Source organism: Buteo buteo, chromosome 24 (assembly GCF_964188355.1).
Source record: "Buteo buteo chromosome 24, bButBut1.hap1.1, whole genome shotgun sequence".
NCBI lineage: Eukaryota > Metazoa > Chordata > Aves > Accipitriformes > Accipitridae > Buteo > Buteo buteo.
In genome coordinates, this window is record NC_134194.1 from 14,353,497 (window position 1) to 14,425,585 (window position 72,089).

General features: G+C 36.4%; 1 protein-coding gene across 5 annotated transcripts; it reads left to right on the forward strand.

The window, feature by feature from the left end:
- Window positions 1–9,447: 9,447 nt before the first annotated feature.
- GABRG2 (gamma-aminobutyric acid type A receptor subunit gamma2) lies at window positions 9,448–52,647 on the forward strand. 5 transcript variants are annotated; one of them, XM_075057175.1, is made up of 8 exons: window positions 9,448–9,504; window positions 10,487–10,707; window positions 15,100–15,182; window positions 15,859–15,996; window positions 46,630–46,782; window positions 48,846–49,051; window positions 50,870–50,893; window positions 52,372–52,647. In XM_075057175.1, exons 1-8 carry the CDS (start codon window positions 9,463–9,465, stop codon window positions 52,645–52,647), a joined length of 1,143 nt encoding a protein of 380 aa, XP_074913276.1. In that variant the 5' UTR covers window positions 9,448–9,462. The 5 variants fall into 5 exon arrangements, with proteins under 5 accessions (XP_074913276.1, XP_074913278.1, XP_074913279.1 ...); XM_075057177.1 differs by having other exon boundaries at window positions 46,633–46,782; XM_075057178.1 differs by lacking the exon at window positions 50,870–50,893 and having other exon boundaries at window positions 46,633–46,782.
- Window positions 52,648–72,089: the final 19,442 nt, after the last annotated feature.

Genomic DNA, 72,089 nt, shown 5'->3' on the forward strand with positions numbered 1-72,089 from the left:
GTTCTCATAAGTATAAATGCTGCACTTCAAGCTCAGGCTGTTCAAAGTGAATGATGTGTGCTTGTTTCTATAATTATCTCTCTTGTTCCTTACTGGCTATACAAGTTTCTTTCATCCCTCTACATTTTGCTGTCTTCCCTGGGGGTACTATATATTTCCTCTCATTGCCCACAAGTTTTATATTGTGGTGTAATTTGGTTTCGGTCAATTACATTGGCCTGTTCTGATGGATCTGAAAATGGAAATCCTTTATCAACTTATTTAACCAATGTGCCTCAACTTTCTGCTGGAGAAACTGATTCTAGACAGGGTGCTACATTTCAGCTTTTGGTTCTTTGCCAGGACTGCTAACACAGGTCCCTGTTTCTGGTAATTTTGGTGAAGACTGGCCATGAGCCCATTTTGTTGGTACAAGGAATATTTAAAAAGGGACAATAATCCTCATGCTCACTCACAACTTGAATCCAATCAGTTGTGCAATGCAAAAATTGCACTGCAATTTTTCAGTACAGTGAACTAGAAAACAGACTCTCAATAAATGCACTCCAATGGGCTTTTTAAAAAAGGGTTTTCACAAAGTTACAGGAAGGAAACGAAACTTAAACCATGTTAAATTTTTCATTTTTAACCTTTCTGTGTGAACACTTGCTGTAGCCACATTCAGCTGAATCTGCAAATATGGAAAGTAGATGCTTTAGCTATAACTATGAAGGGCTAAAATTTATAATGTGATAAGGTGCAGTAGCTAATGTGAGTGTGTGTCTTGGGGAAGGTGTAGAATGACTGTAAGATAAACCAGTCTGCTATGATTGACAGTTTTATAATGACCAACACAAAACATCATTGCCATGTAATATTTTATAAGTCTGTGAAGAGGTTTAAGAATTGGACTGCTTTACTCAAAATGGCTGACAAGTACCAGTGAAGATACTGTGAGCTGCTGAATAACTAGAAGGTGGCCTGTAAAATCCACACCACGATGCTTAGGTGCTGTATTGCCAGGTATCATCTCATTCAGTGGAAAACAGTGTAAATGTTCACAGGAATCTGGCCAGCCTTTAAATCTCAATGTAGGTACAGTTTTCAGAAATGACTGTTTGATTGCTGGCAATCAGGGCCTTCATGTACTGTAAAGATGACTAAAAAGTCATCTGCTGGGAGTACTCATCTGTGCCACTCTAGTGGTTTCTGGGTCTTGAATACTCATTTTGAGACTTGTGTGCTCAGTCCCTACTTAATCTTAGTGTTTCAGCTGTAGCAATTTATTTATGAGAGTTGTAGTATTATTTTCATAATTTTTTTCTTGTACACTTCAGTACCTCTGTGACTTAGGAATGACAGAAAAACTCAGCTTTGTTTGTATTTAAGCAGTGATCATTTCATGACAAGTTTTTAAATACTTTACACGAATTGAATTGTTCATGGAACGATAGCTGTAGCAGTAGCAGTTGTCTAGGAAATAAACTGTCTTCTACAGGTGACCTACCTAAAATCCAACCTAGCCAAGCCATTAAGTAGAGGTAAAAGCTATTTTCTCTCTCCTTACGAACTTCCTCACCCTCCCTCACTACAAGACTACATCAAGTAGCCAAAATACAGCTAGTACTCCCTAGTGGCCAAGTCTGAAACAAGTTCTTCTGGAAACACTGTGATTCTGGTATTTCAGGCTCTTCTAGAGCAAAGCTCCACGGAGGTACCAGAATTGCAGTCTCACCAGCACCAGAGCTCTAGGTGGAGGGAGCAGGACAACAGGAGACTTCCTTTGTGATTTCTTAGCCCAAATCTTTCAACACAGTCTCCCATTTCCTTTTATGGAACTTCTGATAACTAACCGGATCTCCTCTTTTCCTCTCTATGCCAAGCATTGTTCTGAGTTTCCATCTCTGATGTGGGAATCAATTTGGGACAAGATTAATCTTCACATTACATGATTTGCAATCCTAAGGAAAGTGAAGGTTGGGTATTGTGATGAGCATTTAGTAATAAAAGAGAAAATAGATACCATTTTTATGGCAAAGATAGGAGCATGGTCCTGGGCACAGTCTTAGGATTTAAACAATGTAAATGGACAGAATAGAAACCTGAACAGGGAGAGAGAAGTCAGCATAAAGCTTTGTGAAAACATTTTCTATTGCAATTAACATAGCTTTACTTAAAATATGATTGGCAGTTAACAAGAGAGAATATAGATACAGTTAGTTTTCCACTGTAATCTCCTGCAAATATGCTATTCTCTATATACTCATATGTCACATCCACAAACAGCATCTCTATCCACAGCGGGAACTTGGAATATGTCCTTCTCTCACAGTGACCATATTATCATCTTGAACAATGTGTGACCTATAGATTAGGGTAATTTTTTATGCACATCAGAGAATTAATTTAGCTTGACTATTCATTAAGTTAAACAGTGTTGCTGTTAGGTAAAATAGCAAGCCTTGTTCCAGTCCTTCACTGAGAGGTAGAAAATACTGGTGCTTTAAGTGGAATAGTCACTGTATGTGTGAGTAGTTTATTAAATCTTTGTTGTAGGCTCTGTAGCTTCTATAGCCTACTTGGTATAAAAGATTAAATTGGTCAGATTTTTTTGACGTCTAAACTTAAGTTTTTAATTACAGGTAAACTAATCAGTTGTTGGCTATTCAGTACTGCTACAGTTCATTTTCTTTAGGCACTTTGTGGCTACTCTGATTCTGCTTGTAAACAGCAATGCAACAGCAGGCAGATTCCAGCAGGGATAATTGATTCTTGTGTGAAGTTTCTTAATAGAACACTTGGACATAGTTAAAATTCACTTTCTGTATTTAGAAAAGTTAAAGGACAGAGCCACAGCAGGTATAAATTGGCATATCTTATTTAAAGTCACTAGAATGACAGAGATTTTGACCAGTTAAATATATGACCTCATCTCTGAATGTTGAAAGACTGAGCAGTCATGGTAGGTTTGTCCATCAGAGAAGAGTATAATTTCCCTTCTACTGCTTGTAACAAGTTGTGAAAATCATGTTCCTGTGGATTAGGAAATATTTACCTTATTTCAAAGGGATGTCCTTTGTGAGTTATTGCTCACTAATGAAATAAGGTGTGCCCAATCTGTCCCTCAGTTTAGACTGAAAAATTATTGCTGCTGTCTGTGATTTTGAATAATGTATAGTGTATCTTTACGAACATATGGTAGTGTCTTTCCAAGAAATGCTATGTATGATTCTTCTGGAAGGGTGTCTCTGATATAGAGATGTCATGGAACAGCAGAGAGCATCAGAAGTTATAATGCTGACTTTATTTTAGCAATTAACTAAAAACCAGTAGTTTTGAAATAGATAATCCACCTTTTATTTTGAATTTTGAACTAAAGAATTTAAGCCAAAGGGCTTGAAAAGATAATAATGTAAGACAGCTAAACACCATTAATATAATTATTTGTTAAATTTTACTAAAGTGATGATTATTTTTATGCAGGTATCAATCTTACTTCCATGGAAATGAAAGAAAAAAAGAAATCATACTGAATCTATTAAAAAGAGGAATGGATTCCCAAACTGTAATATGGACTTGTGTGATTATGCTCTGCTAAGAGAACAGTGTATCAGCACATCAACAAAACCTTTGACTAATAGGCTTTGCTGTGTCTTCTGGATAAGGTTCAGAAAAGAAGACCGAAAAAAAGTATTTTCCTAACGCATCAGTGATTTCTCAGCAGAGATATCCTCTGGGACTGATTGAACTAATCTGCTACTATTCCAACATATTTCCAGTATAGAAATAATGCCTTTAGTGCTAAGGGGTCTGTAAAAGAGGTTATGCCAATGAAATAGAGCATCTTTTCATTAGTTCTTTATCCCTTGGTTGGTGAACCCAGTTCTACCTGCAGTAGGTACCTCTGCCCACAGAGGTTACACTTCCTTCATGAATGATTAAATGTTGCCCAGATGGTATTGGAAGAAACTTCCTGATGATGTGCACTAGCAAAGATCTGGAGAATCCAGTCCTGAACATTTAGTTTGTGTAATCTCAGTTTGTGCTAAAGTTGCACCTCACCAATGAGCACTTGAAAGAGCTATATGAATGTTATATATCAAGTAACAACTTCCTTAATGCAGAATTAGGATTAGTATGTATATTTTATAGTGAGTTAAATAAGAAACATGAGTTAAAACTCCTTTTAGCCCCTGCCATGGTAAAAACCTCATTGACAGAATGAGGTTTGTATGTAATTGTAGTGTACCAGTTCATAGATCTTTGCACATTTTATCAAAAAAAAAAATTTAAAAATATGGCTCAATCTTGTGCTGTCATTGCCCCCACAAATATTCCTGTAGTCCAAATTAATGCACTTTCTGATCTAAATTAATAAACGCTTATTAGCATGTAGTGATTTCTGCCCTCTGTCTAATTTGTGAATATGTATTTCAAGTAATTTGACACATACTAAGAGCCCCTCTGAATGTTAGGCACACTCATGGTTATATATATATATGCACGTAAGTAATTGTAATCATAGCTATCTCACGCATGCTTAGCTGGCAAACTGAGCAGGGATTGGATCAGGTGACCTCCAAAAGCACCTTCTAACTTTAATTACTCTATGACTTGAAGTTTCAAGTTTGGGTTCTCACCCTCTTAAGACATCTCTCCTCCAAATAGGGAAACAGGATTTATGTAGAGCAGTCTTGCACCAACTTGCGATAGCATTAGTGTCAGAAGTGGGAATATCTCAAACAGTGAGATTTTTGTTTCAGTGTCTGAAACATTAACTTTCAAAAAATTATACTGTTACCTGCAAATAGGTAAATACATGTTTCTTTGCATACCTATATTACTAGATTTGAAAACTTCTAGCAGTCATAAAAATAAAACCAGATTTTAATATGCATTTGGGTACAATCTGGGCTTTATCAAACTTGTTCTGGATGTTAAAAGCACTTGCAAAATTTAGGCCATGTAATCAGAAGGACTGATCTGAAAGTCTTAAAGAGATGAAGAGGACTTCGTCATTATAACCTTCATTAGTATTAATGGTATTACACAACTAAAGCCCTGCTTATCTGGATAGAGATGCACCTCTGATTGTTCTGGCTTGTATGCAGTTTTACACAGACATTTAGACAATTGGATAGCCATGCTAGCTTATGATCCACTTGGAATTCAGATAAAAGCTGGAATTCAGTGGCCTTTTTCCCTAGTTACACGGGCTGCGTTCCCTCTCCTCTCTCTCACACTAATCTCATAAAGCATTTGCTCTTTTTTGAGATCTGGAGTGCCAAAATGGCTTGAAATGGCAGATGAGGAAACAAATAGCTATTTCTTTCCTACAAATAATTACAAAGAGGACTGGAAATCTTAGTGACTGGGGGCTGCTGTTCTATAAGGTTGCTCTAGATTTGAGACAAATCCCAGGCAAACATACTTTTTCATCTGCTAATGTTGCACTGTCCAGTACACCAGACTCTGCTAACCAGCTGTTTGACTTTTGAAGCTTTCTCATCACATTAATATTCAGGAACACATTGCCTTTGTGAAAGAATGCATTTGATTTACTTTTTCTTTTCCATTCAGAAAAACTATTCTTTTTGGAGAACAGATATTTAATTGGTTATAAAACAGGAGTATGGCTTTTTATACACAAATTTAGGGTTTTTTCATGCACTTTGCACAGACTGAAAACATATAATCTTGTGCCTTCTGTCTGCAAAGACTTTATTTAGAAGGATTTCATTTCCTTTCCTCCAGGAGGGAGAACCTAGCTTCAGTTATGTTCCTTTGAATTACAATTAGATCTTTGAACTCCAGACAGCTGAATAAACAAATTTCCCCCACCAATTTAATTATCCTGGCCTGTTTGTCAGTACCAGCAGAATACTATGTAGCACATTGCCAATTAAGACTCTGCTTTTGATTGCCAGTAAAACACTACATGTTAAGGCCTCTGTAGCCAAAAGGAGGAGGTTGCATTGCCTATTCTTTATCTCAGAAGCTGAAGCTCCCAGATGAGTATCCCTGGCGCAGAGTGGGTTAGGTGGAGACTGCAGTCAGTGGTACTCAGTACATGTAATGAAGGCACAGATTAACGTAGCTTCACTAGCAGCTTCCAAGCTCAATTCAATGCAATGCAAGACTGGCTCTTTCATGCATGTTATGCATTCCTAGTTGCTACAGCCCTGTGCACAGTGTCAGGCTGCTTCAAATTTAACTGTATCTTCAGCACCTCCTGGGAAGCAGAGAAGCATAGATGTGCTGTGGCTCTTTGCTGTTCAGCTGTGCCCATAGGGAAGAAAGAAGCTAAAGCATCTTTTGTAGTTAAGTTGTATTTGTGCAGTTGGCTTACAGCTCCCAAATGCCCAACATGGGAAAGCCTTCAGGCCAACGTGTCCGCTCTGCGTAGGTATAAGCAGGATGCAGCAGGATAGCACTATAGTGAGGAGTGGGCAAGACCTCAGCTGAGCGAAGATCTGTCTTAACAGAATGGCTTTCTGAGACTCTGGGATTGGTCATCCCTTCACTATTGCCCCCATCACCATGGTCAGCTATGTCTGCTTTCAATCTTGTGTGCCAAGCATGAGTTCCAGCCCCCATAAGAATCTAATTCTCTGTGCTTTTCCCACTTCTGTACAGATTCTGGCTGAAACAGGAAAATAATTAAATTTCCTGCTTTTAACCCATTCGTATCCAAACTCCACCCACTGGCTTAAGACATTTGTAGTATCATCAAGATTTTTCATAACCAGCAGTGTTCAAACTTTGTCACAGAAGCAGGTCAGGAAAGAAGGGCACTGGCATATTATGCAAAAAACTTACAGTTGCCTAGCACCATTCAGCTGATTACCACTGACATTCTGAAATGAAAATATCTGATGATGTCGTATTCTAAAGTAGTTTCTATGTTCTCCTCTAGAACTGGAGGCACAGATTTTAAGAAAACAAAACATCCATTAAGACTAGTTTACACATTTCTGACTCCTAACTTGCCCCTTTTACTGTGGTAAGCAGGTTGAATTATACTAGATCTGCTGTTATATTGCTCAGTAGCAGAAAAAAATGGTCATCAGACTTTTTATCGTCTCTGGATTCTGGTTAGTAAAAGTGAAAAAGAAAACCATTGGCAAAAAATTGTGCTGAACTTTCCAAATGCACAATAAGCTCAAGTTCATCAGAGTGGAGTAAAGCTGTGTGACAGTTTGTTTGAATGAATCTAATTATTGGTCTTGTCAGTAATGTGTTGCATCAAACTGTTCTCTCAAAGAGAAGTAATGCAACAATACTGTGTACATACTAAGTGATATTTTGGTGGAGAGTTGCATAAGCTAAGTGACAATTAGATTTGTTTCATAGCAGGTCCCACCTGAGTCAGTGAGAGAAAAAATAGGCATGCCAAAGGTGATAAGCACTGATGTTCCTTCAAATAAACAGAATATGATCTCAACTGTACTAAAAGGAAATGTTGCTAAAGTGAACTGTAACCTCAACTGTTATGTGACATCTTTATTGTAAGTCTCCTTTTAGAAAGCAGGCAATTTTTCAAAGTTTTGTACAGTACTATTAAAACCTGAATTATCTGTGTACTGTCTCTGAAGACGCTGCCTACAAATTCATATTTTTCAGGGCTTTCCATTTCTTCATTTTTATTTCTTTAACAGTTCTACCCAAAAAGGAGATGATGATTATGAAGATTATACTTCAAATAAGACTTGGGTTTTGACTCCCAAAGTCCATGAGAGTGATGTCACTCTTATTTTAAATGGTTTGCTGGAAGGATATGACAACAAGTTGAGACCTGACATAGGAGGTATGTTGGTTTCCTTTTTAGACCACTTTTGATTAAGCAGTGAAAAGAAAGAACTTTCATACCTTATTACACTACACAGGAAGCAGAATCCATTCAATGTAGTTATGAAAACAAAATACAATGTAGTAAACCATCAGTGGTAGAAAGTAGTCATGATTTTGGAAGCTGACATAAATTAAGTTTGCTAAATCCATCCTGAGACATCTAATAAGACTGTTGTGATTTGCTGAATTAGGCTGCTTGTAATGATGCACCTGCATAGGATGTTTGGAATTTAACTTTTGGGGTATGAGAAAGCAAGTTTTTATCTTCTTTGTGTATCTAAGTGAAAGTGTTAGAGAATCACAAATAATACATTGGAAAGGAAGGCCAAAATGAGGATAGCACAGCCTGATCATTGCATGATGTGATGGACACAGACAGAGCCTCTAACAGCAGCAGGTCTGCACTGACTGATGTGGCACGGGCCCTCACTTGCACAGCAGGGCAAGAAGTGACCGGGGAATGGAGCACAGAGGAAAGATTCACAAAAGATAACTGCAGTCAAGTAAGGCCAACCTCCCTAGATTTTCCCCACAGCCAATATAGGTATATAGACCCAAGCTTGGACTCATAATGGAAGTCCTATTTGACTGAATCACCTTTTGCAGGAATCTTCCTCTCCACTGATTACTGACGGAGCTCAAAGAAATAAATCTCCCTGAGTTGCTGACTCCCTGAGTCAGTTTGAGAAGGCCCCATGTGGGCACAGAACAGGCAGACAATACCTCTGTAGAAGAGGATACAGCAGTAATAAGATTATAGAAAAACGCAAAGAGAATTCATGGATGAGGCAAGCAGAGACCAGCAAGGTTAATGAAGGAAGCTGTTTCTAACAAGTTTATAGAGGCTTATAAACTAAGGAATTTTTCACAGTGAGGGATAACATGAGTATTTAACCTTCAATGTATGTATATAGTGTAAATTAGCAGAGGAATTTGTCTTATTCTCCCAGTCCAAGACTTTAGAGAACAGAAAGGAATTAAGCATTCATAAAAGCATCTGGGAAAAAAAAAAATCATGTTTTAATCAAGGTGTATAAGAATAGTAAAGCTACAATAGAGTAATTTCAAAATAAATTAATCTAACAACTGTTTTTCATTCCTATTTTAGAGCCTTGAGTATTACTTTTACTTTGGGCTCATGAAATTGTTACTTACCTACAACATTCTCTGTAGGCAACAGCATTCATGTTGCGTTTGGCATTATAATGTAAAATGGGTGATGCAAGACATCATAAGAAGAATAAGTTTGCTTTTGCTGATAGTGTTTTTTCAGATGTGTTGCTATCACCTGACACAAAATATACATACTCTTAGTCAGATATTACTCATTTTAAGGTAACAACACTGTTTTCAGTATTTGTTCTCATAGCATAAGTGAACTTGTTCTGATAGAATAAACAATATAAGAATTTGTCTCAAAGTGTCTCCAACTAATTTCAAACTGGAGATATCGCTGCAAATTTATATTTATTGTCTATGCACATTTAAATGTGAGACAACCACAGCCATACAAGAGAGGTGCTATAATAATCTTTTGGCTGTGTTTGACTTTCATGTAGTTGATTTTGACCTTCACTCATGTTAGTGATTCTTGTTTCTCTTACAGTTAAACCGACAGTAATTCACACTGACATGTACGTAAATAGCATTGGGCCTGTGAATGCTATCAATATGGTAGGTAAATGATTGCCAATTTTCCTACAATGTTCACTTTGTTACAAAGCCTCCATCATTTTTGACATTACAAAGCTTCCATTAGTTTTAATGTTGTGCTATACCTATATTATTTTTAAAATCTCATTATTATTATGGATGTGAGGACTGTATGAGCTATGAATCTCTACAAGACAGGGAAACTGAGCTCTATGCTGAAAAAAATGTAATAATAACAGTTTTAACATATCCTCACACTTCTAAGTGCTCTACTTTAAAGTGATTTGTGACAGTTTAACTCCTATAAAACTGAACTTCCAGATTGCTACAAAATAAGGAAAACTGTTCACCAGTGATATTCCCACTTTTGCCATGAAGAGATAAAAAGAAAAAAGCCTAGATCCTCTCTCCTCTCCTCTTTCCAAAGTTCCTATAGACAAATTTAATTATATATTCATACAGCTGAGGAAAAGTGGTCTAGCCTTAGCACAATATCTACTTCATTCTTGTAGTTGTCACGTATAGTGTGAAATCTCAGATTGCTCTTTTCCATTCAATAATTCCCTTTACGGCTTCTCGCTGCCCATTGGTGCCAGGGAGTGAGACTTCACTGCTTCTGATATTAACCGGGGGGCACAGGCAATAAAGGCAGCCAACTCAGCTCAAATTTTTCCTGTCCTAGATCCAAGGCAATAAGTAATTGTTCTCTGACCTGATCAGGCATGGTTTGAGGTGTGGGGACACAGAATTAGAAAGGTGCATATACCACTCAATTGCATCTTAGTTTCACCTGTCAGTGGGAAAATAACAGAATAAATTGTTTTTAAACAATAATCTTTAGTAAGCCATGCCTTCAAAAATTGACAAAAAATTGTTTTTATCAGTTCTAGTACCATCTTCTTTATTTCACATTTTTTTCGTATGAAATTAAGGAAAGCATATCAGGAGTTATGTGAAATGCTGAGTGCTATGTTTTCATCAGTATCTCTGGTTAACACAACAGGAATATACAATTGATATATTTTTCGCCCAAACGTGGTATGACAGACGTCTGAAGTTCAACAGCACTATAAAAGTGCTCAGATTAAACAGCAACATGGTTGGGAAGATCTGGATACCAGATACATTTTTCCGAAATTCCAAGAAAGCAGATGCTCATTGGATAACAACTCCTAATAGGATGCTCAGGATCTGGAATGACGGCAGAGTGCTGTACACATTGAGGTATTTATACCTGACTTTAATTTCAGTTTCTCTAGGAAAAGCCAAAGAGAAAGGTTCTGTGAATCCAGGTAATTTGACATTAACCTGAAGGAAAAAACATTGGGGTTTGCTATTTACTTATGCATACAACCCTGAAAAAGGGAAATATTTAGAAGATATGACTTGCATGCGATTTATTTTATATTGGCACAGTAAAGAGTTTTATTTCTTCTTATAGATTGTACTGTCTTGCTCCACAATAGTCACATTCCTATACTAAAATGAATATAAGCATTGTTATAGTAATTCATCTTCCTTTTCAGGTATGTTTTATTGTTTGCCACTGGTTTGGTCCATATTGCCTTTTACCTTTTTATTGGGTTAAGCTGATGATGTCAAAGTATCCTTGAATTAAGTAGATGGTATAAAAGGTATGATATACATCAAAGATCTCTTACTCTGAATTAATTACAATTTAGCTAGATGAAGCTCCACCCTGCAAAAGCATTTCATTCCTCAAATATCGTATGAAAATAAGGTTTATCATTTCAGAGTTGCTCATTTAAGGTTTAATCCAAAACCTACAGATATGCCCTGTTCCACTAAAATTTTCATAAATCTGAATTTGATAAGCTCATTTCCAGATTTCTCAGTCATTTGTATATCTTTTCTTTTGAGGCAGATTACCTTTAAAAACCACCTTTTCAATAATTAAGTTATGCGTATGCCTACATTTAAGTGTAACATATACATATGCAATATGTAACAACTCAAATATCATATTCCCAATGTCCATAAGATACTTTGTCAATGTGAAAATCCTAAGTGCATCTTTTTTTTTTACTTTTTCTTACATGTGAAATAATATTTGGTTCTACGTAAAATGCAGATAGACAGAATTTTTTCAAGACAACTTATAATTTAAAATGAGAGTACAGAATCAAAGATGTTAGACATAAGACCATCTGAGTTTTAGACTGCACTTTTTTCAAAGTATTTTTTCCACTTCTGTTTTATTGGGTGCCAAAAATAAAGTTTTGAAGAAAAGCACACTCATTATAATCTTAATGAATAGATCTGAAGCTTTGGTTAAGACAACCTTTAAATGTTGAAACTGTCTGAATTACAAAAAGGAGGTTTATTTCATAGTTATTTTACATTCATTACACATTGCATCGCCAGAAGAGATAAGAGAATGATCGGAATTGAAATCCAGTGCAAATCAAAGTCAGTATGATAAAGAAGATCCCAGGTCCACCTTTGAAATGTTAAATTTGGACTTAGCTGCACTACCGTCTCTTTGGATTTTGTTACCTTTCTCTTCAAACCCCTCCGTTTCTCTCACTAGAAAGAGATATGTCTGGTAGAACTTAGAAACAGTTATCTGTTATTAATGTATACGTAGCTGTTCTAGTGAGTCACAGCAAGCACCAGTAAGGATTCAACCTGGATTAATCCAGAAGTGAAATGTGGTAGTGTCATCACAGATCTGGGATTCTGTCCTGAAGAGAAGAGAGCTCCCGAAGAGCGGGTTGATTTTCTGAATCACTTCCCCCAAGCTCAAGAACAGTCCGTCTTGACTAGCAGCAAAGTTAGCAGGCCGTCTGCATGGATCAACACAAAGCTCCTGACAAAACTCAAATGTGAAAAGAAAATGTACTAGAGGTGGAAGCAGAGACGGGTGACCCAGGAGGAATACAGAGATGCTATCTGAGCACTCAGGGACAAGGTTAGAGAAGCTGAAGTTCATCTGGAGTTGAATCTGACTAGGGACATGAAAACAAGAAGGGTTTCTACACATACATCCTCAGCAAAAGGAAGACTGGGGAAAATGTGGGCACATCGCTGAATGGGAATGGGGACCTTGTCACAAAGGACACCAAAAAGGCCAAGGTGCACAATGCCTTCTTTGCCTCAGTCTTTCCTGGTAAAACCCTGCCTTCAGCAATCCCAGGTCCCTGAGACCAGTAGGAAAGTGGAGCAAGTAAGATTTACCTTTGGTGGAGGAGGATCAGGTATGGGCTAAGTAAGTGGACATTGAGGTGGATAGAATATGTCTGAACTGTCAGGCTCAAAGGGTTGGGATCAGTGGCACGAAGGCTAACTTGGAAAGCAGTCACTAGTGATGTTTACCCCAGTTTTGTACTAGGCCCATACAGTTTAACATCTTCACATCTTCATTAATGACCTGGACAAGGGGACAGAGTGCACCCTCAGCATGTCTGCAGAAAATACAAAACTGGGAGGAGTGACTGGTATATTATGGAGTTCTGTTACCACTCAGAGGGACTGCAACGTGCTGGAGAAATAGGCCAACAGGAATCTCCTGGAGTTCAACAGAGGAAAACATCATCCTGAATCAGGGGAGGAATAGCTCCATGCAGCAGTACAGGGTGGAGGCTCACCAGCTGAAAAGCACCTTGCAGAAAAAGATCTGGGGATCCCGGTGGACATTCACCATGAGCTAGCAAAGTGCCCTTGAAGCAAAGGCAAACAGCATCCTGGACTGCATTAGGAAGACCATTGCCATGAGGTGATGGAGATGATCCTTCTCCTCCACCCATCACTAGTGAGACACATCTGGAGTGCTGGGTCCAGTGTTAGGCTCCCCAGTACTAGAGGGATATGAGGTTACTGGAGCAAGTGCAGTGAAGGCCCACTAAAATGATGAAGGGCTGGGAGCATCTGATGTGCAGGAAGAGGCTGAGGGAGCTGGGACCATTCTGCCTAGAGAAGAAAAGGCTCGGGCGATCTTATCAATGTGTTTAATGTGGGTGGGGGTAAAGAAGGCAGGGGACTGCAGGGGTAAAGAAGGCAGAGACATAATCTTCTCAGTGGTATCCAGTGATAGGACAGGAGGCAATGGGCACAAACTGAAGTACAGGAAATTCTGTTTAAACATTAGAAGAAACTTTTTTACAGTGAGAATGGTCAAACAGTGGAACAGGTTGCCCAGAAAACTCCATGCTTGGAGATTTTTGAAGCCTGGATTGTACTTTGTGCTGGGGAATGAAAGCTACTCAATTCCACAAGAGAAAACAAATAAAAAACAGCAGTAAAACTGAGCCTATCCCAAATAGCGTTAAATGTATTCACCAGAGAAAAGGCAATATCGAAGAAAGAACTTAATCATTTTTTGATCCACATTATGATTATCTTGAAATGAAACTGAAGATGATGGAAATGAGAAGAGAAAGAAAGGGCAATAATATTAGCACACAGAATCAGCTCTCCTGTGTCACAAACAGAGCTTCCCTTAGTTTCAAAAGAAATTAGATTTGTTGCTAAATCCTTAATGCAGAAAAGTTTCCTTTTGACTTCATTAACTTGGTGGCTAGTGGTCACAGTATCCCTCTGCATTCCACAGTATGAGACTCAGGGAGTCATCTGAACGCAGCACCTACATGCAGGAGCCAGGAGACAAACCCAGCTCACTGGGTTGCTCATTTGGACACCCAGAAATCAGCAAAGCCCAGAAACCTACAGTTTTCCCAGAGACTCATTGAACAAACAAAAGTCACTTTGCTCCTTTTTTTTTTTCCTCCTTTTACTTTTTCCCCTCTCTTACCCCACCTAATCCCTCCTTTCCAAAGTCCAAGTACCATGCAGCTCATGGCAGGGCTGGGGCTATGTATAGGCTAGCAACAATTAAGGGACTGAATGAAAAATGGTAGAGTTTTTGGCAGGCACATCAGGGGATCAATCTCATCTAATTTTGGATTTCTGAAAGTACATGTATCTACCTGATCTATAGTACCTACACCACCTGAGTTATCACGGCAACTCTCCTGATATTCTGTGGAAACACCTTTCTGTACATTCTTCTTCTGATTTAATTTAAATATCTTATTTTGAAATGAAATTAAAAGCACCTTTCCACTAGCTATGAAGGTAGTCTACATGGCTGTCTTGGATGCAGATGTCTAAATTTGGACTCACAGCCATCATTTCTGAAATAGAATTTTTGTCACGTAAAATACATTTCCCTAGTGCATTATGGCATGTTGTGACACAGAGATTTGCCACTGCTCATGAGATGACCTGTATATCTACTTATGGATTTGCCAGTCCTGAGTAATGCTGCCATTTCAGATGCATAGGAACATAACTTTGATACCTTATTCTATTACACAATGCAGAAAGTAGATGATTAGAGTCTATGTAGCCAAAAAAGAAACACTGCTTATTAGTAACCATGATGCCTTCCTATGCTTGGAATATCCAAAGTAACAGTTTACTTTTGCTTTATATATATATATATAAAAATATATATATATATATATATATAAAGATACTTGCATATTTCATAGTCAGCTTCCATATTATTAAGAATCTCATTTTGCTTGCCATGATGTAGGTTTCAGGACAAACTTCTCAAGTGCGTTCTGTATATCCTGATCTCTTTCTTCTCAGGCTGACAATTGATGCTGAGTGTCAGCTACAGTTGCACAACTTCCCAATGGATGCCCATTCCTGCCCCCTGGAATTTTCAAGCTGTAAGTAATATGCTTAGAAATATTCCTTTTCTGACCCACACTGAACACCACTTATAAAATTATCATGTCCTTAACAAGACATAGTCCAAATGTTTTCAGTTTTATTTTGACCTTATTTTCAAGTACCTGAGTCAGATATGTTCACAAATATAATTGAGGAATGCTACATAAAAAATTATACAATTTCTGGGTCCTATGTGATTAATTTATGCCTATATCTTAGCAAGACAGTAGAAATTTTTACTTTTAGCATCAAGGTCTCATGACCTGATACTTTCTCTCTGCGCATGGATGTTTTACTATTGCAATAGTTGGAGTCAAGAGTTTGGCATTTTGCAGTCAGATCAAGGTGTGAATTCCTGGTCCAGCTGCAGACTTTTTGGCCATAATTGAAGGATGGGTAAAATTGCATCCTATTGGGTCCACAAAAGTGGAAAACTGATTTTTGAAAAATTTATCTCAAGTGCTATTTTAATTTATAATAAATAAAATAAAATGTGACATTAAGTAAAAGGCACTACTAAGTAACTTGAGAAAAACTTATCTATAATTTACTTGCAATATGCTTCTCCAGTTTTTTCCAGAAACAGAAAATAGTATTTTTACTCCCCAAAGTACACTAAAATTCTAGCAATGACTGTGAAACAAAGCATTCTGTATTTTCCATTGCAATAAGATGGCTACCCGAGAGAAGAGATCATTTACCAATGGAAGCGCAGCTCAGTGGAGGTGGGAGACACCAGGTCCTGGAGGCTTTACCAGTTCTCCTTTACAGGATTAAGAAATACAACTGAGGTGGTGAAGACTACTTCAGGTAAGACAACTGATCTCTTTACCCTCAGATTCACTTAGGATTTTATTAACAGAAAGAAAAAAAGAAAGATATCTCTGTTTAGAACTTAGCATTGGGACTTCACTGAACAATTACAGGCTTTTAAATACCTATGGAACCATCCAGGCTTTAGTATTTCTGAAGAAGATCTTAGAGGAAGAAAAATAAATTGTTGTCTCCTGTCCATTCTTGTCCTCCAATACCTAGAACTGTCAGGAGAAAGTCACTACTATAAGGGGTGGGTGGGCAAGGGAACTTCCTGTCCTGCCTCAGTGTAGAAAACAGCACAGCTGAGCCAATAAATGATAATCTGATACTGATTTGAATATTTTACAATCCCATTCCAACTTCCAGAAGCAGAAAGTAGGCCTGTACAGAAATGAAATTTGAAGTCCCAACCTCTTTACTACAGCAGCTCCAAGTTTATTTTGTTCCTTAAAACAGGGCATATTCAACTCTCATTAAAGAGAACAGCCTTACAAATCAGAGTCTCAGATGATTTTCTTGCATATTTCTATCTCCTTGGAAACAAGTAATGGAATTTATAATTATAAATGAGGAACTACTCAGCGTTTAATAAAAATAGCAACTTTAACCCTACTAACTAAGCAGGAAAATACATTCTTCTAGACATATATATTGTTTTATTTCTCAGTGGAAAGAAAATCAGTGAATATGAGAAAGGATGTAAAGAGGAATTGCATATTAATATTCTTGTATGTGCATGATATCCCTTGTCTTTGATTTCTTACTTTCAAAAAGAACAGTGAAATGAAAGCAGTTTTTCTTTTCAAGTTGTTTTTTATTTTTACCTTATTTTATTGTTCTGGCAAATATATTGATTTAAATTCAGACATCTGTGTTAATTCTGACCTCAGAAATATCCCCATCCATTTTCTTTCTAAAAGGTCAGCATTGCTGTTATATTAAAAAGGAGAGTGAGATACGCTAGTGTTGAGAGAAGCCTGCAGTGCATTACACTGGAGTGGAAACAAAGAGGTTGAGAATTAATTCAAGTTCCAACTCCTGAATCACTGGACATTAAGCACCAATGACATGTTTAGTCTCATGAGCAGGGCAAAAATGGAATGAAGCCTCCCAGCTGTAGCCACATTTGCCTTATGGCATCTTCTGCCATTTTAGCTGAGGAAGATATTTAGTCAGGTATTCAAGAAAGCATTTGACCTTTCTCTTTTTCCCAGGAAAATAAAAATAAAGATGCAAAAGAGGACAAGAGAGCAGCGCGTGTGTGAGCCATAGCTGCTAATAACCACCATTATACATGACATGATGGAATTGCTCTCAAAGCAAAAATATAAACAGCAGTACATCTCACCTCAGACTGCCCCCTTAACTGACAAAGCACAAAAGGCAGCAGTGTGCCCAAGCATGGCCTAAGGTCCCATCTTGCCTAGGTTGAAAACTAACTTTATTTCAGTCTTAGTTTGAGTTTCTTTTATTTGCTCTTTTTCTTTCCTTTTCCAATTGAGTCATTTGTCAATAAACTTATTTTAGCCAGAGATAGAAAGTAATAAAATCTTAACATGCTACAAGCTTCAGATCCACTGATTCAGTGCATCTTGCACTGGTGAATCAAAAGCATGCTCTAATGTTCTGCTAATGTGAAGAAAGAACATACTGGGAGACAAACAGTAAAACACAGAAAGCAAAATATACTAATATACTTTCCCATGCAAAGAAAACCTTTTTTTTTTTTTTCAGGGGATAGCCATTCAAGCTTGTAGTACTCACCTGAAGTACTACTGTAATGTTGCATCAGTAGTTTTTAATATGACAACACACACCAGCCCTTTTAATTTACCTTAAAAAAAAAAAAAAAGTAATTAGCAGCTAGCATCCACTTTAAAGCAGCGAAGAGTCACTCTAGTCATCACTTGATTCCTAAGAAGAAATGTTCGTGAAAGCTACTCAGCCTGCTGAGCTGTTTTCAAAGACCTGCTGAGTATAAAAATTTGGGGAAAAGTCCTGTGTATATATTTCTGTTGCTGCAGTTATCTTATGTTTGATTTTCCTTGCTCCTCTTGTTTTTATAACCACAGATATGCAAGAAAATTAGATTTGATTTTGATCTAGGTGCAGTATCTAAATAATTAGAAGGTGGGGAAAAAAAACCCCAACAACAACAAAATAGGGATTATCATGAATCTGGTCTATCTCCTACAAATATTTTGTTAAAGCTGGCAGAGCCTAAAGAGTGTTCATTGCTTACTTAAGTGCCTTATTAGCATGCTGGGAGCTACATTAAGTCCAATATTTCTCAGCCAGACCCATACTCTACCTATAATTACTCTCTTACAAGCACACATTTTCAATAAGTTTCCCCAAAAGAAAAGGCAAGAAAAATATTCCAAGCTTATAGATTTATTACCAACCTATGTGCAGCCTGACTACACAAGTTCGGTATTTGAATGCTCATATAGCCAAAATAAGTTTTGAGACTTTATGCAACTAATTGCAGTGCTGTATATAATAGGATTTAGGTACAAACTAATGACAGTACCACTGCCAATGCTTCAGTGGGGATATGAGCTGAGGTACAGTGGAGGAGGCAATGGAAAGATTAATGAGATGTTGGGGAGATGACTATACTACACTTCAAAGAACTCTTCCCCAAAACTAAATTTATATGATGACAGAAACCAGAGAAACCTAAACACAAGACAGGGAAATTAGAGAATATAAGATTGAACAGTTACAGAACAGAAGGAGCCTGGGAGTAGTGTTAGGGCATTTGAAACTGGAGTAAACTTTCCATACCTGCATTTACTCCATTTCAAAACAAACTCTTGTTTCCAGCTTCATGCCTCCCAGTGACTAACACTTTCTAGTCCCTGAGGGCTATGCTTGCTTGGTGACTGGAGCAGAGAAGAGAATCAGAAAGGATGGCTGAGACTTGGTCATTACAAACTCCGTTACCTCTATTCTGTCATGCCATAGCTGAACATTTGAGATCTGGCCTGGGTTATGGGCAGAGAAGGACAAGGATTGTTTGAGTGCAAGCTTCATAAGATCTGACAGACTTGCTGAAGTGACTACATTTATCTGCTGCTCTTCCTTTGCATGTGCTGCAGAAATATAAGATTAACTGAAAGGGCCAGATGTCGGAATTCTGTCCCTGATCAGTTAGCAAATCCCCATAACAGCAGAAAAAAGCAACTGGAATATTACAAACCATCCTGTCTGTTTCTCTTATCTGAAGTGAGTCATCCTGAATTGTCAGCTTGTTTCTCTCCAAACTGAACATTCATGTGTGACTCCAATTTTCTTCAAAAGTCACAGACCAAGCAGTAAGAAATGACTTAGCTAATAGAATCCATTAATAGCAGGCACTGTTAAGAAAAGTTAACTCTCAACCTTCTGTCCTATGAACATTTCATTGAAATGACTAAATAGTCTGTACATTTAATAATATATTACCTGTATATATTTTTTACTTTTTCACTACAACCTATGCTGTGTAATCAGCAGTGGTTTAGTTCAGATTATTTGCAATAAAGTGCATGTTAGTACATAATAGCATATGAGTTATATAAACCACTCCACTTGACCACACATACTTATAAACTGAGATGGTTTTAAGATTTATTGTGTTATTAAAGTATGTCCATAATCACTGCTCAAACAGTGCATATTTTGGTCATTTATTAAGAAACTACCATTTCTTTTGCGTGACCTTTTTGCTCACAGTGTAAGGCCCCATCCACTGAATAGTGGTGAGATTCTCCAATAAAAAAGGATGAACTAATGGAAAAGTGTAGAGAATAAAAATTCAACAACTTCTGAAATTCGGATGGATGCTGCCATGAGTAGTCCTTACAAAGAAAGCATCAGATTTACAAAATCCTACTTCAAACCTAATGCTGAGGTTGCATAGTAAAGCCAGTTGCTTTACTGACATGTTCAGAGTTCATATTATGCTTACCATGTCTTTAGTTATTTAAGGGTGTGTGATTTATCAGACATATGGTCTATACATGGGATAAATGTAAAACTAGCTGGCAAATGTGTCAGAAAGTGGATTATTAGAATAAAAAGAAAGAGAGTTGTATATCATAAAAAGAGAGAGAGTTATATCATACAATAAGCAGCAATAATAACTGAAGAAAACCAAAAAATGACTGCTGTAGCACAGGATGTACTTTTCCATCCTCCATATTCTCATTTAGTATTACACAATACGTTTGATTTAAATGAATGTCAGTTGTTCTTTTTTGCTTTAAAAACTATTCTATATCTAATTTCTGACCTTTAATATTCACTGTGGATTAAAAATAAGAAACCAATTAGGTGAGAAAACAGTCCAGCAGGTCCACCACTTGTGAATCATATCAGCAAATGCTGCTGTTCTTCACTTTTTGGATGTCAAAATGAAAATATTATAAAGCTTAGCTAGAATCACATTATAGAGCAAAAGGTGTCTATTGCTTAGGAGGGATTTCAAGGAAGTTTTTCTGGAGAACTCTCTCAATTCAGATTTGACTAGCGAGAAAGATAAACTTTAATTTTTCTGATTGTTACTGCAATGCAACAAGTGATACAGAAGTGTAAGATTTGCAAAATATAATGCACAAGTGGATCACACTGATCAGGGACATGTTGCACTTCAGGAACAGGAAAATAGGAAAATTCCAAAATTGGTAATTAGTTACTTTAAATAAAGAGTGAAAGATTGTAGGAAGGAAATAATCAAATGCACAAATATAAAAAGATGAGTAGTTATGAAAAAAAATTCTGGGGGCTGTAGTAGTCCACAAACACACAAGGATAGAGAATGTGATACTGTTACAAAAAACCACCTTTTCTGGGATGCGTTACTCAGAGTGTTGTGTGTAAACTTGGAAGAAATATTCGCTGTTCTACTCTGTGAAAAACTGATGTCAAATGGTTGCTGCATTCTGCTTGATTAAAAAAAAAGGTTCACTTTTAAGTGCAACATTTTAAGAAAGACGGGAGTGAAGGAGAGCATAATAAGTAATTGGTTTAGACAATATGATCTATGGAAATATTTGGAAGTATGGAACTAGTCTGGAAGAAAATATAATTGGTGATCAAAGGAGTAAAACAAACATACTGCTTTTAAACATAACAATAATCAGCACTGGCACATACTATTTAGGAAGATTGTAGAAACCCTTAAATCAGAGGTTCTATGAGATCATACCTCAGACCAGGAGGAAAGGATGACCTTATATCTTGAAATTCTTTTCATCAATAGGTTTCTATGAATTTCATAAAATTACTCCACAAACTGAATTTCTACTTACTATTCCAGTGTTTTTGAATGTACAGAATACTGTACTATGCAAAACAGTTTGTGAATGTGTAATTACTCAGGACAGATGGAGCTTCTGGTATTCCCAGTTCATTTCTGTGACTGGGTAGTTCCTTTTTTAGACCAGAGATTGTCTATTGCTTATTCACAGAGCCCATCCTGAATTTTTAATTAGATACAAAGGCATTATAAGATTAATCAATAAATAGCAGTTCAACAAGCTGCACAGGATCCACAAGACTGGTAAGCCAATATCTGTAAATTCCTTTTTATTTTCTTCTTGTTCTGTGTTTTACAGAGCTAATTGGAGCTGTGCAGTAGAGACAGTGTACTGCTCATAATTGATAAACAGTGTCAAATTGGTAATTAAATAGTTATCTTGCTATTCTTCTATTAAGCCACAGAAAAAGATCTGGGTCTGGTTTCTGTTTTGTCAGGAAAATGTGGTCAAGGCTATTATTTTGTGGAAGAGGATGTATTTGCAGACTTTATACTTTATTTTAATGCTGTATTGTAATGAATTGAACTGTGGCAGGCATGCAGTCCCCAGAGTTTTCACAGTGCTCAAAAAACCCAGGAGTCTTCTCCCTATGCTTTTTTATTAAGTCAAAATATGATATGACAGGTACATATCATATTTGAAGATCTGTGTTGGGAAATAGGCCTGACATTAAGCAATGGCCATAGGTGGATTGCCACTGTGCCTAGAAAACCCTGACAGCCCCATACACAGCTCTAGGTTCTACTATAGGTTGACTACAGCATATGGCATTGTCAGGGAGATCCCTCTGAGAATTGAAAACATACCCTGTTTGAAGATTTTGACCTAGTGAATAGGTACAAGATATCAGTACCTGCATTTTGCTTTTGGCAGAATTTAAACATATTTTGTATCCACTTTGCAGAGGAGCAAATGATGACATAAGCTTTAAGTCAGAAAACCCAGCCTACTATTAAATTGTTCTGTGTATCTTCATTGTTCTCTTTATGGTTTAAAAGGATATTTATCTCAATATCCTTGTTTTTTGAAAGGCTATATTAAATTATTACCTTAAACATATTTGCTGAAAGAATACTGTCTCTCTAGAACAGTGGAACATTTAAAGCAGTAGGCAGACACAATGGACTGAAAGGCCTATTTTTATGTTTGCTGCTTCAAAGGAAATCCTCAGCTCTAAGCTAATATCCTTAAGATAACTCTAAAATATCTTAATAGCTAGATCTTAAGATTCTACCTCTAATATAGGTACTCATCACCTGTCCAGAAAGAGAGTACCAGAGAATATTTTTGCTTATAAATTATTCTTTCTTTTTTTCCATTTAAACTCTCCCTTATTTTAACTCACATGAACCAATGTTTAACATTACTGTACCCAACATATAATGATTTGAAAGAAAACACAGAGGAGTTGAGTTATTTAACTTTCATATACCACCATCATGAAGGGTTACAGACAATTATGTGAGCAGAAGGCGGGATTTTTTTAAGGTGGTAGCTTACAACAGTTTGATATTGCTTTCAGGGAATAAAATTAGTCTAAGGTAACTATTCCTGCATATTTTTTTGAAGGATAATGAATAACAAACATTTATCAAATATTAATAACAAGCTTTTCTCAAGCAATCCAGATGCTCATATCTGTTCAATTATTCACCAAACCATAGCAATTAATGCATTTTTGCTAAAATTATAACTGTTGAAAAGTTTGTTCATTGAAAATAATTAGTCTGTGTTTCAGGATCATGTCTTCAAAGACTAAAGATGTAGTACAATTCACTCCCTCCCATGCCTGTTGTATACTCCACATTTTGTCATCCAAGTTAATTAATTGTGTGGCACATGAGTATTTATAGATGAATTCACATGACTGCATAAATGAACTAATTCCATAAGCAGACTTTTTGGTTCCTCCCTGTCGTGCAGACATCTGGGATCTATGTACATGCACTTTTTCAGAACTACAAAATCAGAACTCCTTAGAACCATTTATCCTTGTATAATCCCTGTGAGGCAGACAAGATGACAGGGACGAGCTGAAGGCTTCCTGAGAAACTGGACAAGAAGCTGCAGACAAGAGGGACAGAGGCCTCTCCTGCAATGGCTGGGAAGGACTCGAGTCAACTGCATTTGGGTCTCTTCTGTACTGACTGCTTCAGCCCTTGGCAACATCCCAAAAGACCTCAGAAAATCTGTGCAGTTGCCTTCCCACTTTCTTTAATCATCCAAACACCTCTCTGTTTGTCATCTGGTCTGTAGTTGTTTTTGAAATCACTATGGACCCATTCCTGTGACAGCAGAACAATAGGAAATTCCATGCCACCTTAACAGTGTAGGCTGAGGAACAGGGAATTTAATAACAAATGACATATCCAACAAGAGAGACTGTGGATCCAAGTTAGACATATAATTAATAGCTAGGTTTGGCCTGTTTTTCTGCTCCACGCTCAGTTATGACTACAATAAAAAGGATCTTTCCAGTTTATGTGGCAAGTGTAGTTGCACCCATGTGAAATACATTTCCATAATGTTGCTAGCTGCTGTAAGGCTCCTTGGAAAGGGTTTGGTGGTAAGCAGTGAGAACCGCCAAGCCACGGCAGTAGCGATGGAGCTGTGACTGAGGATTGAAGGGCCATCACTGCTTTGGTGTTAATGCAAAAAAAGCATCCAGAGCACAAAGACTCCTTAACTTTCCTATCTCTTTTGCAGTGATGGGCTAGATCTTTGTGGTTTAATGGGCAGGGAAAATGCCCACTATTCCTGTGGAATGAATATATTTAAAATTCTTACAGATTGAAAGAATCTGACTTTTCTGTTCAGGTTTTATCTGTATAGCTTCAGGTTTAGGCCTTCAAGATCACCTGCTTCTAACTAATCATATAAAGAGTTGAAGAGTTCTTTGATGATTATTTTTTATCTTTTGAGAGGGGTTAAAGGCTTTCTTAAAATTCCAGTGACAGTAATTCAGCCCTTTTGTACTCTCAGTTTTTCCTAGACTCTATGTCAACTGAGTCACCCCAGCAAAGTGAAATCATGACTGTCCCTGAAGAAAAGGGTGGTGGGGCCTGAAACCTCTTTCAACCCACCCCAGTGTGACTTCCCAATTGAACAAAGACTCTTGAGGGTCAAGTTTATTTTTCCAAGTTTGTCTTTCTGAAGGTTTGCCATAACTGAAAGCACGGCTTGCTACAATTTAAACTGAGCTTTAGAAAGGTCAAGTAAGGATAAAAAGGATTAATATACAAGTAACCAGAGAATAAGGGATAACATGGAATCTTACAAACATTTCCACTGAACGTAATGCAGGGTAATTGCAAAAGCACAGATGTTAAAGGCAAGATTGGTTTTGTAATAAATATAATTTTGTGGATATAACAGAACAGTGGCTTTAAGACATAATATTTGTTCATTTAATAGCAAGAAAATAATTAGATCTTTTAGGAAATTGAAATTCTTTAAAAATAAAGAAAAAACATCATTTTGAATGTTTTTAATTTTATGATAAAAATCAGGAAATTAACAAAGTGAGTCTATGTCTTAAAACCTTTCCTACATTAACTAAGCATACAAATTTTTGTGATGCCTCTAATGCCCCATGAATGTATTTTCATAAGTACTGATGACTCTTTGAAACACAAAGCATATTAACATCCCAAGTCCCTTTTTTAATTCCTGTTTGGTAATGAAATCATCATACCCCATCCACTGATTGACTTTCACAGAAACTGTTGCAATATCACAAGAGAAAATCACTGTAATTCCACTCTGCAACTGGAGCTAGGTCTTATAATGAATTGTGGTGAGAAATCTTTGGTTCAAAAGGATTAGACACAATGGCTTAGAAGTTAAAGAACAATGTATAGTCACAATTATTTTAGCATTAAAATAACTCTGAATACTAAGCAATTTTTTAGAAGAGTTTTCTTCATATTGAATAACTATGTTTAAATTATTGATTTAAATAAATAAATGTTTTATTGTGCTGTTTAAATAATTAAACTTCAAGCAATCCTGTGATAAATTGGAAGGTTCCTGAGCACTTCAGCCTTTCACCTGTAGAGTCACAAGGTAATCTCTGTAACCTGTAAATTGATCAGCGTAGCACTGATGGTTGACTTCTTCACTGATGTTTCACTTCTAGACCCTTTTTGTGTTCAAAAAATATGTTTGCAGTACAATGATTTTAAGATAATTTCTTTCACATTTTTTTCCCTTGGTCTTACCTTTCTCATCATCTTCCTGCGCTTTCAGTAGAGAAAAACAAATTCATTAATGATGTGTGAAGGTGATGACAGCTTAATGTTCATGAAGTGTAGGAACAGTTCATTTGAAATAAGTTTGCCTTTGCCTGGGGCATGTATATGTCCTAAATAATAAACATATGCCTCTAAGGCTGTTCTTACACAGTTAAATCCCTTAAGTTTGGAAGTGCAATTTCTAGCTTCTCAATCTCATGTCATTACACAGCATTTTTAGTAACCTACTTATCTAAGATGCTGTTTTGTTGGGGGAGGTTGTCACTGTATTTGAATAGATATAATTGAAAGACTGAGTGGAAGTAAGACATAGAAGTCTGCATAACAAGAGTATCTGAGTCAGGCGGCAGAGATAGGAGCTAACAATACTCAAATCCAGCCAAATATCCCATGTAAAAACCAAATTAAACTAATTTAACACCATGAAGTTTAAAGAGACCTTCCCAGTGAGCTTTGATTTTCAATTTTTTGTATCAAATAAAACAGGAGAAACAAAAAGAAAACAGACTACAGTGTTAAATGAAAATGTATACAGTATGTACAAACTTCTAAAACTCTCTGCAGCGCCTTGTGATTATAAAATGTTCCACTTACATTTTTAGATATTTTATCTACAATTCCATAAAGCCATCCTATAACGTTGACAACACATTCTCACAGAAGAATATAGTGGCATAATGTTAAGCATGGTAATAATGGTCAAATATTTGTCATTATAATTTTATGTTTCACGAACATTAACTTGCTCATTTTTATTGTTAAAACAAATTCTTAATTGTAACTAGCGTGTGTTTTAACATCGCCTTTTTAAACCAGGCATAATTGTCCTCATTTTGATATACATTATAGAAGCTATAAATACGCCACTTATCTCAAAAAGTGATGCAGTCTATTAAGTGAGTTCTTTGCTACTCTTGAGAAGACTGCATAATTAAGGCTAAAGAGCTGCAGGATAAAATTTATGTAATAATACTTTCTTGTATCATGCCCTACATAAGAGAAGCTTGAAATATTTTTCAAGATTTAATGTATAAAGTGCCACAACACCCTTTGTGTGTCTTAATGCTAGTGACTAGAAATGATCGTGAAACTAGTCAACAAATTGCTATTTGTTCTTTCTTGTATATAGTTCTAACAATTAAGAAAATTGTGAAAAACCTTGACTATCACAAATAATGTGGTTTTGTTGATTATAGCTGAATTTCTTCTCTTTTAATCTTGAGAATGTGAGCTTGAAGAGGAAGTAGAGTCGTACTGTGTAGGTAACTGTCAGTCATCCAAGGTTGCTTCTGTTCTGTGAGTGTATAGGTTAAGAAAACCTCAAATAATTCTCTTCACTTGCCCCACTCCAAAAACCCTAAAGTGAGTTCACACCTTGTCCATTCCATTCAAATTACAGATAGCAATAACTATTTGACCTGACTTAACATCCCTTCTCTAGTTATGTAAAATAAAAAAAACATATAGTCATAAAGAACTGGTAGTGATTTCTTAGATTATTTTCTGCTGTTATCCAGTAACATTTATTTAAAAACAAAATAAAACAAGTTTGAATATTTCCAACCACCCTTGTAGTTCACCAAAAGTTCCTTTCTCATACCACTGTAGCAAATTACTGGTCTGGAACAGAGCTATTAGATTGCTCCAGTTGCAAAATCATCAAGTGAAACAGCAATGTCTTGGAACTGCATAACTGTGGTTGTACAAGTGCAAAAGCAATAACCAGGGCAATTCATAACAGCATACTATCACTCCAGCTATGTTTGCTCTCATGCTAAGGATCTGAGCTATGAAATAAGAGCTCTTGAATAACTCTCACCATTTGTTGCCATCCTGGGAAAAGCAAGAATATTATTGAATATGAAGAAATTACTTTTCTTTTTCCTATTATTATTATTTTTAAAATAATAATTGTTAAAACCTGTATGACTAGATTTAGCAATACTGCAGAAAAAAAAGAATTAGACTTTCAAGTATACGTATAGAAAATCTATGATAACTTTCAGTTCTGAGAGAGACACTGTATCTCTGTTGACAAGAAAAGCAAAGAATTTCACCTGGAGAATTTATTACTAGCGAATAGTGCAAATATTAAAAATCCATTATGACTCTGTAAGTCAGAGAAGAAAAGCGAAAGAGGAAAAGATCAACCCTCTGAATACTGGAATACGGAAACATGACTTTTCTCTGAAGTCATGAACTGGTTCATTTTATGTGCCAAGGTCAAATCCCACCAGTGCCCCAGACAGGAAAGGTACCATGGTATCCTCCCACAGGAGGTATGGCAATTTGTGTTAGAACATAGTACAGTCGGTCATGGTAGCATTATTTCAGGGCTTTGTAACGACTAGGACTGTTGATGTCAAACTTCCTACCAGCCAGCTGATCTAGGATAATGCAGCTGGCATGTCATTAGATGTGGTAGTGCCTATTCTGTGCTGGAGGATGAATCATTTTATACTTGCAATCATTACCTCAGGTTATGTTCTGAAACAAGTCAATATAAAAGCAACCACAAGCAGACATTTCCCTGCTAATTTTGCCAGCTTTGGTGCCTACCTCTTCTTCATTAGGTAGCTTTAGAATTAACCATACCCCCTAAATGTGATGCGCTGATGAGGTTGATGAGTTGGGAGGAAAAAAATCTCTACCTCTTATCTCTTTCTCTCTGGCCCACCTCATTCCTAGTGCCACATCCTTAAAAGTTTAAAACAGATTTTTGTTTCTTGGTGTGATAAGAGATTTTTTCTAGGGAGAATTAAGTAAGAGAAATGAATAGTTCTGTGAGCAGAAGGGCTGATTTCTTATAGATTTGCATCTCATGGCAGAATTCCCTGCTGTCTAATGAAGATGTAAATGGCAATTTAAGCTTTTTCAGCAGCTGAAGCAGTCCTCACAGGTGTTCTCTAAGTCATTTCTCCGGAGTCTAACAAGAATCAAATTCATGCCTTAACCTTTCTTGGGAGGAAGAGTGTATGATGTAGAAAGCAGTAGGGTAGCATTATATGACAGTCCCTCAAATCCCTCTACCTGTTTTTTTGACACTTTGCAACTTCTGTCTTAATAGTTATAATTGATCAGTATTTTCAGAATTATAAACGAGGAGGGCCTGAGATAATATAACCTTGATTTCTCTTAAAGGAAGAGGATAAAAAGCAATATGATTCTCTAAGTTTTAACAAAATCTTAAACAGTACCAGTTTTGAGGCTTATAAAAAAGGGCTATTCATTATTTTTTTAATTTTTAATTACACTTCACAAGCCATTATAATTCCAACCTCTGGATGGGACTCAAGCTCTACGAGCCAAAATATCCTAGTGTGAATATTGGGAATTAAACTGAAATCAGTAAACAACTGAAATAATCTGAGAAGTGTTCAGCCTGATATTTGTAGGTTGAAGAATGGCAATTATTTTACGCACAGTTCAGATAAACAGTTTGGATTTGGTGTCTGGAATTAAAGAGATAGTAATTTTCTAATATATACTGAACTTTTGTATGAAGATTCTCTAGCAGACTTGAGAGCAAAAATTTTAAATAGAAATGTTCTTAAAATAATATTTGACTCTAGCACATCTGAAAATGAGGAAATTCAGCCCAAGCTAAAGTTCTTTATATAGAGAGCCTACACTTCAGACTAGGTTGGTTACATGAGGGAGCTTTATTTCACATCTGTACTAGTTAAAATCAAAGACAAATGTGTGATAATTGTTAATATGCCTGTCTGAATGCAGTGCCACAGGTAGTACCTGTGCACAGAATTTAAAATACAATATAAAAATAAATTTAAATGAAAAAGTAGCCTTTCAGAAAAGGGCAACGAGGAATATTATTTTTGATATGGCAAAGTTCTAATTCTATAATTCACTTACTTGGGGAATGCAAACTTGGGGGATACAAATTCTTTTTTCTTCTAGATATAATTTCCATGATAGTGGAATTTTAATCCAAGATCAGGGTTGCTAGCTCATGGTAATACAACTAAACAACAAGTAAATTGTTTCATACTTGGAGAACTTTTTTACACCTGTGTTCTTATTTTCAAACATTCACTTTGCTGAATAAGGTGTTCACACAGAGTTGTTAGGATCAAGAAACAGGGAGGAAATTACACCAGTAAAACAAGTATTTTTCAGAAACTACCATCAGTCATCTTCTTTTGAACTTATTCTACTTCTGGAAATAATAAAATGTTTAAAATTCATCTGGCTGGCAACTGTTGGGATGCAATTTGAGAACACTGCTGTCATTTCCACAGTAAAAACTGAAAGTCATGACAAAAAAACCCAAACCCCTGACTTCTCTTTTTCACTCTACTAAAGTATTTCAAATGCTTTCTTGGCTCTGGCTACTCTTTCTCTCCCACCTGCCGTATATGCATATGAACGGCAAAGTGCTTGCTAGGGAATGGGGCCAGCAGAGCTGAACCAGAAGGGAGGCCTGCTGCTGGGCACAGTGCCCTGGAGGAGGAGTGCTGCATTTGCCTGGTGGGAATGTTGGTTTCTTGAAGGAAACTGGATGGCATTTCCATATCCACAGTCCTTCTAGGAAACTCATGAGCCCCTTCAAAGCAAATATTGTTTTGTTGGGTGTAAGAAGTTACTGCTTGCAATTTCATTACTTTGCCTCTTGGGTTTTGAGTATCCTTCTCTCTTATGGCGTCTGAGGTAACATCATGACTGACTTTGTCTCATAGAGAATCTCTGTAACAAGCCACAGCTGCAAGAGATGAATGACCACTGCATCATTTCTGCACCCAACCTATCATCTCAACCCTTAAGTCTTTTATGATAACAAACTCCACAGAAAGATAAATGCAAAAAGCATCGAATGACTCTTTTGAGCATATTAACCTTTTCTGGTGCCTAGCACCAGTTGCAGCCATATCTCTCTGTGGAGTTACAAACACAGCCGCTAACTTCTAAAAAACAATATAGGAGACCTTACCAAGATCTAGCTTCCAGCAACTTCACATTACATCACCGATGTGTAAAGTACACTCCAGCCTACGTGGTAAAGCTCAATCCACAGTTCCCTCATCACAGTCCTGTGGGACTCCAAATGCATCCTTCTCTGTATGCCACACAGTGTTTCAGATCCAGAATTGCCAGTTCATTTTTAAAAGCTTTCCAGGGCATAACATTTTCAAATGTTAAAAGAGGAAAGTCTTAAAAAGACATAACCCATGGGATTCACAGTGTTATAACCTCACTTTTAAGGAAAGATTAAGAGGTTGCACTTCCTGGCCTGAAAACATACAATGTGATGGTATTCACACTGCTACGTGTAATGGAGGCTCCCAGGGGAACCTGTTTTGTAGTAGCTGTGAACTTTATCCTGAATACGTCTATCTGAGAAATAAATAGTTCTTCAAAGGTGTCCTCTTGAAAAGGGCAAGCCATTTAAATACCTTGTAGGATTTGGACTAGGGTGATTACATACACCTAGAAGCTCTACCTTTATTCCTCTGAAGCTGGTAACTGAAACTTCAAGATGGTATCCGTAGTCTTTAAAGAATTTTTTTACATCCTAGGCTTGATCTGTTTGACTTCAAATGGCAATACTGGTTATAAATTATTCATGATTCATAGCTGTCTCTTCTGAGACATGATCTTCAAACTAAGCATCCTCTTCATCTCTGTTCTTCCCTTCAGGCCTGTTGCATGCAGGTCTGTGGCCTGTCTTACTCTTGCTCTTGGTATTCAGTATAATTTTAGAACTTCATCTCATTGTTTGCCATTTTTCGTAGTTTCTCTTTCTCTTTCTCTCTTACTATTTCTGACACCTTCTACTTTTTAAACTCTACATTTATTTACTATTTTAACCATAACCTAGTTCTTTTGGCTTCAGTGCCATTATTTCTTTTTGTTCTCTGATTTTAAAAATCATTTTCCCCCCTTCTAATAGCTACAGAGATTCTGGGTTTTACAGCTGCTTTTTCTTTCCTCCAGTGATTTTACTTTCTACCTCACATCAATAATATCCTCCTAGAAAGCTCAAGAGGTTAAAAATACACCCAAACACATTTGCCATCTCCTTTCTTAGCATATAAATAACTGCTCTATTAGAGCTAGTTTTTTCCATTTCATTTCCTCATGCATCACACCTTAGCCTATTTTGCAACACCTACTTTTGCCAGTGGATGTTTCTGCTGTTATATGTTAGCTGTGATTGTGAACAAGATTAATTTGCACATTGCTGAAGGTTTGCACCTGGCTTCTGCAAGACAAAATGCTAAGAAACCAGAAAGAATATGGAATCCGCACACAGAGCAGCATTGTCCTCAGGCAAACCAGTAGCAGGAGAATGAGGATACTGTTTACTTCTCAAACAGTCCACAATAGTGTTTTCTAGAGGAACGTCTCAAGTTGGAAAACAAGTACGCTTGTGATATTTTTCTTTAAAATTGTTCTAAGAAGTTATAAAAACCCACAAGTATGATTCAAAATATCTTATTTTTAATAGTCATAGAAGTGAACTCTGAAGCACTCTTTTCCAGGTAATTTGGCAATCTCTTACAGCAAAATAATGGATTTATTTACTTAAGAATATGGAACAAAATGTCTCCAAAATACTTCCACATTTCTCTTTGGAAAAATACAGGGCTTAGAGGTAAACGGCTTGCCTAGATGTTACAGTTTTAAAGTATGGCTCTAATAAATTTCAGATGCTTACAAAAGAAAAGTTACTCTCAAACAAGTGAACCTACATACAGCTCTGGATTCTTCTCATGAATATCATTCTAAGCTTTTGTGTGTAGGATTTATGATATTTTAAAAGCTTTTTTTTAAAAAAAAAAGAAAAAGGGCTCACTTGCCTAGTATACAAACAGACCACTCATTGCTACAGTCAGATAGTGAGATACCATGGTAATCATTATTATAATAACAATTAATAAACAAATAAATAAAAAATAAAAATGACTGATGAATAATAAAACTTCACAAACAGTTACAAAAAAATGTATTATTCTGCTCCCTTCTTCCTTTCGCCTTATGTATGATAAAGATACACAGACATGTTCAAGACTCATTCAAATAGCAACTCCTGATGTAACCAATTTACATGTTCATCTGCTAAGGTGGATGAATACTAAGATATGCACTGGAATTCCTACACGAGTACTAGTAAATCTTAAACAAGAAGTTAGCATTAGAACTCACTTTAACAAGGTGCGTGAACATCCTCTCTTCCTACCTGTGTATCTGAGTAAACAACAGGTTTCTGAAGAACTTAATATGTCAACAGGTAGAATTGGAAAGCTGATTGGGAGGATTCCCTGCAGAATTCTGCAACCTTTTCAACACTTAAAGCCTTTATGATAAAACCATAAATTTTTAAGCAACGGAATTACCTTTTGCTACATAATTTAAGTCAATATTCAACAGAGGCAAATAACGGAGGTTTAAAATGCACTTATGTATTGCAGCCAGCTGCGCCTGTCATTGATAAAAGAAACAGAAAATTGTGGACTGTCTCTTTCAGTGGCATAATCACTACCTGGTCTATGCACTTACTTTTTAATTAACTAGTAAATGAATTATTTGGTTACCCTTCAACTACTTAGGGGTATCCTGTAAGAATCAGGAGTATCAGGAAGTTCAGAATTACTATAATCACTCAAGAACCCATATCATTTAGTGGTTAGCCAGATTCTGAATATAGGCAAGTTTTTCAGTGGAAGGTGCAGGGATCCAATTCTAAATAACAACAAAATAATCTAACTCTTGTGCATATATCACCTTTAATATTGTTATTTTTTTGTAAGCGCCAGTGCATGAGGATTTTTATTTTTTTCCAAAATTCTATTTTCTGAATTTTCTTATCATCTATAGGTGTCACCTTGTTTCCGTGGTGTACAAAAACTTTTTCAAAGCATACAGCCTGTTTTTTTTCTGGCAGAAACAAGACAAGACATGAACATGACAAAACTGAATGAAATCTGGTTTTTTCTTTGTATTTTAAGAAAGAAGTTTTTGGAAAAAAATGCACAAAGTTTCAGACCAATCCTTATAGCACTGATTACGAGCTCTGATTTTAAATAGGAGCATTTGTGAGTTCATTTTATTTTGCTTCTTTGTATGACCATGCCTACATTGGTACTTTGTAGTATCACCAGAAACAGAATAATAAGAATAATAATAATAAAACATTTTCTAGTTTTCTTTTGTGTGAGAAGCCAAAGAAAAAATATTACCTTATAAGTATAAATATAACTCATAAATATTATATAATTACATTAAATATTATTTTTTTCTTTTTCAACCACTGCCATTAAATATTTCCATGTAAGTTTAGAGCAGAATCTGCCAGATGTTGTTGAAGCACATAGTGTGCACATGTTCCAAAGAACATCCATGGGAGGAAAGATGAGTTGAGAGAAGAGTAATAGCTGTCCTACAGCTCTACAGCTGTTCAGTGAGAGAGCTGGGACTAGATGTGAGATATCTTGCCTGCTGCTTCAGTGTCCTAACCAATAAACCACACTGCTTCTTTGAGATATTTTTGGGCTATGTTATTTTCCAACAAGCCAATTTACTTTTTACTATGCATCTTTGTTGGGTTCTTGTGCCTAACATCATTTTCTTTCATTACTGAGCTGCCCTAGCTCTCTGAAGCCCATGACATTTCATAGCTGATCACATTGAGCTCTGAAGAAAGTTGGGTTTGATCTGTACTACTTTTGTTCCTTGATGTTTTGCCTTCCAGGATGTCATGCCCGGGTGAGTTTTAGTCTTTTCTTGGTTACTTAGATGGTTTCCTGGGGGTTTAAAACTAAATATTTGCTGATTAAATCTTCTAAAATATTTAAAGGAAGCAAAAAATAAATTGAATTGAAATCCTAAAATAATAATAATAATAATAATAATAATAATAATTAGTGCTGGAAGTTGAGCAATAAAGCATGTTGTATTCCTCCCAGCATCACTTGGACTTTTTATTTATGGTGCTGTCTTTCCAGTAAACTCCCTGTGCATTCAGTGGAAGCGAGATGCTGGTGTTCAAGTGGTACTTTCTTGTAGAAATATTTCTTCTGCTGGGGGGTTCAGACAGAATGAATCTGTGAAATCTGTAGCTCCCCTGCAGAACATTGCCTCCATGCAGTCATGCTTCTCTCTTCTGGAGAGGAAGTAGAAGAAAACATCAAGTTTTTTTGTGGCCTCAGGTTATGTAATACTGTCTCCTGGCTCTGAAAATAACTGGAAACATCAAGATCAAAGATTAAATCTATTGTATCCTCAAATTCCTCTTCTCTCAGAACGAAAGGCTTTCAGAAGAATTCCAGAATGACCTTTGCCATGCAAGACAATTTGTAAAGATGTAAAAGCAAATCTGAGAAGTTGTGTTTTATGAAGTGCATCAGTCCTGTGTGGACATTTCAGCAACCAGGACATGCACAAAGCTCTTTAAACAGTACTAATTTCAAGGGACTTCTCTAGCATGTCTGTAAATCTGTTATTATTTAGACCAAAAATATTAAATACTTTATTTTCTTCTATTGTGGTGTTCAGCAAATAGGCCTGTATCTAATTTTCAACCACTTCTGAAATTTTAGGAAGCCTACAGTAGAGTACATAGATGGCATGTCGGTCTCTTGTTAAGCCAGTATGGGAGCAGTTCTGTCCACAGACTCATCCATTGACCACAAACAGAGCCCTAATGTCTAATATCAGATTAGCTGAGATGACACCATGAAAGGAATTGGTCCACCTAAGATCTGACTCCCTTTGGGAGTTGTCTATTCCTTTTGATTGACCACTTGCTTTTAACTTTGTTATTTCAGGTACTTAATGTTAGCAGTTTTTAACTTAGGCCTCAAAGTACCACCTTTAACTTCATCCCCATTTTTACATCTTACATTTATCTTATTACCCCTGGAGTTGCCCATACTCCCTTTTCACACAAATCCTTTGCACAGTTGTCTAGGAAGTCCAAATATGTAGACCCATGATACAGCATAAATGTTGTGCTTTACCACCCCTGTAAAACAAAAACAGCCACTATTTTGTGCTTTTTTTCCTTGATGCAAACTGCTGGAAATTTCAATATGATAAAATTTACATAGCTTTGACAATTCTTATTTCATGCCATTTCATAATCCTGATAGTGTGTTTGATCTAAAGTACCAGGGATGTGGCATGCTTCATGCTTTGAAGTATGGAAACAAACCAGTTATTTCCAGTTCTCCCTGTATGTAAGAGCAGGCAGGGTTGGATGTTGCCAGGAAGTGGGTATACCATCTGGATACCTTAAAATTAATGAAATATAATAAAAAATATTTCCTATTTGTTTATGTTGGTGATTTCACTGTATCTCCAAACCTTTATTATTAAAATGATAATAAATCAAATATTCAAAATTAATCAAGTCATTGCTTTAAACATGCACAGAGCCCTTAGGTATACGTGCATAATTTTTTTGAAGCAGACAGCTTTTCCTTAGGTATTCAGAAAACAACCAGACATCCAAAAGAGCCAAGGACACAGGATGCCTGAATGTATCAGGCACAGCAAGATTTCTAACAGAACAGCACCCCAACTGGTTGCGTTGCCTGGAAATTGTGACCCTACTTTCTCACGTTACTTGAGATTTCACATTTTTTATCTCTGTTCCAATTTTCTATCACAGTAAGTCAAACAGGTTATTCAGAAACCTAACCACTCCTAACCATTCAGAGATGAGACACTAAGCTTTCATCCAGGGTTGATGCTTCCTAGGCAGGAGGGGAGTGGGAAAGGGAGCAGAAGGTTCTATAATTTGCAGATTATTTACACACTGGAGCATAATGGTTCACTCACAGCAGTTGCAACCTATTACATCATGCTGCTGCCGCATCTGAACACTAATCCTGCACACTAAAAATCCTCCTGTATTTGCTAATGCCAGTGTACTAGCTTAGCTGCCTTCAAAAACAAATAAAAAAGATTAGTTGTTTGTAATTATGTCCCAAACTGGGAAAAAAAAATCATATGTAAATATATAGGGCCAGTAACATTCATTTTCCCTTCCAACTTCTAGTATTCACAGATGGAACCTTAGAAACAAACACACCTAAATTCACCTTCAATCCCTCAATACATTTCCACATACTGACATTTTTCAGCAACAAAAAATTCTTAGGGTGAATCTTGTCTCTGTGAATTCAAAGGGAAGGTGGGAACAACAGTAATAGATTTTAATTACTGTCTAGTGTCATTACATTCTTTCCTCCTATAATTAGAAACTAATGAGAAGTGGAACACATTCTGTCAAATGAACTGAGAAAACAGCACTTCAAGTGGAATGAGTGGCCAAGGACCAAACAAAATCCAGAACTGTCGGGCAGAAAGTCATGTCATACATAAAGAAATTTCATTTGCTTGGATGGCTGTAATGATTCACCTCATTTTGCAGGAGTTTCATCAGCTGGGGTTGTCATTTCACACAAACATAAACTAACTCCAGTTCTCTTCTCCCTGCTCCCGAAGGAAATCAAGGTGTTTGATGTCAGGCACATTCGCACACAGACATCCACGTTACTCTTTAAAGACAGAAAAAACCCGAGAAATCTTCTCCCATCCCCCGCCCTCCTCCCTGCTGTGCAATGTAGTTAGGATTCATCCTTTGGAATGTAAATTGAAAACCAGGCTTGCAGCTATCTGAATCCCAGAGATAATCTCATATAAATGGACTATAGTGCAAGCTTTGTCAAAGTCTTAATATTGTTTTACCTCATTACATAATCAAGCTATAATCACGGCTTAGAAATGGATATTTAAAATTGGGGTGAAATCACCTAGTACAGTTGCTGTGCTGTATCAGCAATGACCATGAATCACCCCATTCTTTATATAATGCCCAGACAGAGCAAGTGCCGACAGTCAGGTAGAGAATGGCACCACTTCCAAGTGCTTAAAGTTTGTTGCAAGCAAATATCTACAATGTCATGGCAGATTTTCTTTCCTTCTTTGCCCTAAAGGGTAAACATTCACTGTATTTTATTTCACGTCATGACTTCCCTATGACACAATAGTGGTGTTTTGCTGCTAAACCTCAGAGGGAAAGAGACTGTCAAGCACTTTTGAAAAGGAAGAGACTTAATTATTTCTTGAAACTGTCTGGCCCTTATGCAGTCTAAAAATGAGTCAATGAAAGAACAAAAAAATGGTGAAGGACAGAAACAATGAAAAGGGCATTTGGCAAAGGATAAGATAATGAGAAGGTCTCATGGTCAGATATCTGGGGACAGTGTTCCTTCTGATTTTGCCTTTTCCCCAGACTTTTCATTTCTGGCTGTGGACACCAATAAATCTCATAAATATCAGCTTATGATCAGCACTGTGATCAAATTTCTGTCCTATCTTTATGAAAATTCACTCATGTGCCCAGTGATCAAATACTTCAGCCAAAATTATTTTCCTGTTATATATGTAAAAACATATTGCACTGGAGGACCTAATATCATCTCTTCATGTGACAAATTACCAATTTTAGAAGTACGGTTTTATTAGTACTGAACCAGACAGTCTTAAGAACTTTCTGATCTGTTGGAAGAAGAAAAAAACATCAAAAATAGGTCATTTTAAGTTTTATACAAGAGAATCATTTAAATGGGTTAAATCTGAATCCTCATAGAAAATTGTGTGTTTAGAAAAAATATTATGTTTTCCTCATACCACCATAACTGTGCAAGACATCTAACTGAACCGCATTTTCAGGCTGACTCACTACCCTCACCAAGACAGTAAGTGCCAGCAGAACTCCAAATATAGGCCCTGTCAAGGCAAGAAAAGAGATGGGGACAAAATCCAAATGAAGATGCATCAGGACAAATACACCAATCTTAAACTATTTACATGATTTTTCATCCTAGATTAGAGCTGCAGTGTACAATGTAGTCCACAGTCTGACGCTGGCCTGATTTGACAGACAGAGGTCTGACTCCAGTGTCCCATTCTCCCCTTTTCCTGCCTTCCCTGGGGGCAGTCATCTGCATCCAGCCACTGCTGAGCAGAGCATACACCAGAGCTCTGGTACCATCACCTATTTTGGCATGAAAGAGAAAAGGCTTTGTCCATATTTTACCATTCCTTTTTTTTTATTTTATTTTATTTCTCCACTCAGAGCAGTTTTTGGGTAACCCTGCTGCTCTCCAGTGTGTCAGAAGTAGAAGAAGGGTGCACAATATGAAGGAAATGGGTTGTTTTACAGGCAACGCCCCACAAGCTTACCAACCAGTTATTATTTACTATTACAGAATATCTGTATAAAAATGGCACCAAGCCTGACTCTTTTTTAAAGAAGGATGCATTTAGGATCCTTTTGGTCCCATTTGCTATTATTTTTATAGTCAGTACTGGTCCAGTAGGTTGGCATTTTAAGGCTAAAAAGAATTAGAAGCTCATATGGATTTGGTAGGATTTGGGTACGTAGCTCCAGCCCAGAAATGTAAGGCACTGAAATAATACACAGCAAGATGCAATAATGCCAGCTCTAGAAAAATAACAGATGTTTTTCACATGTTCTGGAAATCTGAATATTGCAGACTTAGACAATAAACCCTTTGGGTCTGGGATCATCTTGTTTTAAGTGTGGGTATATCATGAAACAAACTGGTCAATGATTAAAGCCTTTCAGTTCTGTCAAAATATTTGAGACATTTTCAAAACCTTTTGTTTTTCAAATTCATCATGAGCATTTTATTTTTTTTAAATACAACTCATTCAGAGTGAGACTTTACTTAAAGTACTGACAACAATGAACTTACAACAAAGCTCATACCTTAAAGGAGTTATTTATAGAAATCATATGTTACTATTTTAATGGTATTTCCATGTACCACGACTAAAACCAAGAAAACACATCTTTTCCATTAAACTACAATTTACCTGTTCATTCTTTTAAAAAAACCAAACATCAGTGCTAGCTATGATCTCTGCCTAACAGAAAAGAGACTCTTGGCCATGTTAACAGTAAAAGAGAGAGCGAACAAGGATGTATCTATTAGTTATTTATGAGGAAAAGAAGATAAATTCTGCTGCCACAGTTGTTCTTCGTTAACAATTTATGCAGTTAGTACTCATTACTTGTAGCACAAAGGTGATGTTACTTTAGTAATATTTCTATCATACAAGAGTTGGTTTAGTTCTTACAAGTGCTCCTCTATTAACAGAGCCATAGAAGTCAGTTATGCCATTTGAGTGTTTGTACAAACACTCGATGAGGAGAAAAATTAGAAATTGTTAAGAATGGGTTTTCCACTGGCAGACTTGCAATCATTTCTCCTTTCTATTCTGAGGGAACAGTGCCCTCCTGTGGCACGATTATTTTTTCATTTGCTTTTTTCCTGTGTATACTTCATCCAGAAAGACGACTGGATAGGGTTTCCCATATCTACACAAGTTATTTATTTATGTACTTGTTTATATGAGTTAATTTTGAGAAAAGGTTCCATTTCTATCTATATTTTCATATGATTCTCTAAAAAAAAAAATCTTTTAAAAGTTCTTGCTCTTTTCTGTTTGGTTTCTGTGTAAAATTAGGAGAGAAAAACCCACTGGAAATCTGGACAGCTGGTGCATGTCTGGGTCTGTATGAACCATGTGGCAGTTATTGGCTGAGCTAACAAAACTGTGCCTATTATTTACCATATAAACAGTGACCTACATTAATCCTAGTTGCTAGTCATTTGATCACTCCTTAAAGAACAAATGACGGCCTGAAATTTTGGGAGAATTTGGCTCATGCATTACTATTCTCCTGTCTTGTCTTTTTTTTTTCTTAGCAGTTTCACAAATCCATCTACCAGAAGAAAACTTCAAGTTTTAAAAAGATATAATAATGATACTTGGTAGCGTTTTTCTGCCAGTTATTGATTCATCATCAATATTCTCCTATATAATTTATTTTCTCCATGGATTTTTACATTTTAGGCATAAAAAGCACTAAATTATAAACGTTATCCAAATTAATAAAATACACATTGATTTTCATACTACTAAACACTGGCAAAAATATTTGAGGTAACCAAATACTCAAGGAAAATCCTGTTCAGACCCTGAGATAGAACACCTCCAGTTCCTGGGGGAGAAGAGCTCCACAATGAAGCTCCCTGACACCATGGAGTCAGCATGAGGTGAGGAGCTCATGTGCTCTATACTTTCAGCACACAGAAATTCTGGAGATTTTAGGTAGTGGACTGTATAATGGAATAAATAAAGTTTGAGAAGAATAGAGCCACCTCTACCATCCATCTGGTTTTGCTGTGCCCTTCAGTGGTGTGTAGCTTTGTAAGAAACAGAGATAGCATGGGGCTAGTCAGAATAGTCTTCTTAAAAACTCTGAAAAAACTTCTTATGTCTATGGACACATGCCTATGCACACATTGGTTGTTTCCCAAAACTTTTAACTTAGCCATGGAAGATTTTCACAGAAATGCCAACATATAAAAAGGCCAGCCCTTTACCCAATTAATTTCCCTGTTCAAAACTCCATATATTTAATAGAAATGAAACACTGAATTTTCTCCACTCCAAAACTATCTATGAGAATGAACTGAAATGACACATACAAATAACTTGACCAGATGGCCAACATATAATTTTTGAAGTTCTTCTGCAGTCCTTTTAATTATTTAAATCCAGCAGCCTTTTAAACAACAGAAAACAGAATCTTATAATAGTAAGTGTGAGACAATCTCTGCTATAAGTATTGCTACCTGAACTATAATTAAGACACCAATTTCCTGTGATGTTAGAAAGCTGTTCTTTTCTCTAGCATTTGTACTAGCTTCCAAATCACTTCTGAGTACAAATTAGAGGCTTGTTTCCGCTCCCCCCCCCCCCCCTTTAAACTTTGCACAGTCACTTAAACATGCATAAAGAGAGTACTAATGGGTATAATTTCCCATTCACTTCGCACAGGTATAAATGGTTCCACAACTGGGAAGCAATGAAGGATCACACCCACTGTGCTGATTAAATCAGTTAAGTACAGTGTACATTCCCCCTGGCTATGCTTCCTGGCACTGCTAATTCCTTCTATTGAACCTTTGGGACTTAGGCCAGGACGTATGCACAGATGGTTCCTCAAATCAGAAAGTCACTTCCCCTACCGTCTAACAGAGCCTGAATCCTGGTATTCAAATTGGTATATCACACAAGTGTATGGTAGGAGGAGCTTCCCAATTTCCAAAGTTCACATAGACTGCTTTGAGTCTGTGTAAATTAGGATGGCACAGGACTGTTAGAAATAAAACCTTTTGTAAGGGTTTACTAAGGACATGGTCACTGGATACGGATGGTATGCATTTCCTTTTCAAAATACCTTGTACTCTAGAAGTGACTTTTAAGACCCATGCACTTTCTCTCTGTGCAGCAGGGATTATTGCCAGCTTCCAATTCAGAGCAGCAGTATGAAGATGATGTGGCTCAAGTCAGAAGCCTGCCCTGCTTCTCATGATCTTCCCAACATAATTGGCAGGAATATGCATTTAGTAGAAAACATGATATGAGTATTTATATGTGAGGATAAACATGACATGGATAGCATTTTCCCAAGGGACTGCATTCTGGTTTAAATATGTATCACTGAAGAAACTAATTAACTGGTTGTCATATCTTCAGATGAAGAAAACTATGTCTATCTATATATACAAATGTAGATGAATACAGGGGAATAGGAGAAATACATATATTCATACAGAGAGAGAGAGATGAGGTCTAAATACATTAAGGATGACTTAGTATGCTCTTCAACATAATAAGATTATTTTTTCCAGGGAAATTTTGTATTTCTTTAAAAATTGAAAATTATCTAGGTATTATTTTCTAGACATATGTAATAGTTATATATATCTTAGAATGGGCGGCAGGCCCATAAGGTCGCTGGTAAAAGGCTAAGTAATCCAAAATCTTCTAATTAGGGTGCCAAATGTTAAGTACTTAAGTATGTTTTCTTACAAAGATACTGCCAGGTTGTATTATCATTCATTTCTAGAAAAATCCAAAAGTATTTTAGCCCTCCAAACAGCAATCTGGCAGTCTGAGAAGCTTTCTTGCGCAGTAGACAATACTGGATAAACAAGAACCAGAGCTCAGGGGAAGAGGATGAAGTAATAATGAAAAGATTATCAATTTGCCAAGTGAGAGCTAATGAATGACACTGTGCTAAGGATCAAGTCTGCCCATTTTTTACTAAAATAATGTCTTAGTTTGACAGTTTCATGCCAGCATCACACCAGGAGTGAAAAATCACTTTGGGCACAGAGATAATCTAAAAATAACAGAGTATTTAAGCTGGTCCCAGCTGAAGAGCAGGTAAGTCCATGAATAGAGTCAGAAAAAACAAATGTGGAGAAAAACAGGGCTGGAGCAAGATTCCGTCATGAAAGGTGTGACTAAAGCAAAGTATTGTCAAGTCCATGTTCCACAGAGGACTTAATGCATTTTACATTTTGGATGTACATGTTATGACAACTGATATTAGGTCCTAAATTGCACGTCTTTGGTCTTGCATTAATTTGTATGCTCAGATTACTTAATCAAAATCTCAGAAGGCCTGCTGTTATGTTATTCCAACGACACATACATAAACTAGGCAATACCAGCAAGATGCTCCTCTGGAGCACCCCACTACTTAGTCCTGTTTTCCTTAATACTTCATTTACAATTGTTCATATTACTTCAAGGCTAGAAGAGATATTCAATACATTACAGAATTATTGGCTTGCCCTCTCTTGGCATTTCCTAATTTACATTTGTCATTCTCATTCTTGCCTTGAAAAAAAATCATCAGTACATCCCACTTCCCAAAATCACAACCAAGCAAGGTAAAAAATAAACAAAACACCTCTCTGTGGTATTAACATTGTTCCTTTCTTTAGTAAGATTCTCTGAAATAGTAGAATTTACTCTACAATGCAACAGTGCCTGCACAAGCAGGCTTTCAGATTAGAAAGCAACAAGTAATACAAAAGAATTTATGCATCCTTGAATGATTCTTCAGACTGGTCAACTCCACACTGCCTGCCAAGTTATAGTTGACACTGAAGTTTTTACTTCCTCTGATTTAACTTCTCCATTAGTAGAAACCTTAAAGCCCATATAAAGTATATATGGTTTCTTATTTCCCTGAACGTTCAGTAAAATGTTTCCAATTCTAAAAGGCATGAGAAATAAGATCTGCCAGGATAATTCTGTGGACTTTGTCTATAAATATCAGGAGCTGATACAGTGTTCCCTATGGATATCATTCTGGAGTGGTTTGGATTTTTTTACACATAAATCCATTCGGAAAGAAAGTCTTTGCATAAAGGAAAGTGCAATAACATTTGTGAGGGTTCAGTAAAATCTGGAACAATTACATCACTTTTTAACTTTTTGGAACACCTTAGCAGAGACGTGCTATTTTTAAACATAATTGGTTAAGAAGTCCAGTATTTAAAAAAAAAAAAAAAGCAGAGGGAATTGTGTTCAATTAGATATAAAACACTTCCCTGTGGACTGTCTCCAGTTTGTGTAGCAAATGCTCCATGACAGGACACTGCTGTTGCTCTATGGAAATGAATTGTCCTTTGAAGTGCATCTTTGAGATGACGGAGAATTCAAAGTAATGTTTCATTGCTGTTGAATGGACTAAGACCTTTACAAGTTAGTTAATATTTTAAAAGCTCTTATGCATTACATTTTAAACAAAAAATATTTTTATTTTAACATAATGCATATAATAATGTAAAAATATTATTGTAATAGCTTACTATGTAAAAACCACTCCTTGTGTTAAAGGAAAAATCCAAACAAGACTACATGAAGACCCCAGATGTTCACCACCAAGCTTTCTAGAAAAAACATGCTAAAATAATGTATGTGGAAACGGTCTATAAAATGGAAGGACTGAGGCTACTATCTCTATATACACATATACGTATATTCATATGTTATCCACACCACCTTTCAGTTTGGTTCGCATACACTGTTATTGAACAAGGACAATGCATGAAGTCTTTGCAGTATGCCTTGGTCTAGGTCACCTGGATTTATCTGTTTGTTTTCTCAGCACAGGTGCTGAGGTTTGGATTTGACTCTAATACCTGTAAGAAAATGCTGGCTTGTGTACTAGATTTTGATATTTTCGGTTCTTTGAATAAAAAAACCTACAAGGCAAGAGTGCTAGAACTACCAAAACAGTTGGGCAAAAAGACCTGTCCAAGTACAGGACAAAAACCAGGGAGAAAGTAGTTACCTAGGATCTGATATATCTGTTCAGCTACTCCAAAGGAGTCTATAGCAGTTGCAGCTTCAGAAAAAGCAGCAATAACAGAAGGAAAACATCTGTTTTTTTTAATTTCAATTCTGAGCTAGTCTTTTTTACCTTTTTGTGTTTTCATTTATGTTCGGCTTTATATTTCACCTCTTTCGTCTGGTAAATTTTTGTCTCATTAAAGTAAAATAATAACACTGAGCATGAAAAACAGCCTTCTCCTTAAAACTGTTTGCATGGAAGTAATACAGCTACTGCTTAAAGTAATCTCTATCATAGTATGGCTGGGAAAAAAAGCCCAATTTTGAAATACCAATGCTATTAATAGCACATACGAAGGTAAATGAATAAAAAAGTTAATTCCCAAAATTGACAAAATAATCACTTCTCAGGAAGTTAATACATGATCCAGAGAGATGAAGAATGAGTCATACTGTAATTTTATGGCTTCAGTTTTACAGTGTTCCTGAACAGTGGTGATTTTTTTGGTTTTGGGTTTGTTTTGGTATACGAAGGACATACACATATAATGCAAACTTCTCTGTGAATTAAGGGGATAATCAGACTGTAGTTTTTAAAATTGGTTGCTTATACTCAGCTATATCACCTTGTAAACCACACATATAATTTGGTTTTTAAGTTTTTAGTTTAATTATAACATAATATAATTAAATTAAAACCAGTTAATCCCTGGGATATGGGCATTCACATTGCAGAAAATAACATAACAAAGAAGCACCACCTGAAAAATGATCTCTGAAGTTTCTTCTGTGACCAGGCTCAAAGAGATTATTTGGGGTGAAATTAAAATTTTAATTATGCCTGAAAACAGAGAACTCAATGTTAACTAAAGGTACCAATCTAAGCTTAATACATATTAGCCACAGAGTCTCTTTGATAACACTGGAAAACTATCTCACTCTAAATTTGCAAATCCTATTCTGTTTCAGTTTGAGACTTCTCTGGACTGCATTTCACTGAATTGCAATGAAGTTTTTTGTAGCCTGGGGTTCTGTAGTTCTTCTGCAATCAAGATTTCCCAGGAGTGCTGTAATCTGAAGTAAAGATGAGAACTAGGTTTTTTTTAGTTTAGAAAAAATACATCAAAAACTGTAGGCTTGCTGTATTCCTGAATCCAGATGGAATTTACTTAATAGTTTGAGAGGGGAAGAAAACCTGGAAAAAGAATCAGAAAACTATTGAATGGGAATGATGTGTTATGCACACCAGAGTAACATATAGCCTGGCTTTGGGGGGCACTTAGATGTGGGTTCAAATCCTTTTAGAGAAGATAATGCAACAGAAGATCTGCAGGCAAATAAAAAATTAATTATTGACACAGCCTAGCCCTGAAGAATAGTTAAGAACATAAATAATTTAGAGAGTACATCTGAAAGCATGCATTATTTGAGAGCAGAGCTGAGAGCATTCTAACAGGGACAGCATGGTGACTGGAGATTCACTGGACCACCACCACTCGCTCAGTTGCTGTAAGAGGACTATACCAGGCATTTGCAAGTTATGAGCAATGACGGGTAGAAATAAGCCTGCTGTGCTATGCAAGGGAGTTTACCCTTGAAATCTTAAAGTACAAGTTACCTAAGTGAACCTGCAAGACCGTTTACTTTCATAGTGTGGAAAATCCACTGCTTCTTGAGCTATACCAGCGTTGAAGAAGAGGTATGCATATATTTGCCATCAGTATATCTGGTGAATCAGTTTAATATGTATAACCCAGACATAAATAGGAAAACCTTAGCTATTATATAGAAATTTTATGTTGGGGTTTTAACATATTATTCCATCTCAGTATGCTTTTATTTTGCAGGAGACTATGTAGTCATGTCTGTTTACTTTAACCTGAGCAGGAGAATGGGTTATTTCACTATTCAGACCTACATTCCCTGCACACTTATTGTTGTGTTGTCCTGGGTCTCTTTCTGGATTAATAAGGATGCAGTTCCAGCCAGAACATCACTGGGTGAGTTGTTTTTTTCTTCCTGCTTTTATTCAAGTGTTATGATGTTTATTTGACACCTCTGTGGATCACCAGTTTGTAAATGTAAGAGGAGAGAAAATTTCACATGAGCTCTCCTAGTTTAAAGGGATGTAGTAATTTCCAAGGAATAACACAGCCTAAACCATCTTAGCATCTCTTCCTTTTTACTATGTCAGAACTTAACTCTGAGTATTGTAGATTGCCTACAATAAAAACTTTTGCATCTTTTCCGGTGACAGCAGTATTTTTTTGTAAACATCAAGAATGGGGAACATTGCTGGATTAGAGGCAGGAATGCACTAGTTTTATTTGCTTTTCTTCCATATCACAGTGACTAGCAATACAAATGAAATAACTACCAAGAGTAAATCAATCTTTCTGGCTGCCTGTGTGCCATAGCGGTAAAAAGGGGAGAATGTAGCACCCTGACTTCTACTTTAGGGACCAACAATCAAATGTAGCCTTCAGGCCACAAAATCAACTGAATTTCGTGGGATCTAAAATCCTATACGTGAAAATGTGACACACAATTAATAGGAATTAGCAATTTCTACACATTTAGCAACTGTTCTACAAATAAACCAAAAGAGAGACCAAATCAACCTTGCTTGTGCAAAAGAGCTGTAGCTGTAAGAATTAGCAAAGTAGAAGCATTCAACTAGAGAAGGTTAAACACATTTTCTATTTCTGCATTAAATTCACACAAGTGACAAGGATTTTAGTTTTTCCTTCTGCATTTTCATTTCTTCACAGAACTACAGCACAGAGCACTGGAATACAAAATGAGGGACAGCATTTTCATTCCAGAACTCCCTTGAAAGAAACACAGGAATAGAGGACCAGTGGCTCCCATGACAGAAAGTTATAAGCATTTTATTGCCTTTTCCACATCCTCTCTAAAAAGAGATTATAAAATCTGCTTTAAAGAAGTATAAAATTAATAAAGGCATTCAGCTGTTATTTTAAATTTTACTTAGATACACAAAACAGACCAGTCCCTCTGTTGACAATTAGTCTATTTGTACCACTGAGGAGGTAAAATCAGTGGTATGAAATTTGCCATATAAAATGTGATGGATTTTAACTGTTCTGATGCATTTTTAATGTTCTTCACATCATAGTACAGGGGATAATGTTCTGAAAGGAGAAGGGACCGCGAGGCATGTCACAGTTCTTCTCAGTTATAGACTACAGTCACTTACGAAGGCCAGAAGAGATACTGCTCTGGCACAGAGAGAAATCTGACTTCACAGAGTTACAATTACAAGGAGCCCTGACAGACATTCCCTTTCAGCTTTATATGCAAGAAATCACTTAAATAACAAGCAGCAGATAATTTGTGTAGGGCTAGCCTATTTTGCATACAACTACAATGCATTTAGACAAGAGAAAGGAAACAGTTTTATTTCTTTATGTAGCACTTACAAACCTACACACATTTTGTCCTGAAGTTCCTGCTGGATTACACGCTTTCTAAAGAATTTTCATGAATTTCTACCTCATATAATGGCTGCAAGTATGTCTCTTACTTGCAGGGTATCATTACCTTGCAATTAAAAATAAGCAAAACATATCTCAACAGCACAAAAAGTTTGAGATTGGTCTTGAGGTTACTTTGAAGAATGGAGTAAAATGATTTTTATTCTCCACCATGATTTTCTCACTCTGACACAAGTTCTCTTCTCCCTACCTCTGTTTAAGGGTTTGAGCACACAAACCCAAAAACTAAGTTTCTCAATTAAAAATAAATAAAGGCCCCCTAGATATAAACTACGAAACTAAAAAACTAAATAGAATTTCTTAGAATCAGAATCTATCTAACCAAAGTATTCTGCAGAGCAGCACTTGCAGTGCAAAAATGTATCATACCCCATGTTAATCCTAAAAGCTCTCATTGAATCCACATCTGGGATGTGCTGTTTAATATCTTTGCTATATGTTTGAACTCCAAGCATACTTCAAAACCAGTCAGAGAGAGATAAATGGCAAAATCAGTTTGTTACTTGAAGTAATAACATTTCTGTTGTTTTCTATCTATCTGCCAGGTATTACAACTGTCCTGACAATGACCACCCTAAGTACAATTGCTCGTAAATCTCTTCCCAAAGTCTCCTATGTGACAGCAATGGATCTTTTTGTGTCAGTCTGCTTTATTTTTGTTTTCTCTGCACTGGTGGAATACGGAACTTTGCACTACTTTGTCAGCAACAGAAAGCCAAGCAAGGATAAAGACAAAAAGAAGAAAAATCCAGTATGTATCTTTTTACCAGCAAGGTCTAAAATTCAATTAGGTTTTCTGAGAGAGCATTTAAATCCTTCTTTATGCTTGTACTTTATTTTCAGACTTTGCTATTACATATATACTCTTTCTTCATATCAATAGGAATGCAAACATTCACCTTGATAATGAAAAGCTCATATATTACAGTTGTCTGGATACCAGAGAAACTAATTTCTTAGAATACGGATCCTTTTAACCAAAGAGTTCTGCAAATCACAACTATCACCAAAACCATTATTTATGTTACACATAGAGCTCTTTCTGTGACCTTTATGGAAGAACTGTCAGTTTCTCTGTCTTAGCTTTAGCAATATTCTCTGCCGTTTACTTATGTCCATATTATTGACATGACTCTGTTTTTCTTATTATCAGGACTACTGTTAAATTTTATATTCAAACTATGGAGTGTGCTTTTTCTAATTTCCCCTTAAGCATCTGTTTCCTTTTCATTGTTTCCTTATCTTCTTTTTCTTGTATTTCTTACCTCCTTTATCTACTTCTCTCCCTTAGAAAGTGATATGACTAGCAGTTTACAATGTTCCTTATGGATGCATGCTACACAATAATAAAAAAGTGTATATAATAACCACAATAAAAAAATCCTGGAAATAACCTCAGTAGGGATTTGGGGTTTTGCCCAGATAGGGAAAAAGTTTGTTGTTTATTTTGTCCAGGACAGATTTCTCCTTGCTTTTTGCAACTGAGCTGAAAAGCCTGTTGTCTAGCATCTCTGAGGTAAAAAGAATTAGCGTACAACCCTAGAGGGAAAAATAGCCTAATCGACTACAAAAAAACCCAAATATGCCTGTGAAAAATGTGAAGAACAAGTGTTTTACATTAATGGAGAGTATTTTCAAATCCATTTCAGGCATCTAGCAAACAATGAAGTCACTTGGATTTGCTCTGCTAAAATCTTCAAGGACTTTTGAAGATATTCTCTCTTAGTTATAATATACAGCACACACACACAAAAAAAGAAAAAAGTAATTAAAGAACCTTTTATTAGGCATTATTGCTATATTTTCAACTTTAAAAGCTGATGAGAAGTAGACTTTAAAAAAACCATCTATAAGACTATAGAGGAAGAATTATCACCTAACTTTAGGTATGCTAAAGTTGAATTTGATCATAGGATTCTTTTGGTCAAAAGAAAGAAAGGGGCACTTCCAGAGGGTGATGCATCCTGGCCTGTCTTAGGCCAAAATAAAAGTCTGGCTGTGTGCATGCGTGTCTGTCACAGTCAGTTAAAGAGCAAATTTAGTTGTCTCACTTAAAAGATGTCCATATAAGGGCAGATTACTTGTTCTTTACATTACTTATTTGTGAGCATTTGGGGACAAACAGAACTATAAATGACTGCCTGGATCCTAATCACAGAATCTAAAAAACTTAAAAGTAGGATGTTAAGGACCCAGCCTGCAAGTAAAAAGAATTTTTTCTAAAAAGTGTTTTTATAAACTGTGAATGGTCTCTTTCAAAACAGTTTAACATAAAAGATTGGAATCCTCTGGGAATATGAAAAGATCTAAGAGTTTGCTATCTTATGTCTTTGACCCAGATGTAGTTACAAAACAGTGACAAGTGAAAAATGTGGGGGGGGTTTATATTACCGATACTTGTTTAAATTGCTATTATCCCAACCCTTCTATAAATTTAGTTCTTTTTGACTTACTATGTTTTAGAAACATATTTTTAATTTATATTATTTTTGTCTCTTTCTTTCTTTCTTTCCTTTCTTTAATTTAAAACAAAACCCTCTGATTCTCTTTTCTGTCTACAAAATGAAAGCTTCTTCGGATGTTTTCCTTCAAGGTATAATGTTTTTTGCACTGGAAATTCACTGCATGCGACTGCTGAATTTAACTATTAGAGCTTATATGAGAGTGGTGTTTTGTTGTTTTTTGGGTTTTTTTTTTTAATGAGACATCTAAGCATTCTACTCAAGTTAACTTCCTAATTAAGTAGAATGGTTACATATTTCTAAACAATTTGTAGAGTTGATTCAGCAGCCCAAATACTGATTCACTATGGTTCTGAACTTACCTAATTTCAAGAGTGACTAACATTATTGGATCACATGAATTAAGAGAGTTTAATGTTAAAACGTTTCTGCTCCTCTCTTTCTCAATTTGCCATGGGATCCAATAGCACTAGCTACACCAGAAGCCTGCAGTACACCCTTTTAGAACTCAACTCTGATCCCTCCTTTTTAACCTTTGTGACTTCACTCCAAATTATAAAACCAAATCTGTTCTGATGTTGACCTGAACAAAATTCAATGTCATCATCAATTACTCAAATGCTGTTTCTTATGCAAAAAAATCAGAGTTTTGAAAGGGTTTAAGATGCATATATATTTTTAATGCTGTCACTGGATCAACACACTTTTAGCAAATTAACAAATATATCTAGCTATGTTCCACATCTAAAGCTTATCTTCATTCAGAAATGCAGAGATTTCATAAAAAAAAAGAATCAGGGAAAAAAAAGAAAACACATAGAATAAAAGCCAAGAAATTTACATACTTATGGAATTGTTGTTATTTTACCCTAATAACTATCAGCAGGAAATTTCAATGCCTGTCATCCTAGCGTTCACCAAGTGCTCAAAAGTGTTTTAAATGCTTAATTTGCTCAATTCATTCCAAATATATATGTGTGTATGTATGTACAGCTACTATATAAAATTTGGAACATGTTGAACCTTCTAGTTGGTGAACATTAGTAGATGGTGAACTGCATATATTCAAACAGTTGGAGAGTCTTACAGAGATTCTCCTAACCTTATTCAAAAGACCCAGGTTTTGCCTTTTTTCCTGTATGTGTATTTGCTTCCGTCTCAACATGAACCAGCCCTATATTAAAATCCTGCATTTCCAATTGATTATTTCAGTTCCTTCCATGTGCAATACATAAATTGCTTTCAGATATCAAGCAGCCATGTAAAATATAAAACACAAAGGAATTTCAAAATACCATCAGTTACATTCCTGAATGTTTCCTTTAACCTCTAATGTTTACTTAGCTTGGCTTTAAAGCTAATTGTCTACAGCTGTTAACTTTATATTGATTTGTGCTGCTTTCCTGTAAAGTTAAAGTGTACAATGCAAATGATTTTAGTAAGTTCAAGGTAATATTACCATTAGAACTCCTCAGCAATTTCCCACATACCCCACACAGAGCCATCATTCACGTGTTGACCATTAGTCTCCATCTCCCTGTTGGTCTGGTGATAATAACAGAGTCTCTCCCTCCTGCCGTCTTTTTCTTTTTCTGCCACTCCACCTTAGGCACCTACAATTGACATCCGGCCTCGATCAGCTACTATTCAAATGAACAATGCTACACACCTCCAAGAAAGGGATGAAGAATATGGGTATGAGTGTCTTGATGGCAAGGACTGTGCCAGTTTTTTTTGCTGCTTTGAGGATTGTCGAACAGGAGCATGGAGGCATGGAAGAATACATATCCGCATTGCCAAAATGGACTCCTATGCCCGCATCTTCTTCCCAACTGCCTTCTGTTTGTTTAACCTGGTGTATTGGGTATCATATCTTTACCTTTAAAAGCAGAAGGAAATCAGTGATATGAGCCTTACTCACTGAATTTCTTAGAGAGATGGTTTCCTAAGTCCACTTGAAGTATCTACAATGCGCTTTATAGTGGTCTGAATTCTTTAGTGCCATAACCCGGTAAATATGAATCATATCATTTGTCCAAAAATTGCCATCAGGTTATTGTGAATTACATGTGCATTCAACATGCCGAAATAATTTGAAATAAGTGTCATACAAACAGGTAATATACAGCTATACCTGCTGGAATAGAGAGAAAGAAAGCAGACAGGACAAGGGGAGCATGGGCACATCACATAATAGTTGGTACTGCTATTTCAAACAGGAGTGAGAGGAGAATTCCCAGGTAAAGTGCTGTACAGTTTGTTAACATTGGCTATAATTATGCTATAGCTTTATTCTCTGTGGGCTTTTCTTTTTGGAAGAGTCATCTCTCACTTTGAATAGGTATTATTAAGCTAGAAAAGTTAACTTCTACTCCCACCAAGATAAAAATAGACCTTTCCCTTTGCCATCCCTTTAAGAGCACATGTACAATGCTGTAAATATTTCAATACCTTGTAGTACATAAAGTCTAGTGCATGCATCTTTTGGGGGCCAAAATAAATGAAACAAAGGTACCATAAAGTTTTGTCTTTTATTTTGTGTCTCTGGATGTGCTATTGTAATTGAAATGTGGGCAAAATTTTTTCTTTTCCTTGAAAAATTACCCCTTTCCCTCATGCATGGAAGATCCAAGCAGACAGCACTTTCATGTAAGACGTTAGAGAAGCCTTAAGGATTCAAATAAATAACATGTAGACAAATCTGTATGGCCAATATAATAGCTCATAAAGTATACTGTATGTGTCTGCTGCAGTTGTATCCTTCATTTTCCACTGATGATGTTGCTATATTTCAAGTGAATTTCCAGTAATTATACATTGCAAGATCAGCTTCCAAATTTAATCCATGTGTTTCTGTTGTTCTTTTCCTATGTTGAGCTCTACTTTTTTCCTTACACAAGTGTTCGTGGGGTTTTTTTATTCTTTAATCCAGTCCAGGAAATAGCTTATATTCTAGATATTATTTTTACATAAGAGCCTCAAGTTCACTTTGAAACATTAGAATTGTATTATATATACACACATACAATTCTCTGCCCGTTCATGTCCTTGATCAGCAATAGCTGTTGTCAGCGCTGCTTTTCACTCGGTGAGTACCTTTACTAAAACAAACCTTTACCATGGCTAGCACACAGTTCATAGATAGCCTTGAAAAAAAAGGGGAACAAAGGGTGTCTTGGCTACTAAATCAAATGTATGTAGTTTATGTGTACTTAAAACCTTCAACCCAACGGGGTGAATCCTGAAAACCATTTATCCACTGGTTTTCAGAACCTGTATGATGTTCAAGTATGCAACCTTAAGCACATGTAAATATGACTGACCTTTTTTTAATTGTCAGAGATGGAAAATGTCACCTCCAGGAAAGTGGGCTTGCAGATTGAAAAGGAAGATATATAACTTACCATTACAGAATTATTAATAGCTAAAATGGAGGAAAAGGAAAGTTTTCCAATGTTTGTACAGTTTTGGAAATAAAAATGTATAAAAAAGGAATAACTCTTGATCATCTATTGCTCCTTGTCCAATGTATTTGAAAACATTTTAATAAAGGAATTGCACACACCTGTGGACTTTTTCAATAAAACCACTGCACTCAATTCCAGTTTTCTTGTGATTAGTTTATTAAAAGCATGCTTCAAGGACTAGACTGCTTGACTATTTTGATTCATCAGCTGCCTAAATATAAGTGATTATAATCCTCATAACCCTTTGCATTGTCTCATTTTGTAGTCAAATGGCTCACGCACAAAACTTTCAAGGATGGAGACTAAATCTTTAAAACCATTTTGAAGATTATCTTTTAAAAAAAACCAACAACATTTTTTAAAAAAAATCACTTAATTCAAAGTATCTTAATGAAGAGAGATAACCTTTCTTTATCTACTTAAAGTAGATAGAGTGTTTCCACTCCCTGCATGAGTGTCAATCATCTTTCACACAGAAATGTGCTTCAGCTGGTGCTAGACAGATCACTAATTTTGGGGTTTTTTTTGCAGCGGTCAGTGATTTAGCAGCTTTCTGTTAGTTCCTTGCAGTTAATAAGAGTGGCTGATGTTATACATTTAAGGTTTCAATTTTTACCTGAATGTTTTCCCTGCTACCAAATAGGTTTTATACAGTTCATTATGAATCTCAGCCCAAACCAGCCCTTTAATTCCCTCAGTCCAGGTACACTTCAGCTAACATATTTAGATATTTTTTTTTGTCAAGGTCTGTGAAATTAAGGATTCGGTGACAGTAGGAAATTTCGCCTAGTTTAGTCATCAGATTACATATGCCTATATAAAGCCTGCAACACTGAAGGATCAGTTGCAATAATGAGAAACAAACAATCAGATCCCTCACTTACACAAGTTGGCCTTCTCCTTCCAGCAAGGGAGGAGTTTCATTAAAGATTGATATACCCCCATCTCAATAATGCAAGCTGCACAAAATGGAAAAGCATGCCACACCTGCGTTAAGGAGCTGAGTGAACTTTTCTCAGCAGATATCACTACACAAAGTAAAGGAAATAAGCCTTTAATGAGTCATTACCCAACTGCTCTGCTCCTGCCACACTTATCTAGGTGATTTGTCATTCCCTCCTGGGGAAAATGGATGAGGTTCAAAAGGACATTTCATGGACAAACATGTAATTCCCAGTGAGAAAATGACACCAAAGCAGAGTCTAGTGCTAACTAAACAAAAAGTATAGTGTTCCTCTGAATAGAGATTATATTAGCTATTCAGCACAGAATCAAAAGCTGACCTTTATATTGTAAAGCCAGACTGCCACCACAGCAAACTAAATAGCAAGCGAAATAGCATTTGGGTATGATGGGGGTTATTATTCAGAAGAAAACTGCTCACAAACCTATCTATATAGACATATTCACACAAACATGTTATATAAAATATTATATTAATGTATACATTATACACATTAATTCTCCCAGTTGCATTCTAGAGAATAAACTCACTCCTGATGCAACAGACTTGCTAAAATGTTTTCAAGCTCATCACATTGCAGATAGCTATTACTGCTCTGGGATATGTCTGAGGATGTTCAGATGGTCATTAAGAGTTTTGTGAAGTATACACTAGTGGCACAATTATTTACTCACTATTTATATTCCAAGAGTATGTAGATGTCCTGACCAAGAAAAGGCATTGCTGTTCCAGGGATTATGTCATATATACATATCATAAAAAGAGAACATCCTCAAAGCATTTATAAATCTTTATACATTTATAACATTTACAAACCCCAATTCGTAAATAAAGAGCTGGTATTCAGAGAGATAATGTGACTCAACAATAGTTCTCCTATTTTCAATGTTAGGCAACCACAAAAGACTATATTTTAACTAGGCAGTTTTGAATAATTTGTACAATACAAAATGCTAAAGTTCCTAAAGGTACAGTTCCCAGCACAGATTATATACATAAACACACAAAAAAAAGCAAGTGGTCTTTTTTTAATCCACTCATTTCTACCTCATTTCCCCACAGTCACATAAACCCATCTAACATGAATGGACTAGTCAAATATACTATGTGTATCAGTTTCAATGACACAGCTATAGCAGCAGATATTATCATATACTGGAGGTCCCAATATTTGGACCTCCTTCCTCCTTGTGCCCCCAAAGCTCTTCAGTCTAAAAACACAGGTATAAAAAGGAAAAAGAATATTTATAAAATACTCAAGCAAATGAATAATGTGAGAAATGGAACAAGAAAGCTTTAACTGCACAAATTTTAGTAGATATCATTACTTTACAAGGAACTAAAAAAAAGAATTGGGAAAATATAGTTTTTGATTATCTGCCTTACCACAAAATCTGAGTTTTGTAGGATCATGGTAGAGATGAGCTGCAAATTGGGATTTGAAAGAGGATAAGCAAGGATTTTTTCAGGTTTGCTGAAGTGTTTCTCATGCTACAGAGGGAAGGTAGGACTAAGTAAGGCAGTCTTTGTGGGAGAAGCTGGTAGTTGAGGAATGAAACTAAGGCATGAGACTGAAGTCAATATTGAGCTGATCTGCTCTATCCAGGCTGCAGCTGAGAATGGAATTAGAGAAGCAAACAAAAGAATTTGCTGAATTATCTAAGAATTATGTATGTTAATGGACTAAAGAGGCACCCCAAAGCACCAAGCTAAGAAGAGGGATTCAGAGGCAATATGATCCATAGAAAATATAATAATTGTCAAGGCCATAATAAGGAAGGTTGCAGTTCTCTGAATTGAATAGAGCACGCTTAGGGTTCAGGCTTCATCAACATGGATGAAGAACCAGATTTTGGTGATGCTGTGGCAGAAAGTTAATGTTACTTGGAAATTAATAGCTAAGTCCAAGATAAGGACTTAGTGAAAAATAAAGCCTGTTCCTGGGCTTCTGCAGCTGGAAGAATAAAGCCTGTTATTTTAAGCTAAGGAATCCAAGGCAGAATCAAATAGTAAGTATGAACACAAGAAGAAAAGTTAAAATATAAAGGAGCCATCTAAATGAAACTTAATTACAGCCCAGGGGAAAAAAAGTGACATTTTAAAATGCAAGTGTTGTCTTTCAAACAAAATTTCAGTTGCTTTGCAAAAAGAATTTAATTAAATCTTATTAAAAGCTTCACAGGTAAATCAGTTTATTATACCCATGAGAGATCTATTGTTCCATTTATAAAAATTAAAAGCCAATGCACTTTCCCTCCTTATTTAGAAGGATCCTGTAGATGAAAAGATTTAGACTTCCTACTTATACATTACTGTGTTTTACTTTTTAAAGTCAAGATTTACAATGAAAAACATATCTGTTGAATATGTAAAAGAAAGTTCATGACCTTTAAAAGATTTGAATAACAGACATGAACTAAAAGCTTTGCTTACAAGTCAGCAAACCCATTTGAATAATTCATTCCAGAATACTGAATTAGTTCAGAAAAAACATATTTAAAAGGTTGCCTTTCTTGTAGGGGAAAAAAAAAGCACATTATGATAAGACTTGATAAAATTTTCTCATTTGGACTTGCATAAAATTCATATTGATTACCAAAGTAAGAAAAGGGAAAATAAGAAATGATAAAAGATTAATATATCTTTAATTCAACCAGTATGAAAAACATTAGAAATATTGATCTTTCCACCAGACACATGCTTTTTGACACTGGCATACTGAAATCTATATCTGATGAGGTTTTATCAGCCATCACACTCTTTAGAATTTTCAGGTGTATATGATAAGCCTAACTACAGACTCAGTAATTTTGCTGCGAGAAGCCTAACCTTAATTTACCAACAGGAAGAAAAAAAACCCAAAACTACCACCCCCACCCCCACCCCCAAAAACTCCAAACCAAGACTTCTCATTTCATTCCTAAAAAGAGGCACAAGCACATAGAGTTATCTATCCAGCTAATATATTTACAAGCTGTCTATAAAAATAGTGGATGAGGCTATAAACTGCTTGAAAGTCAGATAGACCTCCTAGAGAGGATTTAGCATAGCTGGATACTTCACTGTATTAAGGAAGAAAAAAAAAAAACAAACACACATGTAAATTTACCATGCCTTTACCAAAAAAAAAAAAAGTCTGCATGTTTGTATTGACAAAACAATGCATATTCATAAATTATCAGAATTCATTTCAGTGTTTCCTTAAGACTAGAAGTGAAAGACTAGACCAACAATTTCAGCAATTCTATAATCTCACAAATCTATTCAGATTTCATAGGTTTTTCTGCTTCTCATTCTTGTTCTACTTATATCAGTGGTCTTTAATCTGCTGCCACAGTGAGATGACTTCTAGCATTTTCCTTTTGCTCTTTCCAATTCCATTGCCCTCACTGAACATTCACCTACATTTTATTGCTTTCCTGCTGATCTAGCAACTCTGGATCTTTCTTGCATGTATAATGCTTCTGTCCCATAAATCACCATGCTCACAGCTTCACCCAAATTTGTGATTCCATTTCAACTCTGAAAAATTACTGTAATTTGAAAACTATCACTTTTAAAGAAACTACAGGTAAAGTTCTAAAGTTAATGGACTCAATACTAGGAAAGTAAAAAGAAATAAGACAGACCTATTGCTAACTTCAAGCTTGCCTTTATTTCACTTGTTTTCAGGATTGCTCTCCTGAGAGCTCTCCTTAAGCCCTGGTCTCTCTACACTGAACTGTAGTAGCCTAGAGAGTACCCATACGTTGTGGTTTAACCCAAGTGGGCAACTAGGCACCACGCAGCTGCTCACTCACTCCCCTCCCCCCCAACAGGATGGGGGAGAAAATCAGGAAAAAAAGTAAAACTCGTGGGTTGAGATAAAAATGGTTTAATAGAACAGAAAAGAAGAAACTAATACTGATAACACTAATAAAATAACAGCAGTAATAATAAAAGGATTGGAATACACAAGTGATGCACAATGCAATTGCTCACCACCTGCCAATCAACACCCAGTTAGTCCCCGAGCAGTGATCCCCCCGCCCCCAGTTTCTATACTAGATGTGACATCACATGGTCTGGAATCCCCTGTTGGCCACTTTGGGTCAGCTGCCCTGGCTGTGTCCTGTCCCAGCTTCTTGTGCCCCTCCGCTTTCTTGTTGGCTGGGCATGAGAAGCTGAAAAAATCCTTGACATTAGACTAAACATTACTTAGCAACAACTGAAAACATCAGTGTGTTATCAACATTCTTCTTATACCTAACTCAATAACATAGCACTGTACCAGCTGCTAGGAAGACAATTAACTCCATCCCAGCTGAAACCAGGACACCATATTCACACAATCTGCAAACCCTGACAACATGCAGCTGTGGCATAAATATCACCAAATCTGTACCCTCCCCATATAGCAGCACTCCTGCTGATCTCAGGCACCTGAGGATGCTGTCTATGGATGCTGAAGCTCCTTGAATATTTCTGGAAAGCAAAGAGAATGGTCACACTGAAACAGCTCTCATTAATTCCTTCAAACCCCAAGTAACGCTTCATGAGCATTTTTTGGCAGCCCTCCCTGGTTCCAGTAGCTTTGCCAGTTTCTTAGGAGTCTTCAGTGGCTCTTTTGGAAAGATACACACTAGCTAGGCATACCCTGGATGGCCCTTGGGAGAGTCTCGATGTCAGAGAATCACAGGTACAGACTATACAGGGATGAGAGAAGATAGTTTACTAAATGTTATAATGTTTGAATCAAAACAAAACATTTGTTCTTTAGCTCAAACACTTGGGATATAGAAGAAATATCAAGTCTAAAGAATAAAAACACTCAACAAAATGAAACTGCAAGAGCAGCTTAAGGAACTGTCATCTAGTTATAAAAGTGTTTTTCTCCCTTTATTTCTACAGACTATTTTGCAAAAGCACCACAGAAAAAAAGAAAATATCTGTATTAAAACAAACTACAACAAATATCAATTACACCTCTAATTTTGACTTGTCAGAATAATTTGTTTACTTTTAAATTTACTGTAGAAACATCCTAAGTTAGACTTTGTTACAAAGGTGAGTAACAGGGAGTGTGACTGTCTATTTGTTCTGCTCCCCTCTAGGTCCCACGGAGCATTTGGACAGACAGGTCCAAACCACCAAAACAGGTGGTTGCCCTGAGAGAATGCTACGTGGGGAAACATATTAGATCAAATTACAAATCTATCCAAAATCCGTACAGTAGAAAACAAAACTGTGTCAAAGAAACCACCTTGCAAACTCCTAATAAGCATAGAGAGATTTATTTCAAACTACTCTGTATGATCTGCCATAGTTGATCAGAACCTTCTCTATTTGAAGAGTCATCTTGTTCTAGTACATTAGTCTGTGTTTTAATAAAATAACATTTTTAGGCATTAGAGGCCTTTTCTGTCCTTTGGAGCATTTACTTCAAAGAAAAGGTAGGGCAGTTCCTCCTTCCGGCTGTCGTTGACCTCATACCCTATCACTCATGTGAAAGAAACAAACCCAAGTCCCAAATATGTCTGAGAGTAGGACTGAACAGAACTCTCAAAAAACTTGCGACATTCTTTTAATTAAAATCATAGCTTTCTTCCAAAATTCTCTAAAGAGCCTTCTCACCTGCCCACAAAGGAATTTAGATCACAGAAAAATGATTCTCATTAAGTATGCTGCAGCTTGTGTAAGCAGCTGTGTGTTCCACTATCATATCCTGTCCATTGCCTCATTGGATTATTACTCTAGTGCTGCTGCTACCTTCTCACTCATGTTTGCTGGTCCAGTGTTCCTAAACCAATGCAGTGACACAAGTTCTGGGCAGCATGTAAAAGCATAATGTGGAAAAAGTAATATGATTAGAATGGTACAGCATCAATGGTAAAGAGTATTCAGTGTTACTATCTAGTAATAGTTATTCGTAAACTGATGCTGGTTTCTACACATAATTTTAAGAATCATAAGGTTTTGTTAATTACTCCACACTACTCTTGTTTAGCTTCTGGCTGCTCCTTTTAGTAATGGTATCAGTTGGGACCAAAAATAGCCAAGGTATAAATGGTAACATACATCTTTCACTGTAATTGCATATTTTGGAGCTATTGTGAAGGGAACAAAAATACAGGATGCCTGCCCAGTAAAATTTAAGTGGTTCACTCTGCTCAAAATCTCGGAAATTTGAGAATCATTTGATCCATTTTTTCTGTGTGATTTTGTTCTTTACAGGGAATTTAAGCATAAACCACCGATCTTTCTGAGTAGTCTTAAAATCCATCCCAAACCTGAAATAAGATATGCTATGGTAAAGTTTCCTAGGGGATGAGCTGGATACAAGCTTATTGTGTAAGCATATAATTTAGTCTCCAGAGTTTATTTTTCCTTCCTATACAAAGAGGAACAACCAATAATGCTGAGCAGTTAATGCAGACACAAGGGCCTTGATTATGTAAACAGGTTGAAGTTCACATCCCACGCACATCTGAGATAATTATGCAAATTCTTCTGAAGATTTTGCCAAATAAATGCTAAGTATTATGTCATTGCTCCTTGTACCTTTCCTCCCACTCTCCCTGGCACCTAGACACAGAAGGAGTTAGTCCTCGATACACTTGAATTCATACGTGGTGCAAAGGAAGAGTACAATGTGAGAAGATACTCCTTTTCAAAGATGCCCTTATTTTACCCGGTCTTTCAGAAAAAAAACGATGCATAGAACTGAAAAGTGGTATTTGGGGAACTTTTAAAATAGAAAAACTTTAAATTAACTCTGCAATCAACTTTTCTAGGTAAAGAAAGAAAAAAGTATCGGCAGCCCAGTTCCTGTTCTTTATTTGTCTTACTAAAAATCTTAGAAAATTGAGAAGCTAGTAATTTAGAAAACTAAACTTTGTAGACTAAGATCATTATGACCAATCCTATGAGAAGTACACTAGATCCCTACATACTTTTGAGTACTAGTGCAATTAAGTAATTCTAGCCTGAATAATTTGTTACAGTTCCAATAAATGGATTGACATTCTGATGCTGCCTAGAAAATGTGTTCAATGAACATTTTGAAACAGAAAGGGAAAGTACCAGTTTTTCAATTTTAGTAACAAAAGTCTTACTAACTTTTAAAGCTCTGTTTAATTCATAGGTAGCAGGCAAAAAAACTAATCAAAATGCTAAACAAAATAATTCATGTAATATATATTGGGTTTGTGTAGCAAGGTTTTGGTAGCAGGGGTGCTACAGGGGTGGCTTCTGTGAGAAGCTGCTAGAAGCTTCTCCCATGTCCAACAGAGCCAATACCAGCCAGCTCCAAGATGGACCCGCTGCTGGCGTAGGCCGAGCCCATCAGCAACGGTGGTAGTGCCTCTGGGATGACATATTTAAGAAGGGGGTGGGGGTCAGGGGGGAAATGCAGTGGACACCAGCAGCAGTCAGAAGAGAGGAGTGAGAATATGTAAGAGAAACAACCCTGCAGACCCCCAGGTCAGTGCAGAAGGAGGGGGAGGAGATGCTCCAGGCACCGGAGCAGAGATTCCCCTGCAGCCCAGGAGGAAGACAATGGTGAGGCAGGCTGTCCCCCTGCAGCCCACGAAGGCCCACGGTGGAGCAGATATCCACCTGCAGCCCGGGGAGGACCCCATGCCGGAGCAGGTGGGTGCCTGAAGGAGGCTGTGACCCCGTGGGAAGCCCACGCTGGAGCAGGCTCCTGGCAGGACTTGTGACCCCATGGGAGACCCACGCTGGAGCAGTCTGTGCCTGAAGGACTGCAGCCCGTGGAAGGGACCCATGCTGGAGCAGTTCGTGAAGAGCTGCACCCCGTGGAAGGGACCTATGCCAGGGAAGTTTGTGAAGGACTGTCTCCCATGGGTGGGACCCCACGCTGGAGCAGGGGAAGAGTGTGAGGAGTCCTGCCCCTGAAGAGGAAGGAGCGGCAGAAACATGTGATGAACTGATGATAACTCCCATTCCCTGTCTCCCTGTGCCACTGTGGGGGAAGAGGTAGAGAATTTGGGAGTGAAGCTGTGCCCGGGAAGAAGGGAGGGGTGGGGGAAGGTGTTTCAAAGATTTGGGTTTATTTTTCATTATCCTACTCTGATTTGATTGGTAATAAATTAAATTAATTATTCCCAAGTCAAGTCTGTTTTGCCCATAATGGTAATTGGTGAGTGATCTCTCCCTGTCCTTATCTTGACCCATAAGCCTTTCATTATATTTTCTCTCCCCTGTCCAGCTGAGGAGCAGGAGTGATAGAGTGGCTTTGGTGAGCACCTGGCATCCAGCCAGGGTCAACCCACCACAATATAGTAGAACAGAATGCATTTTATTCTAAACAGCAACAGTCAGTTTCTAAAGATGCTCAGCAATTATTATCAGTTATTTGGAATAACATGCTTTTCAAAGAATTAAAATACAAAAGGAGTCCTTTTTCTTATTAAGAAAAAAAAGAAAATAATTACATAGGAAATGAAAGTAAAAAGAAAGCAGGCAAAAGAATTATATCTCTGAAAATATGGTAAAATATTTTTAAAATATTAATAAATAAATTAAAAAAAACACTAGCTACATTTTTAAGAGTTAACACACTTGAAAAAGTTTACATTCCTGTTTTCCTATAATTTGAAATATATTACTGTTAAAAAATCAGAACCATTGGAGAGTTGTGTCACAGATATCAAAAAATACATCCCCACCTGAAGGTAAGTAAGTTAGCATCTGTACTTAGCTCTGTAGATCTGTATTTTTATTTAGTTTTATCTTGTTCAGAAAGAGACACCAATCTTCTCTCTAAGGCTTTCCTTAAACATAACTTTTTTTTTTAAATGAATCTCATTTTGCCTGTTCCCTAGTTTGCTTAGACAACCAGAACTTAAGGAGAGAAGTCAGAACACTAAAAAAAACCCCGTGTAACTTGGAGACTTACTACTTAGTCATCTACGTGAACTTCAGAATTCATATTTTCACATTTTCTCCAGAGCTTTTATAGAGAAAACACTGACAGTTCTTGTCATGCATTGGAAAACTGGGGAAAAAATGGCCTTTAAACTGATAAAGGACCCAGTCACTTTCTGCTACATGCCCATTTCTGTCATTAGCCTACAATCCCACATGCCCATCTATATGACCTTAGAGATACCACAGAAATCCCTGCTGAAATTTACCACACAAGCGCAGAACTGCAGAAGAACGTTGTAACCTGTGGTAGCAAAAATGGCCCCCAAAACTACAGAACGATCTGTTTGTTGTCACTTGTTGCATTTTGTTAGGGATTTTGCTGACTACACCCAAGCTTACAGAGATATATAGACAGCAAAAGAGATACATAGAATAGCACAAAAAAAACCCATAGGGGACAGCTACAAGGTTCTTTAGAAGTTAATGAGTATTTTTTCCTCCTCTCAGATTATTGGACACATACATACAGAATTAAAAAACTATCAGTTCAGTCATACGTTCTCTCTTTGCCACATTTCCTTATATAAAGCTAAATATTAAGGTGGATAAAAAGGCAACAATATTCATTAGTGTGTGTGTCTCGCTCATATCTTTAAAGTGTTTTCTCTGCCATTTTTCATTAAAAATACCATTTGCATATACCATCTGCTTAAGTAATCTTCAGTTTTATTGTACTACATATTTTGCAGTACAAGGAAGCGTTCAGTTTTAGGAGATTCATAAACATTACCCAAATATTCTGTGTGGAATATCATGCTACCTGGGTATGTTCTGAGAGTAGGTGAAGCATTCCTCTGCATTTTCAAAATGTCTAGCAAACTGCCTAACCCCATTAAGGAGGGAAGCACTATGAACATTACCTCAAGACAGCAGCAGCCCTACTTGTCTCAAGTGATTTTTGGTTTGGGTTTTTTTTTGGCAGATCGGGGGATGACATATAAAGATACACTGCATTATTCCTTCTCTTTTGTATCTAAGAAGCCCCTTTACCTCACATTAACAAAACCTATAGGAACCTATAAGCCTACGTTCAGGCTCTTTCAGCTTATTTATTACTTTTATAAAATTAATGATCCTAAATTTTGGCTGCTAGTAGGCAAGTATGATTTCACATGTCACAACAACACACCCATGGGCAGTGAAAATCCCAGGGTTTAGCATCTATGACCTCATAATGATTTCCTAATCATTGACTAATACTGTTACATAAAATTAAGATTTTTCTGTTTCAAGAAACAATAGCTAAAACCAGAATCCTCCTCTAAGCAATAAATGTTCAGCTAATAACAAAAATTGTACCTTGAATTAACTTGTACAGGCAATCTTCTAAGAAACTCCTTTTGCTACCATAGAAACCAAGGATGCGTACTTTACAGCTGATCTGGAAATCTTTATTCACATCCCCTGAGTTTGCTCATTTTAAGACCAAAATGCATATTTGGAGGCAATGATGAAAAGAAAATGTATTTCTGAAAGCTTTTTTTGAAGGATAATAAAAACATGAAATGAATGTAAACCCATTGGACAATAGGAGGATGACTCAGTTCCTATACCTTCTAAGACAAAATGACAAAAGAATCAGGGAGATGGAGCAATTGCAGCAATTCTGGACACCTGCACAGAACTTTCCTCCTATATTCCTATACAGAATCCAAAAAGTGGATAAAAGGGTTCACATTGCCAAGCAATTCTTCCTACCAAGAACTTTTCTGATGGTACTCCTCCTGGGGGAAGTGGTAAATGCAATGGCCACTTGTTCAAGCCTCTGCTTGCTTCTCTTTGTCCATTCTTTTGTTTGATTCTTTTCCTCCTGGGCCTATTTTATAGACTCTGGATGAAGTGACAAGTCACCTTGAGACACAGCTCTCCTTCCCTATAGATATTAAAATTGCAAGCAAGTGATATCAGATGGCTTTCAAGGAGCCATTTAAGGTTGCTTAATGTGTAATTAAAAACTAACTTCCTAGCTTCATAAATTGGGAAAAAAAATCTGGTGTTTTTTTTTTTTTTTTTTTTTGCCAAACCATCATAAATTCACTTTTTTACGGCTGCAGAAATCTTCACTTGACTGATACTGTAAGTCTAGAAGACTGAATACCATGTGAATGCCCACATAGTTTCCCAATGCACAAAAATTAGGCTAAAATAACACAAGGCATGTTACTCTTAGCTGAAAAGGAACCTGATTTCATGATGAGTTGAACAACATAAAATTCAGATGAGATATAAAGCCACAACAACTAAACGCGAACAATATAAAAATAATTTGCCTTTATATCAGATTACATGAGTAAAAAATAATAGTTTCCAATAAGAGTGTTTTAAAATGTTGATATGAATTTTAAATTCTACTGAAATTGCCCTTAAAATATCCACTGCTGTCTATGTGGCATCAAAAAGATGAATATTGATTTGTTCTTATAGGTCAGAGTTAGCAACACACTGAAATATAAACATATCCCCATACTTCTCACATCACTGAAGAGAAATTTGGTTAATATTTGTACTGTGAAGATTTCATATTGCTAATAGATGCATTGCTGGGTACATTTAATTCCTCTGAAAACTACAGTATGGTTTTCCTTCTTCAGCATCAGTTCAGGTGAGTGTATGGAGACATACACTGAATATGCTCTTAGTCTGACTTTCCAAAGGGATTAAGCACATGCACAACTCCATCCCTGAACTGGAGTTATTGTATAACACTTATCAGGCCTAAATTTCAGATTATAGCAAAGTTAACAGTTCCGGTGCAAAAGACAGCATTTTTGAGATTACAATATCTAAATAGACAGAGGAATGCTATCTTTACAGAGAAAAGGAAAAGAAAGGATACAGGCAATGTGAAGCCTAAACCAACACCTGTGCAAAGTTTATATCAAAAGATGTAAACTGAGCCAGAATCCTTTGAGACCCAATCTATGCCTTAATCACAAATCTATCCTTTCTATGCCATAAAATGAAAAATCTCTCCACCTGCCTGTCAGTCAGTGACAGCATTATAAGAGGATTAAAGATGAAAGGTTTTACAGAGGTTTTTAAACTGCAGATCTTACAGATTCTTTGCTTTCTCTGTCATGAAGATTTTATATTTGTTCTCACTTTGTATTTCAGTTTTCCTAATCTAAAATGAAAGTCACTGAGACTGAAATGTATGTTTTGCTTTTTATGCACCAAAAACACAGCAAAGAAAGCTGTCAGTGAAGATCAAACTGTGAAAAACAACAAACTGCTTAGAGAGAGCAAAGAAAAGGTGTGAAGAGGATTCTTGCATAAGAAATAGAAATAATTAAAAAGAGCAAAAAGAGTATGCAACCAGGCAAACCAGCCTATTATGCAAACATGGAAGTTTTCAGTTTAATTAAAAATATGTGAAAAATCTTGTTATCCCTCACAGACGAGCAGTTAATATTATCTGCAAATGCTCCTGAATAAATGAGTGATTTTTAACAGATTCTGCAGCCTTTGTAATTTTCCCTGGGACTACTCATGGGGTAAAGAATGATATAGTGCGAGTCCTAAAATTATTCACAATGATATCAATTAGGCAGTGTAAGTTCATTTCCCTTTTCTTGATATCTTAAAGTCATATAGAGCTCTAATAAAGTTTGTGGGAGTGGGGAAGAGGGGTAAACAAAACTTAATTGTGGATAAAAGTGTATTAGGACACCCCACGTCTGAATGTGCAAATCTGGAGAGGAAGTATCTTAAAGGCAACATGATACAGAGCCTCGTACCTCGACTAATGCACTTTAAAAATATGAGGTGCTCTCACATAAGTTAGACTGTAACACTGGTCTGTCACAATGCATGGAAATCCAAGAGTTTCCACTTCCACCACAAGTTATACTCTTACCAGACCTGCTGATAGTGTAATTCAACCCCACATGTACCCTAGGTCAGAATGGAATCATATTAAGTCTCACTAATAGAAAACAGATCAGGTTATATCATATGTTCACCAGCCAAAATCCTGATCTGTTTTCTACTCAAAACCACCTTGAAGCTTGGAAGATGCAGTGGAACATAAGCAGTTGTGTACTGTGGCCATGCAGTACAAATCGTGAGCTCTCGAGCCAACATTTTCTGTTTGTCTACAGTGATTTTAATTGTTTGGTTTCCGAGTTGTAGGTCTTGTTGGTTGCTTTTTCTCTTTACAGTATGGCTGTTAAAAAACCCTAGGGGTCTTGAGAGATGGCAAGATGATCTGTTCTGATTCTTCTGGATCCCATGGTTCTATTTTCTTAACATACCATAGCTGTTGCCTGAGATTGGATAGAATGTTTCCTCCTATTTCTTCCACTGGGATTTGGAAAAGATGTTGCACTATGGTATTCACCTGTTTGGGGTGGCAACTTCCTACAACTGGGAGGAAACCTCACATTACCCACCACTGTCTCAAATACTGTTTCCTTCTGCAGAAATATGAAGAATCATTTTGACAGTGACTGTTCCAAAGACCCCAAGATTGTTCTGTGGTTTTGTTTTACATCTTTCTCTCTCTTTATACTTCCACAGTTCCCTGAAGCTTTGACATCAGTTTCTAACACTGCAGACATATTTGTTTCCAGTTTTCTCTTGAACAAAATGTCAGCAGGTCATAACCATTGCTCCATTGTATTGTGATTTAACAGTGCTACATATAGAGTGGTCTGACTCTACATGTCTTTCTGCTCCAAGGTCTCTGGGTGAAGTAGTATTCTGAATCGTCATCCTGCATACAGACCACTCTCTAACAGTCTAAGATGCCTTAAGTTTATTATGGGCTAATTTGAATAAAACTAAAAGACCACATATATCTGAAAGTTCTTACCATAGACAGCAATCTGATCTATTATTAGGAATAGAGAAATTTGCAAACCTTTTTCTAACTCCCCAGTTTGGAGGATTAGTGGATTGCTCTTTATCTGCTTCTCCTTTTTGAGCCTCCATCTCTGGTAGCCATTAGGAGTCTAAATTTTGAGTCATTTAAATACAGAAGTCCCCAAGGAAAAATATTACTATAAATATAATTAACAGATTTTTCAGATTATAGTGGGTTATATTGGTATTAGATAAGATTAATGATGCAACTAAATGGCATCAGTTGCCACTATAAATTTAAATTAATAAAATAATTTGATAAATTGTTGTTAATTATTGTGTTAATTTTCAACATCTAGTACCAACAAGAAATTGTTGAGTGTTCTAGCAGCAATCTCACACTAAAATATCCATATTGCTTATTCTGGCATCAGGAAACATTCTGCTATTTAACTTCTCTAACTTTCTTGATTAACCTAAAATTCTGTGTGTATTTCACATTAATTGCTTGCTTTGAACTGTTAAATAAGTTAATTTAGTAAATTCATGACAGCTTATTTTTTTCTAGCTTCTCCAATCTTGATGTAGGCAATCTTATCTAAAAATTGCAACAACAACAACAAAGAACATCTCTTTCCTTAAATACACATCATTAAATAAATTTTGTGGTGATGTTATGAATGGAACAGCCATACACAAACATTGTGATGACAATTCATTTAATTGATTTTTCCCTTTTTCTCTCTTAAAACTATTTGTGTGTTATCAATTTATTACCAGTTGTAAATTTCAACCTATAAAGAACTCTCAGAATGTATATTGGACTATTCAAGTATTCAGTTCTTGCACTGTGATCATCAAACTCAGATTAGATTGATTCTGTTCCTGATTATGTGATCTGACCTTTGTAAACTATTTCTACTTGTTAAAATCATGTTTTGATTATACAGATCTTAGTACTATATCAAAATTTGCATTTAATCAGCATTTCCACAAACCAAATCACATTTGCAAAAGAGATTATGAAAAGGCAGTACATAAGAGGCAAATACGGTGGATACAGTATTCTAGTTAAAAGTCAAAATATTTAGAAATAATTCTTCCCCGCTACATATTAACTGTACTCATGAAGCTCCAAGTTTCCCTTTTCTGAAGAGGGAAATGTACACCATATAGCCCTATTATTTCACTACTCTGAGGCTAGTGCCTCTTTCATGATAGTAGCTATTATGCCAGAGAAAGGAAGACAGTCAATTGATATTTTACATCCGTCTCTACCCTAAAAAGAAGTTGTTAATACTTTTCTTAGAAACTTCTGACATACTAGAAGTTATCATCTAGACTGGAGAACAGCATATCTCAATACAGAAATACAATACCTTTTAAATTCAGGATTAGGACTTCATTATCCACCCCCAAACTGTAATTCAGCTATTGACTTTCCTAGTCCTTCTATTGTAACAGCTGTTTGGAAATTTAAGAACAAGAGGTATGGCTGTACGAACACTAAGTAGTCTTGAAACACACACACACACACACACACACACACACACACACACATCAATTTTAACTTTTATTTTTTACAGAGTAACAAAAAAACTTTTCCTAAAAGCCATCAGGGAACCTTTTACAACTTTTGTAACAAAGCTGTTTGTCCAAATCCCAAAGATGAATCTTTTTCTTATGATTATTCAGGTTGAAAGTATTCAAATTGTATTCACAGCCAAATGCAATAGATAGACAAGTATTGTCTATGATCTGTAAATTATTTACAATAAATTCTTTTACATAATATGTAATCTTAGACCTCGGTATTTGTGAGTATTAAATATTTTGCATGCATATTTTTATCTGTTTCAAAGCACTAATGAAAATAAATAAATCAAAAAATGCATTTCAACTGTCCTCAGAACAAAAATTTGTAACGTTTTATTTTGAAAATGTTGATGTTTTTCTGTTTCCTATATATCGTTATTGTCCTTAAGCCAAGAACAATAGGACACCATTTTTTTCCCTCTTGAAGAAATTGTTATCCCAAATTTATTCATGAATTAATTTAGGAAAAGCATCAGATCTCATTCATAGGCTCACTGTAGTCCATTTTGCTCTTAAAATCTGCTAATCTTGAGTGAATTGGGAAAAAAAAACCACCACCCAACAAATATCAGGGATTGATTTAGAGTGGAGAAGTGCAAGACATGGAATTACTGAGAATTCATAATTCACAGCCTCACAGTAGCAGCATTGACTTACACCAAGATCATAAGGTTACTCAAGGATTTCAGTCATCAGTGAAGAAAAGCTTATCCTGGGAAATTCTCCTCTCTGGCTCTCTCTACCTATCTCTGAAAATTTCATTTTGCCACTGCAGTGGGCTAAATAGGCACTGACTTAGGCTATGTTAATTTCCTGTGCTGCAAACAGTGGCAATTCTTACACAGTTTAGTGCCCTTAGTACAATGGAGATGAGAATCTCAGCAGGTAAGTGGAAATGCAGCGCAAGACAAAAACGTCTTACAGCCATCATAAGATAAGCCATCAACTCTCATAAGATTGAGTTCCCTTTAGAAACAACAGGCTATGATGGGTTATGACTTTTACCAAAACTTACGGTTTAGAAACTTGCTTTCATTTCTGTTGATGTCAGAGCACAATCTTCCAAAAATTTCCAGAAGCAAAATGGTCAGATTGCTCAGTCCCCATAGACCCAATCCCATGAAAGTGCATTGAGAGTCTACCATAGGTCTTTCAAAGGCTTATTGTTGAAAACTTAATCAACAATTATACTCCTGTCAGAAGCCTTAGCCTCAGTAAACCAGCATTATGTTTAAATAAAAAACAAATTGTAGGGAGTAGCCAGTTCAGTCTTCTCTCCAAGATATTATCATATCATGTAAGTAAATACAACTGAACACAAATCTACTATGCTTTTCTTCTCCATTTGCAAGCCAAAAATTATACTCAAAACAGTTTTAACCATATTCTCTCCTTTAATCCTACTACAGATGAAGCATTTTGCTGACACAAGACATGCCTCTATAGTATTTCTGCTGGCCCAAAGTTGCCTCACACAGTGTGAATATTTCAAACTTGAAGGCTACTTTTCACTAGAAAATAGAATAAAGTAGGTCTAGCTGAATTGCAGAGTCTGACTCTTAGACT

Coding starts and splice junctions, on each gene's coding strand:
- GABRG2 (XM_075057175.1), top strand. CDS start 9,463: ATGTACGTAAATAGCATTGGGCCTGTGAATGCTATCAATATG. Junction 15,183..15,858: donor CCCCCTGGAATTTTCAAGCT/GTAAGTAATATG, acceptor CATTGCAATAAG/ATGGCTACCCGAGAGAAGAG. Junction 15,997..46,629: donor GGTGGTGAAGACTACTTCAG/GTAAGACAACTG, acceptor TTTATTTTGCAG/GAGACTATGTAGTCATGTCT.